This window comes from Salvelinus namaycush, chromosome 9 (genome assembly GCF_016432855.1).
Source record: "Salvelinus namaycush isolate Seneca chromosome 9, SaNama_1.0, whole genome shotgun sequence".
Classification (NCBI taxonomy): Eukaryota; Metazoa; Chordata; class Actinopteri; order Salmoniformes; family Salmonidae; genus Salvelinus; species Salvelinus namaycush.
Window position 1 is genome coordinate 28,348,349 of NC_052315.1, and position 72,089 is coordinate 28,420,437.

Sequence of the window (72,089 nt, forward strand, 5' to 3'; positions counted from 1 at the left end):
GCAAAAATGAGACATTTCAATAAAGCCACTTGCAAAAGCATTAATGAGTCTTTCCACGGAGGAGAGGCTCAGATGCGTGGCAGGGAGAATTCTAAAGAGAGGTCATGCTACAAATTTATGAGTATGATCAGAATCAATAGGACATTTGGAGATAGAATATCACTAGTCCTCCAGGACTCAGTGCCAGATAGAGGTGATTCATCATTACTCTTAAGCTCAGAGCATTGGGGTAGACGCCAAAATCCCCCAGCTTAATCGCAGACAAAGTATTAGGTTAAAAATGGTACACAGGATTTTTTTGCATTTTCACATTGTAATTTCAGAAAATGTACATAATATATCTGCCACTAATAGTGGAATGATAGTGTTTCACAGTATTACTTAACCGCCAGTGCTGTGATTGGCTGTGATATTCACCTATTGATTTCTCCCGCCGGAGCGGCATCGTTGTCAAACTGGGAAAGCTGTTTTGACTTTGTGGATGTGTATGGAAAACGCTCTGTCATTACCTGGTTGCCAAAATTCTACACTGTTCGCTCAATTTCAGTTTATGTGAAAAAACAAGCGCTGAATAGCATAGGGAATCATTGTACCATCTAAATCGATGTAAAATATATTTTCAATAACAAAAAATATCATTTTTACATCTGTTTGAAGTTGGTGGACCAAAACCGAAAGTTACTTTAGTTTTAGGGAAATATCACAGCCAATCAAAACACTGGCGGGTAAGTAATACTGTGAAACACAATCCTTATACTTTTAGCGCCAGACATATTATGGAAATATTTTGAAATTACAATGTAAAAATTAAACAAAAAAATTCTGTATAGCACCTTTAAGTTCAGGAAAGCAAATCATTATGTTTATAAATATGTCAATTCTTCTGTGGAATATATCTAGAGTAAAATAAAGATCCATGTACAATATTCTGTATTACTGGTTGACAAAATACAGTGCGTCCTATTATGATCCTTTTCATAGTAATATTATTACAATCATACCACAACAATGAAAGCTACTGTACAGGATTGTACTGTGAGATCTACATGAAAGAATGCCATGGAACACATCTAAAAAACTACTGAAGTCTATAACAATTCTTGTTGGTAGCCTTGACAATGCTGATCCTACGAGGCACTAATGCCCTGAATTACAGCAGATGAATGGGCCACTCTGTTGGTCATGACAGTATTTTCACTACCCATCTAGTCCTTCCCTTTTCATCTTATTCCCTTTGGTGAATCCCTGGTCCAAATGTTGTCCCCTTTCTTCTGGTCTCAATTTCTGTTCATCAAAAGCAAGGTGAATGTATGTCCAAATCCCATGGCCTCAACCACAACAGACTGTGTCATTAGAGCTCAAGATGGGTGGGTTTGGCTGTAAAGACACACAAACACAGATGTCTGTGGGTGAACACACACACACACACACACACACACACACACACACACACACACACACACACACACACACACACACACACACACACACACACACACACACACACACACACACACACACACACACACACACACACACAATCTCACAAACACACACACACTGCTGAAGTATTTGATGTTTTACTTGTTTGAAGCCAAAGTCTTGTTATCAGTGCTATATTCCAAGCTCCATTTCCCAGGTTTTTGATAGGAGTCCAGGTCTTTCATGCAAGAGCCACTGTTGATACAGAAGCCAACAGTGTTATGAGCAATGACATTGTGACTGATGGTTAACTTTTCAAAATGCCTGCCTTATGTTCAGACATGACAGGTACAACCAACTACCAAGTGACAGACAAGCCAAAAATACACACACTAAAATGAAAATAAATACTTTGACATGTGATGGACATTTTTGGGAGGGTAAATCTTACTGTGAACATTGCAGGCAGATTAATATAATACTTTCTGCCATTGTGGTAAGTTTAAACAATCATTATAATTCAACATTACTGAAGAATGTTATGAAATCAGACATTCATATCCTCCTAAACTAAGTGGAGAACATGAACTCGTGGGTTGAATGTCTCGTGGGACAGTGTCACTTGATACATGTGTCAAATCAAAGCATGCTTGCCAATGCTCATTTGGGTGAATTTTTTTTTTTTTTTTTTTTTTTTTTTTTTTTTTGGGGGGGTGGATCAGCTTAATATTGCGGAAAGAATGTTGCTTCCAATGTAATTGTCTGCATCATTTCCAATCCCCCATATTTTTTTGGGTAAATATATATATCCATACACGCATGCATACATATATACATATATACATACACATACCTATATAGACATACATACTTTTTTAAAGAATATACCTTTATTATTATTCCCCGCAACCCTACCACCGCTCCCCCAATTGGAGTAAACTAATAAACACTTCTGCTTTTACCTTCAATTTATACATCTTATACCTATTTTACAGACACAGACTACTTTATAATAGTTCTCTCTTGTTTGTTCTTAGTCCTTCCTCTATTTCTGTTGTCCATCCAATTTTATTTCCACTTGTAACTGTGCTATTTCACAAAAGCTCCGCACCTATACACATTTCACAGATCCCGTATGCCCTACATTGTTTATCTTGTTATTAGTCCCACCCTTCAGTTCTACTCAACCCTTCCCATCTATCTTCCAACATCATCCATTTCGGATTTTTATTTGCCATATATTTTTCAACTGTGCTGTGATGCTTCACAAAAGATTTGAACCTTCCTATTCTCATAGCTTCTACAGATTGTAAATTAAAAATAAACATTTTTGCTAAAATAATTATTATATTATTGATTGATTGACTATGGCTTTTCAAATCCCCCAGTATTGCTATCTGTAGCGTTAGTTCTAGGCAAATGTTGCAATTCTTCAGCCATTCCTGGACCTGTGACCAAAAACGAGCTACATATGGACAATACCAAAATAAATGGTCTAATGACTCTGCCTCCTCACAGCAGAATCTACAGAGCTGGGAAGATTGTATACCCCATATATATAACATTCTATTAGTTGCAAGAATTTTGTACAATAATTTAAATTGAAAAATTCGAAGTTTTGAATCCGGCGTTGTTTTGCGTATCAATTCATAAACCATGTGCCATGGAATGGGTACATCGAACATCTCTTCCCAACTATTTTGCAATTTATATGGCACAGCTGTCAGTTTTTTGGTCCTTAAATGAAATTGGTATATGTTTTTATTTATCACACTTTTCTTTAACCATTTATGTTCTTTAATACAGGGCCGACATACAAGTTCCTTACTTTTTTCCCCTTCTACTTGCCTCTTCCATTTTTGTGGTAATGCTGCAATTAATTGGTTGTAATTTTGGGTAGAGCAGACATTTCCATATGTCTGTGTGAGCTGCATGTGTGACATAACTCCACCAGTCCTATTTATGATATCATTCACAAAAATTATACCTTTTTTAAACATTTCTTCGATAAATACAGTTTTTTTATCAATTACTATATTTGAATTTAACCACAATATTTGTTGTACTATTTGTTCCGTCCTTTCAGGTGGATTAAACTGAAATTGCAACCAACTTTCTAAGGCTTGTTTAAAAAATAAGGATATTTTGGAGATTATTTCCTTTTCAAACAACCGAAAGTGAGCAGGTGTAATCTGAATAAAGGGAAAAAGGCCCTTCTTGAACATAGGATGAGACATTCGTACCAATTTACTAGAGAACCAGTTTGGATTTAAGTATAACTTTTGTATGACTGATGCCTTTAGTGAGAGGTCTAATGCTTTAATATTTAATAATTTCTGCCCTCCGAATTCATATTCGTTATATAAATAGGCCCTTTTAATTTTATCTGGCTTGCCGTTCCAAATAAAATGGAATATTTTTTGTTCATATAATTTAAAAAGCAGGTCACTAGGTGTAGGCAAAACCATAAGCAAATAGGTAAACTGTGATATGACTAAAGAGTTAATCAGGGTGATTTTTCCACAAATAGACAAGTATTTTCCTTTCCATGGTAGCAAGATCTTATCTATTTTTGCTAACTTTCTATAAAAATTTATTGGAGTGAGATCATTTCTTTCTTTTGGGATTTTTATACCGAGTATATCCACATCTCCGTCAGACCATTTAATTGGTAAACTACATGGCAATATAAAATGTGTATTTTTTAGTGATCCAATACGTAATATGGTACATTTATCATAATTTGGTTTTAATCCAGAGAGGATAGCAAAGGTATCTAGATCCTCTATGAGGCCGTGGAGAGACTCTAGTTGTGGTTTTAAAAGAAAACATGAATCATCAGCGTACAATGACACCTTAGTTTTTAAGCCACGGATTTCTAATCCATTAATATTAATGTTTGGGTGAATTCATTTGTTAAGGATTTCAACCCCCAGTGCTTGGGTCAATCCCGACATGTCTCTAAGTCATCATGAAAATTGGTAGAGCTATAACCCAGAAAAACATATAAAAACCAAAAAATAAGATACCAAGAACATAAGAGAAATTAGGGAACTATATTTACTTACTCAGCAGTGTTAGTCTATAGACGTCTTATGGTGGCTTTATGAAGTCATGCTGGCTCCCTGCCCCATAGACCCCACCACTAACACCCACTCCTCATGGTCCTGAATTCAACCAATTACAGGCAGTGTAAGCAGACATTACCAACAGTCATGATGCTGCCATTTCCTGTTTCAAATTAACCCAGCCAGCCTGGACCACTGGCAGCATGGGCCTGGGGAGGGGAGAAGAAGAGGAAGAGGAGGGGAGTGGAGGGGTGTGGTTGAACTCCCATAAAACAACTGACCTGAGCAGTAGGACTGGGAGTCATCGGTTTTAAAACTATGATATTAAGTTGTGTTGTAAAACAGTGTTGTACCGTTTATGAAGGAGAAACATATAGGCAAGGTTAATCTAAGCTACAGTAAGTAGTTACAAGGCTGAAAATCTTTCTCCATTGTTTATACCATAAAATAATTGGTGTTTAGGCCTATTTCACACTTGGAATCTGAACCATATGTGCTTGCAATAAGTCCCCAGGGAGTGTTCAGACAAAGAAGGGAAAAAAACAAGTTTCATGGATTGGATTTTCTCTTTGACTGTAATCACTTCTCTTGAGGCCCATTTGAGACCCTGGGCCAAAAGAGAAACCCAAAAAACTGTTAGCTACGATTAATAAGCAGTGATACAGCATGCCCAAATACTGATAGGATGGCAAGTATTTATTTTCTCTATCCAAGTTTTCCACCCCCTCTACTTGTCTCAAAACTTTGGGTTACAACTATAGGAATGAAATAAGAGAGGAAAAAGGCGGGAGAAAAGAAAACACAGGTCTCCTATGTCCCTTACACTGACTGCCTAAGGGATGTTTTTTCTTGTTAATAGCCACCCATCACCCCCTCAGTCTCTCCACCAAGATTTACAAGATAAGTGAAGGGCAAATTACCAATAAAGAATTTCATTTTTCCACATAGTCAGGTGGTATCAGTGAGTGAAAAGTGAGTCTCTTCCCAGCAAACCGGGAACATTCCCAGAACATTAGCGAAGATTCCCATTAAGTTCTAGTTAGGGTTTTATCTAACATTAGGATAATAAAAACTTGAAATGAAATATCCTTGGATATATCCAGCATATCCAACAAAAACTGTTCAGTCGTGCTGATGATTAAACCATTTTTGTATAAAACATCCGCCTGAGGTTGTAAGAACATTCCCAGAACACATTGTCTGTTCTTTAAAAGGTTCCCAGAATATTTCATTAGGTTGTGGGAACAGTCTGGTGGAACATTATAGGGTCATCTAAAAAGATATGTTCCCAAAACACAAAAATGGTCCAGTTTTGCAGATGATTACATAATGTTTATTTTAGGGTGCAAAAAACATTCACCTGATGTTGCAAGAACATTTCCTGAACACATGTTCTTTAAACGTTCCTCAAATGTCTTTATTTTGTGGGAACATTGTGGGGATATGACAAGAGATAGGTTCCCAAAACACTATAACTGTCCATTTGTTTTTTTGGGGGGGGGACTTGAGTGAGTCCACAGAACAGTGGTTTCCTCAACTCTGATAGTTGTTCCTGTGGTGCTACAGTCGGAGCCTTTGGCCACTGATCAGGGGGTAAGTGAAGGAATGGAGGGCCATGATTCCACCTGTGCGTAGCAGAAAACTCAGCCAGACGCTTTCCTCTGGTGATGTCATCTGCTATGTTGTTCTGTGTGTCAACATACCTCCAATCCTGTGGTGATGTGTGGTCCAGGAGTTCCGTCACACAGACTTTGTATGGGAAGGATTCTGAGAGAAACCAAGTCAACACTGTAGTGGAGTCTGACCACAGAACTGTCCTGTCCACAGGTAAGGTACTCGGTCTGTACCAGCTTGACCAGCTGGGCACCTGTAAGGGCTGCACACAGTTCAAGGCGGATAATTGAGAAAGGATGTTTAGGAGCTACTCTTGAGTGAGCCATGACAAAGAAGACGTGGACTTGTGCCTGCTGGGTTTCCATCCTGAGGCATGTCACTGACCCATAAGCCTGCTCTCTGGAAAGTGACTCTGTGAGATGTTCACTGGGGCTATAGCATCTGGGAATCTGGATCTTGTCCAAGTCAGGGAGCTCACCTTCCCACTCAGTCCAGGCCTGCCAAGACTTTGTACACATTTGTCAGGGTAAGGCTCTTGTACTCAACTGGTCGTTGCTTGTAGCCCAATGCATCCGATGGACAGTGCCAACTCAGGCCGAGGGTACCCTCTCTTGGTTCTGTTCGGTGACTCAGAGTTTAGCCCTTTCAGATCGTGCTTCAGGAGGAAGGTGGTCAACTACAGATGTCTGGTTGCTGGCCAACTGCTGTATTTCGGAGCCCCCTGAAGCTATCAGTTCTCGCATTCTGACCAGCAGTTGTTTGGCCTCCTCCTGGATGGCGGGAAGGCTCTATAGACAGTTATCCACATAGAAGGAGTGCAGCACTGAGTTATGGATGTCTTTGCTGTTTTCTCGGTTGTCGTGCACATGTTTCTGAAATGCATATGTGGCACAACATATGCAAGCACTGGTTGATGCTTATTTATAAAACCCTCTTAGGCCTCACTCCCCCCTATCTGAGATACCTACTGCAGCCCTCATCCTCCACATACAACACCCGTTCTGCCAGTCACATTCTGTTAATGGTCCCCAAAGCAAACACATCCCTGGGTTGCTCCTCTTTTCAGTTCGCTGCAGCTATCAACTGGAACGAGCTGCAAAAAAAAACTCAAACTGGACCGTTTTCTCTCCATCTCTTCATTCAAAGACTCAATCATGGACACTCTTACTGACAGTAGTGGCTGCTTCGTGTGATGTATTGTTGTCTCTACCTTCTTGCCCTTTGTGCTGTTGTCTGTACCCAACAATGTTTGTACCATGTTTTTTGAAGCTACCATGTTGTTCTGCTGCCATGTTGTGTTGCTTGTCATGTCGTGTTGCTACCATGCTGTGTTTTCATGAGTTGCTGCTATGATAAGTTGTTGTCTTAGGTCTCTGTTTATGTAGTGTTGTGGTGTCTCTCTTGTCGTGATGTGTGTTTTGTCCTATATTTATTTTTAATTTTTAATCCCAGCCCCCATCCCCGCAGGAGGCCTTTTGCCTTCTGGTAGGCCGTCATTGTAAATAAGAATATGTTCTTAACTGACTTGACTAGTTAAATAAAGGTTAGAAAAACTACGACATGGACTGCAGTTTGTTGCAAAGGGTAAGACTTGCCACTCATATACAGTGCATTCGGAAAGCATTCATACCACTTTACTTTTTCCACATTTTGTTATGTTACAGCCTTATTCTAAAATGGATTAAATAAATGATAAACCAGACAGAGATAGGAAGCCACTCCTCAGTAAAAGGCACATGACAGCCCGCTTGGAGTTTGCCAAAAAGCACCTAAAGGACTCTCAGACCATGAGAAACAAGATTCTCTGGTCTGATGAAACCAAGATTGAACTCTTTGGCCTGAGTGCCAAGAGTCACGTCTGGAGGAAACCTGGCACCATCCCTACGGTGACGCATGGTGGTAGCAGCATCATGCTGTTGGGATGTTTTTCAGGGGCAGGGATTGAGAGAAAGATGAAAGGTGCAAAGTACAGAGAGATCCTTGATGAAAACCTGATCAAGAGCGCTCAGGACCTCAGACTGGGGCAAGGTTCACCTTCCAACAGGACAATGACCCTAAGCACACAGCCAAGACAATGCAAGAGTGGCTTTGAGACAAGTCTCTGAATGTCCTTGAGTGGCCCAGCCAGAGCCTGGACTTGAACACAATCGAACACCTCTGGAGAGACTTGAAAATAGCTGTGCAGTGACGTGCTCCATCCAACCTGACAGAGCTTGAGAGGATCTGCAGAGAAGAATGGGAGAAACTCCCCAAATACAGGTGTGCCAAGCTTGTAGTGTCATACCCAAGAAGACTCAAGGCTGTAATCGTTGCCAAAGGTGCTTCAACAAAGTACTGACTAAAGGGTCTGAATACTTATGTAAATGTGATATTTCAGTTTTTTTATGTATTCGCAAACATTTTTTAAAACCTGTTTTTGCTTTGTCATTATGAGGTATTGTGTAGAGATTGAACTTCAATCCATTTTAGAATTAGGCTGTAATGTAAAAAAATGTGGGGAAAAATCAAGAGGTCTGAATACTTTCTGAATACACTTTACATCTGGGGTGTCTTCCTTTCTGAGTTTGAGAGGTGGTGACGCTTCGAGGTTGGTGTGCTGGGTAACAACGCTGACATGGTGCAGGAGTTGCTTAGGAAGTGGTAGGGTAAACCTCTGGGTGCCGGGGTGGAGGAGGCTGGTATTGGTTGGAATAGACTTGAGGCACTGCTTCTTATCCCTTGCACAAATAGCCTACACAGCTGTGTCTGTCCCAAGCTCACTGACAGGGAAACTCTAAGGTCCAGAATATTTTATATAAAGTTGCAAGTTCGCCAGTGCAAGCTTCAGGCTGGACCCAGTTAATACAGTGTTTCAAATTCGTTGCAGACAGGCCATGCCAAGCCAATGTGATTTATAGGATATTTATTTTTATCAGGATATTCTCTACCTGCAGGCTGCAGTTTTTATTTGCTGTCTTTATGTAGGCTATTTTTACTTAGTTGCCAATGGCAATAGAACTTACTTTTTAGGTTTGTATCATTTTCATTTAGATTTGGATAGAATTTGAGAAATGAAGACGTTATTAAAAATCGAATGAAACTATTGCACAAAAATGTGCATATGAAAACCATAACTGGCACGCAGATCGGTAGAAATGGTAAGATAAATTGACATTCTACATGAGAAAGTTTGCCGACTCCTCGTGCAGCCTATTCCCGGCAACTTCACAAGAGTAAAGGCAGAATCTGCGAAGGCCAGCAGGAGCGGGAGGAGAATGGTTGGGTCAGGTTAAGTTTTCTTCTGTTTATCTAGATCTCTGGCTCCCTCTTGTCATTTGTGTCTTATTTCATCAAACAGTAAGCTTAAAGCATTAGACAAGGTCAATTCATATAGTTGATTTCATTAAAACACATAGGGTGTGTCTATATATGGAAAAATACATGTTTAAAAATGGTCAAAAGAACAGACGACTTACGGTCAACCCCCAATTTTCTTTTTATCGGGGATAGTCCTAGAACGGAGCAATAGACAACACCCACATCACCATAAAAGCACCATCCCAAAATGAGTCCAACTATGTGAACAGAAAAGACTTCCACTCTTAATGTGCAGGTGATGTGCAAAAAACAGTGCTGAATGTGGTGGCCAGGTGGCCAGGTGGCCAGGTGGCCAGGTGGCCAGGTGGAACGCATGACTCGTTCGTTCTGCAGAACAGCAATGTTGGCCTATATGCCTACAGGAGGGTGCTGTTGAGGATGGATGGCTTATTGGTGAGTGTTGCCTATTCAGTTGAAGTACAGTATATTTGCCATTGCTAAAGCAACTTCAATTGTCCTAATGGTCCTCTCTTTGTAGCTATGTTTTAATTTTTACTGGTCAAACCACAACTGAGCTAGCCAAATAAAACCTTTTGGTTGTACTCAATCTCTGACACTAGAACCTCTATTTCAGGCTCGAAAAAGTGTTTTATTCGTCGCTTACTTTTGGTTGCGCCATTGTATGGTATTTAATGGTACAGATTTGTATATTCCCCACGTGGTTTAAAGGAATGATTTTGACTATATACTGTATGGTTAATTAGGGGCGTTTTATAATGCAAATACCCAAGGTCGTACATGAGCACTGAAGCTGAGAACAATTTGTATTTATCAACGATTATCTCCTGCATATCACGCTCGTAGGATTGTTTGATAAATCACACTTTTTCTATGCATACGAACATTGTAAATTCTGTTCATAAGTTATATTTTTGTATATTGTTTATGCAATATTTATAAAAGAGGCCCCAGGTGTTCTGTCAATATTCTTGCAACATGAAAGGAAATTTTTGTGCACCCTGATACAAACATCTGAATGTCAGAAAACTGGACAGTTTTAGTGTTTTGGGAACCTATCTCTTGATATATTCCCACAATGTTCCCACAATCTAAAGAAACATTCTGGGATCATTGTGAGATCTAGAGAGATGATTCTAAACTTGAAGTTACTGGTATTTAAAGTATGCTCTAAGAAATATGCTAAAATAATTCTTAGTTCTTAGAAATTGAGAGAATGAGAGAGAGAGAGAGGGAGAGAGACAGGGAGAGATAGAGAGAGTAGGAGGAAAGGGTTGTGAGCATTCTTTACTCCACTGTTCTAAAAATGCACTTCCTCTTTGAAAATAGATATTTGATTTACTATTTGGCTGGATTTCAACACACTTTCACCCTCAATTTCCATCTGAAGGGGATTTAGTTGACACTCCCATTCAAAACTAAACCCAAAGCTGAAGAGATCCCTCAGGAACCTCTCATTCATTCATTCAGCATTCACATGAGTGCATTAGATGGGCTATCAGCCTACAGTAACGCTTCCTGTTTCTCCAAGACACCTTTTTCTCATCTTCTGTCTAATTCAGTTGTGTTAACAATTTTCATACTAGAGGAAGAGGCATCGTATTACTTCAACTTGAGATTGATGTTCAATTTACCAACATAAAAGCTTGTACCAAGTCACAGACGAGGAAATGTACTTTTACTCCGGTTTTCCGGACACAGATTAAGTGTTCTCCTGGACAAAAAAAAACACAAAAAAACTATGAAGAATCTGCATTGAAAATGCTTTTTAGTGCTAAACTTAATCTATGTCCAAGAAACCGGCCCTTTAAGTTTTAATTACATGTACTCGTTTTATTTCAAGCATTCAAGCAATTAGGTTTTACAGTAAGGTTCTTTCAGTTGAAAATGACGAGCCATAAACCATAACACATTACAGTATTAATCAGATAAGTGTTTCAAGACACAGTGAGAGAGAGAAGTGAGAAAAGGGTCAGTGAGAGTAATTGGAGTTAACAGACGCCTACATTTCCACTGCCTCATTGAAAGCAATACATCAGTACACATAGCTAAGTTAGGTAAGCATTTCACCACTCTCATTAAAGTACCAAAGAAAGTGGAAAAGTATACAGATTTTGAAGCTGTTCACAATTCTTTTTGGATGATAGGGTAAGAAAGTAGTTGGATGCTAAGCTATTTCAAGTTACTACAGTATTTCGAAGCCTTATTTGAAAACCATGAGGAAATCAAAACCATCACTATATTGACATTGAGCATGTTAAATTGTCAAGGTTAAAATATCTTTGAAATATTATTACTCTGAATGTACTGTCCATGTGACGCAAATACAAAAGTAGCATATACTTATTTTGAATTTATTTCACCTTAATTTAACCAGGTAGGCCAGCTGAGAACAAGTTCTCATTTACAACTGCAACCTGGCCAAGATAACGCAAAGCAGTGTGACACAAACAACACAGAGTTACACATGGAATAAATAAACTTACAGTCAATAACATAATAGAAAAAGTCTATATGTAGTGTGTGCAATAAATAGGCAATAAATAGGCAATAAATAGGCAATAAATAGGCCATAGTGGCAAAATAATTACAATTTAGCAATTATACACTGGAGTGATAGATGTGCAGAAGATGAATGTGCAGGTAGAGATACTGGGGTGCAAAGGAGCAAAAAATAAAAAACTATATGGGGATGAGGTAGTTGGGTGGGATATTTACAGATGGGCTATGTACAGGTGCAGTGATCTGTGAGCTGCTCTGACAGCTGATGATTAAAGTTAGTGAGGGAGATATGAGTCTACAGGGATTCGAAATGGTCGGTGATCTGTTTGTTAACTTGGCTTTCGAAGACCTTAGAAAGGCAGGGTAGGATAGATATAGGTCTGTAACAGTTTGGGTCTAGAGTGTCTCCCCCTTTGACGAGGGGGATGACCGCGGCAGCTTTCCAATCTTTGGGGATCTCATACGATACTAAAGAGAGGTTGAACAGGCTAGTAATAGGGGTTGCAACAATTGCGGCAAATAATTTTAGAAAGAGAGGGTCCAGATTGTCTAGCCCAGCTGATTTGTAGGGGTCCAGATTTTGCAGCTCTTTCAGAACATCAGCTATCTGGATTTCGATGAAGGAAAAATAGGGGAGGCTTGGGCAAGTTGCTGAGGGGGGTGCAGAGCTGTTGACCGGGGTAGGGGTAGCCAGGTGGAAACCATGGCCAGCTGTAGAAAAATGCTCATTGAAATTCTCGATTATCGTAGATTTATCGGTGGTGACAGTGTTTCCTGTCCTCAGTGCAGTGGGCAGCTGGGAGGAGGTGCTCTTATTCTCCATTTACTTTACAGTTTCCCAGAACTTTTTTGAGTTTTTGCTACCGGATGCAAATTTATGTTTGAAAAAGCTAGCCTTTGCTATCCTAACTGCCTGTGTATATTGGTTCCTAAGTTCCCTGAAAATAATAGCGGGGGCTATTCGATGCTAATGCAGTACGCTACAGGATGTTTTTGTGCTGGTCCAGGTTTGGAGTGAACCAAGGGCTATATCTGTTCTTAGTTCTACAGTTTCTTGAACGGGGCATGCTTATTTAAGATGGTGAGGAAAGCACTTTTAAAGAATAACCAGGCATCCTCTACTGATGGAATGAGGTCAATGAGGTCAATGACAGCAGACCCATTACGGACACAGGCAATGAGGCAGTGATCGCTGAGATCCTGGTTGAAGACAGCAGAGGTGTATTGAGAGGGCAGGTTGGTCAGGATGATATCTATAAGGATGCCCGTGTTTACGGATTTAGGGTTGTACCTGGTAGGTTCCATGATAATTTGTGTGAGATTGAGGGCATCTATCTTAGATTGTAGGACGGCCAGGGTGTTAAGCATAGCCTAGTTTAGGTCACCTAACAGTACAAACTCTGAAGATATATGGGGGGCAATTAATTCACATATGGTGTCCAGGGTACAGCTGGGGGCTGAGGTGGGTCTATAACAAGCACCAATAGTGAGAGACGTATTTCTGGAAAGGTAGATTTTTAAAAGTAGAAGCTCGAACTGTTTGGGCACAGATCTGGATAGCGTGACAGAACTCTGCAGGCTGTCTCTCCAGTAGACTCCACCCCCTTTGGCAGTTCTATCTTGGCGGAAAATGTTGTAGTTGGGGATGGAAATGTCAGAATTTTTGTTGGCCTTCCTATGCCAGGATTCAGACACAGCTAAGACATCAGGGTTGGCGGAGTGTGCTAAAGCAGTGAAAAAAACGAACTTAGGGTGAAGGCTTCTGATGTTAACATGCATGAAACCAAGGTTTTTACGGTTACAGATGTCAACAAATGATAGCACCTGCGGAATAGGAGTGGAACTGGGGGCTGTAGGGCCTGGGTTAACCTCTACATCACCAGAGGAACAGAGGAGGAGTAGGATAAGGGTACGGCTAAAGGCTATAAGAACTGGTCATCAAGTGCATTGGGGACAGAGAATAAAAGGAGCAGATTTCTGGGCGTGGTAGAATAGATTCAAGGCATAATGTACAGACAAGGGTATGGTAGGATGTGAGTACAGTGGAGGTAAACCTATGCGTTGAATGACGATGAGAGAGGTTTCATCTCTGGAGGCATCAGTTAACCTAGGTGAGGTCTCCGCATGTGTGTGGGAGGTGGGACGAAAGAAATATCTAAGGCATTTTGAGCGGGACTGAGGGCTCTATAGTTGAAATAAAACAATAAAAACTAGCCAAGACAGCAGTAGACAAGGCATATTGACATTAGAGAGAGGCATAAAGCAATCACAGGTGTTGATCATGAAAGCTAAGACAACAACGGGTAAATGGCGATGAATGGCGATGGGCAGAGCGGGTCAGTTAGGTACATACAGGACCTGAGTTCGAGGCTGGAGCTGACAGGTAAACAAAATGAGGTACTGTGTTATTGAAACAGTCCAGGGGGCATCAGCTGTGTAGCTGAGTGAACATAGGGTCAAAAGAGCAGCAATAGGGGAGTCAGGGTGCTGTTCGGTAGTCACTACTACTAGGCGAGCAGGGGACACAGCGTTCAGAAAAGCTAGCGTGCCGGGGCAATTAGATGGTTCTTCGGCGATATCGTAACAGAATAGCCTGTTGAAACCACATCGGACGATCACGTCGGCAGTCCAGTCGTGATGGATTGGCGGGGCTCCCTGTCGACAATAAAGGGTCCAGGCCAATTGGCAAAGGAGGTATTGTAGCCCTAGATTTAGCTGGTATATGGGCCTAGCTTGAGGCTAGCTCAAGGCTAGCTGGTGCTTGCTTCGGGACAGAGGCGTTAGCTAACAGTAGCCACTCGTTTGCAACTAGCTAGCTGCGATGATCCGGAGTAATGATCCGGTGTAATGATCCAGAGCGGCAGGAAACCGGTGATATGGTAGAGAGAAGCAGTCCGATATGCTCTGGCTTGATATCGTGCTGTGTAGACTGGCGGGTGATTTTCCGAGCTAAGGCTGGCTGATGCTGGGGAAAAAAGGCGAGGACCGCTAGCCGTGGCTAACAAAGACTAGAAGCTAGTTAGCTGGCTAGCTCCTGATGAAAGTTCCACTTATAAGGAATAAAAATGGCAGATCCGTACCACATTATGCTTTGTACTGTACGTACGTAGAAGGAGCACAGACAGAGATGATTACCAATTACAAGTACACATGCTACACTTAAGCTTAAGTTAAAGGGGAAAGGGAGAAAAAAAGAAACAGGATAGTATTTTTCATACATGTAAAGCATACATTATGTCCGATCGTGCAAGCACGATGCCACCGTTGAGCAGCCAGTCAATGAAGAGGGCAGGGAGAGGCAATGGAGCGAGGTAATGTGTAATCTTACTACTCAATGGGCTGTGCCCAGCAACGGGCCTCTGAATGCTGGAAGTGTCAGGGAGATAAATAGCGGAGTGTCCCCGTCGAAAAACATGATTAATACCCCGCCTGGTGACGCTGCTGAAGATGAAGTGGGAGCAGCTGGCTCAGGCAGCGCAGGCACGCAGGGAGAGGTGGGTGGGGGGACGGGAGCGAGCGCAACGGAGCAGAGAGGGCAAAGAGTAGGACACACTGGCAGCCAGGGGGAGGGAGGCGAGGCAAGGGCAAGCCAGGCCACCGTAGGCACAGGGACCCCTACCTCCCATACCTCCCCTCTTCTCACCACATACACACACTCACCATGGCTCACTGTTTAAATATTCTTCATGCACATAGCCCACACATACATGGCAAACACTGCATAATTTATTTCAACTTTTAAAATACATTAGGGTTAAATGTCATAGCGCTTGAATTTTATTACAATGCAGTGCAGCAATTTTCTGGAGTTGATAATTGGAAGTTTTCACCTTTGGATGTGATCCTGTTTCCTTCTACAAGGCACTGTCATAGAATAAACTCTTTGATGAAAGTAGAACCATTAGCAATACAATTAGAAGACAGTGGCCATGCAGAAATATTTTGTTATAATGACAACATGGAATAAACATGTCTTCTATTTAAATAACTGCTAATGCTCAATATACAATGATTATACTTTAAAGATTTAGCGTGAGAAAGAAGTGGTGGGATATGAACATGTAGAGTTATTGGGTCTGTTCTGTTGTGTAAGTAAACATGTCGAGGGGTGGGCTACTTTTTCATGGTTCAGGGGCCCCAACCCTCCCCTCAGACAATTAACTTTTCCAGTGTAATGAGATGATTGATAAGCTGGAAGTGTGTGCTTTAAGGAGATATTAATCATTCCCTCTGGTAATTTTAATCATGCGTTCCATCATTCCCAGATGCTGAGGATCACCTTCCTGGCAAACAAAGGGCGGCCACGCCATTCGCATAGTCATTTTGTTCTAGTTTAACTATATTTTATGCCGGTTTGTTCCTCCCATCTGTTCGCACGAAGCCTGCACAGCCCACGTTGCACATTGACAAGCTGGGGAAGCAGCGTGTGGGAGTGTGCTTGTGTGAGTGTGTGTAAACTTTTGAAAAACAGGCATATTTGAAATGGTAAATGTAGTCCTCTAGGTTCGTGACTCTGTGGTAGACAGCCATCAGCCACCTTCACACACACACGCGCGCGCACACACACAATTATACGCCGATGATACCACATGGTGTGGGCAATATGTCAGAGCAAAGCACATTTTGGCATTTGAACCAGTCACTATTATTAGAAGTATGAAGAAGAAGTGCTGCAGGGAAGATATGTTGTGGATGAGAAACAACTTCAAAACAGTCTCCCTCCCTTGACTCCCTTGAAAGTCGAAGAGAGACAAATATATTCCCAAAGCACTGATTAGTTCATGTTCAGTGCCTCCATTGTACTGTACCTCTATCTTCCTCCTCTGTGTTCTTACCAAGGCAATGGAAGATCCTGAGTTGTATCCCAGAATCAAAGGGATTTCTCCTATGACTTCTTTTCAACCAACATATTGTCACAACTGAGGTATGGGGAGATTTGCTGTGGCCCAGAGGTATCTGCAAACACTAAAATAAAACAGAAACAACTAATCAGATATATAAAGACAACAATAAACCCCAACTTTCATATGGGAAAACACACTATTACAAATGCTCAGAATAAAACACCATGTTTGCAAAATGTGAAATATCATGCATATACTTGCAAGGTACTGATATTGTGAAGGACATATACAGAAGTAGACAGGTATAAATTAAAATGTAATTCATGAAACAGACAACAATGATTAGTCAAATGAGATTGACTAAAACCCTGTCACCTTGAGAGAAATCCCATATGCAGCATGACGTTGAATCCCAAAGCACTTAAAGTTCAATTAATCATGCATGGGTCCAAGTTTCTTTGGATATAAAAACATATATAAGAGTATAATCTTGGGGTGAGTGAAACTTTCTGCCTGTGCTAAAACCTGGGACACCTCCAAACTTTAGTTTGACAAGTGTCCTAAATACACTTAATCATATACAACATTAATGACATCCTGTTGACAGATATTCCATCATCAAACTGAATGTTTTTGAAAGTTATTCAAAGAGGCTTGTCTGAATGTGAACAGATTAGAATAGCTTGCACGCAGTCAGAGGCCCATGGTGAGCTGATAGGTTCCTCCCTGGAGGAATTGATAGGACACATCCGCAAATGCACTGAGCTGCACTGCTTCTAACAACCATTAATTGCAACCAATATAAAAAGCAATTTAATTTTACATTGGGTCTAGCCTCATCTGTTATCGGTGGCACACTTGTGCAGAGTACATAAAAGTTATAGAGGCTTTCAGGGGCTATTCCCTACTTATTATCTAATAATGATGAATGAACATGCCTGCAAGTGACAGCTGTTTGGATGCTTTGTTTGCAGTCAGGCATCTATTTGCAACTTCCCCTGAAATCAGGTCTGTTTGACTTTGAGGAGGTGTAACCAAAACAACTTTACCACATTATGGGTTTCAAATATGTTGGAGGTAAGATAAAACAAACACTTCAATAGTAGATGTAAATATTGATTACCAAAATGCAAGGTGAACTAAAACCAAAATCCCCATTCGTTTAAAGAGGTCAGTGTTGGGTGACACACTGTGGCTGTCACGTTTTTTTGTGGTACACGGGGAAACCATAACCTTTTCACATTTATCCTCACTAAGAGCTTGCAAATAAAAATATCCTAATCTAAAGGTCTTGACCTGCCCCTTTGTGTATGTTTACCTTAGGACATTCCAGGTGCTCTCTGCCTCAAGAGAAGCTTGAAAGCACCTCCACTTTAGCCTACCCCATGAAAATGTGGAGGAAAAGAAAACAAGAATTTCGTTCTGTTTTTCTAAAACACATGAATCTTTGTCATGTAGCATTACATGTTGTCAGACAACCATATGCTAGTGATAGGGGGAGCTTGTCCCATGTATGATAATCAATATCAGTGATGTATAGGAGGTCAAGCAGAATGTAATGAAGAGCTCAAGTCAGGTCACATCCCTTTAGACATACCCCTTGGTGTTACCCTAGCAGGTGTGCAGGCAGAGGGCCACCCACTATAAAGCTTTTTACTCTGACTCTATGGTATTTGCTAAAACCTCCGTCATCCCTTCACCATGACTGTAAGTACAGTATACCTCAGTGAAAAGCTGTACTTCACAGCTCACCATCATTTTCTAAGAGACATTTTATTAATGCCAATCTCAGTGGTGTTGATAAGCGAAGGACCTTAAAACAACCGTTTCGTGAAGGGTGGCTTGAAGGATAACACAACGACTACTCAATAGTCCTCGTTACTTCCACCTTGCTTTATCCTGGCACACTTGCTCCACTGCATGGCTAAAAGACAATTAATCCTAATAATCAGGGCCGTCAGCATCATTGCTCATTCTGGCAGACCCCTTTTTCCATAGGGGCACAGAGGGAGGGCTTGAGCCCACGATCTCTGCTGCACAGATGAACCTCTTACAGATGTTGAGAACGCAGCCTGGTTAATCGCTTGGCCATTTCAAAGCCTTCTCTGAAAGATGGGAGATGGGAGAATGAATGAAGGATCTTCCATGTCATGTATGTCTGTGATTAGGGTTCTGTTCTGATTAAGCATGAATCAGACTTTTCTTTCCTTTGATTTGTAATACATTAATCACTTTCACAATGTTCTATAGAAGTATACTGTGCTGTTTTTATTGAGCTAGTATTATCAATCCAGACAGAGCGGGCACGATTGCATTGGCATATATTTAGTGACAGACAACATTCCACAAAAACCAAATGGTTGTGGTACAGTCACAGTGTTTGACATATCAGCATGGGAACGTAATCCTCTCAAATTTGAGTCCAAATGTTCAGGCAAATGTTACAGGCACAGTCTGTGTGTGTGTGTGTCAGCTGAGGGGCTGGTAAAGACCGTAGAAGACAGGAGGCCCAGGCAAACAAGCAGATGCTATGGGGCTGCTTGGAAGAAGAAAAATCATAGTGCAGCAATTATGAGAGTTGAGAATTCAGTAAAGCGGAGCACAGTATGTTCTCCCAGCATCTCAGCAGCACTCACAGCATCCCACACTACAAGATCATTAGGCCATGGGACACATTCACTCTGATTTTAGTTTGAGGAATTAATGCAACAGCATCTGTACTCCCAGAGACATCCATTCTGGCACATGCTACGTATGCAACTAGCCAGCTTCGATGTGGTTATGATTTAGGTTATGGATTATCTTCTTTAAAAGGATCAAATGTGGCCACACCTGTTCAGTTTTAAGCAACACCTCTCTTTTTTTCTGAGTGCTATGTGAGGGGCAGGCATATTAATCACACTCACAGCCACTAATGCTAACAATCAGTCAATGCTGTTGGCCAGGCTCTCCATCTCTAGTTACAGGAGGTTTGTCCTGGGGCCTGCTGATTTGTCCTGCTACTCTGCCTGTAGGACAAAACATACACAACAGAACAACCTCACTCTCTTTGTTTAGCAATGCCAATCTTATGGAGCTGTATTTTTTTTTTATGTGAAAATATTGAATCATGTAATCTACTATATTTCTTTCTTTATTTGGATCCCCATTAGCTTTTGCAGAAGCAGCAGCTACTGTTCCTGGGGACCCAAGAAACACAAGTAACAAAACACTGATACACTGACAGACAAGTCACAGACATTTTTAATACAACGATATACAAACAATACAACAACAAACATTATACAAACAACACAACAACAACAATTATAAGTGTGTTAGAGTGTGTCTGTTTGTGTGTGTGTGTGTCCTCACAGTCCCTGCCGTTCCAGGAGATGTTGTATAATCCATTTTTATAAGGCCATTTTGCTGTTTGCTTGAGTAATTGGAGATGGAAGGGAGTTCCATGTGATCATGGCTCTGTATAATACAGTGCGTTGCTGTGAATTCGTTTTGGACTTTGGGACTGTGAAGAGACCCCTGGTGGCATATCTTGTGGGGTATGTGTGAGTATCTGAGCTGAATGTTATTTGAGTATGCAGACAATCTGGATTTTTCATCACAGTAATATTTTTCATAAAAACTAGAAGAGATGCAGTTAATCTCTCCTCAACCAGGAAAAACTGGCATGTTGTTGATATTAGTTCTGTATGTGCAGTTAAGGGCAAGGTGTGCTGCTCTGTTTCGAGCCAACTGCAGCTTTGCTTGATCTTTTATATCTGGTACCTTTCCTTGAAAACAGACAGCTTTACTCTACTTGATATAACTATAACTACACTGAACCAAATTATAAATGCAACAACTTCAAAGATTTTACTGAGTTACAGTAAGTAAGGAAATCTCTCAATTGAAATTAATTCATTAGGCCCCAGTCTATGGATTTCACATGACTGGAAATATATATATGCATCCATTGGTCACAGACACCTTAAAAAAAAGGTAGGGGCATGGATCAGAAGACCAGTCAGTCAGTATCTGGTGTTACCATCATTTGTCTCATGCAGCGCGACACATCTCCTTCGCATAGAGTTGATCATGCTGTTAATTGTGGCCTGTGGAATGTTGTCCCACTCAGTGGTGTAAAGTACTTAAGTAAAAATATGTTAAAGTGCTACTTAAGTTGTTTTTTGGGGTATCTGTACTTTACTTTACTATTTATTATTTTTGGCAACGTTTACTTTTACTTCACTACATTCCTAAAGAAAATAATGTACTTTTTACTCTATACATTTTCCCTGACACCCAAAAGTAGTAGCTACAATTTGACAGGAAAATGGTACAACTCACACACTTATCAAGAGAACATCCCTGGTCATCCCTACTTCTTCTGATCTGGCCAATTCACTAAACACAAATGCTTCATTTGTAAATTGTATTTTAGAGTGTGCCCCTGGCTATCCGCTAATAAATAAAAAATAAAAAAGTATGCCGTTTGGTTTGCTTAATATATGGAATTTGAAATGGTTTATTCTTTTACTTTGGTACTTAAGTACCTTTAAGCAATTCCATTTACTTTTGATACTTAAGTATATATTTTACTCAAGTCGTATTTTACTGGGTGACTTTCACTTTTACTTGAGTCATTTTCTATTAAAGGTATTTCTTTACTTTTACTCAAGTATGACAATTGAGGACTTTTTCCACCACTGGTCCCAGTCATCTTCAATGGCTGTGCAAAGTTGCTGGATATTGGTGGAAACTGGAACAAGCCGTCGTACACGTCGATCCAGAGCATCCCAAACATGCTCAATGGGTGACATGTCTGGTGAGTATGCAGGCCATGGAAAAACTGGGACATTTTCCGCTTCCAGGAATTGTGCACAGATCCTTGCGACATGGCATTATGGCTGTGCATTATGATGCTGAAACATAAGGTGATGGCAGCAGATGAATGGCACGACAATGGGCCTCAGCATCTTGTCAAGTTATCTCTGTTCAAATTGCCATCAATAAAATGCAATTGTGTTCGTTGTCAGTAGCTTATTCCTGTCCATGCCATAAACCCCACTGCCAGCATGGGGCACTCTGTTCACAACGTTGACATCAGCAAAGTGCTCGCCCACACAACACCATACACGTACGTGGTCTGTGGTTGTGAGGCTGGTTGGACGTGCTGCCAAATTCTCTAAAACGACGTTGGAGGCGGCTTATTGTAGAGAAATTAACATTAAATTCTCTGGTAACATCTCTGGTGGACATTCCTGCAGTCAGCATGCCAATTGCACGCTCCCTCATAACATATGGCATTGTGTTGTGTGACAAAACTGCACATTTTTGAGTGGCCATTTATTGTCCACAGCACAAGGTGCACCTGTGTAATGAACATGCTGTTTAATCAGATTCTTGATATGCCACACCTGTCAGGTGAATGGATTATCTTGGCAAAGGAGAAATGCTCACTAACAGGGATGTAAACAAATGTGTGCACAACATTTGAGAGAAATAAGCTTTTTGTGCATATGGCAAATATCGGGGGAAACTTTTATTTCAGCTCAAGAAACATGAGACCAACACTTTACATGTTGTGTTTATATTTTTGTTCAGTATAGTTATCATGGTCATTCGCTAATCCATTAATAAATAATTTATACTGTAATGCGAGTGAACTAACAAGTATCATTATTATTCTATTGCATTGTGTTTTATTTATATGATGGCATTCAATTATTTATAAATGCATGCGTCCTTATTAAACACATTTGTTGATAATCTGAATAATTATTACAAACACGTCATCTTTAATGACATTAATATGAAATGGAATCTGAGGATTCTATTCAGCTAACGTCCATGTTCCAAACCTGGAATAATTTGCTATAACAAACTTCATTTCAGAAATATATTCCCCTTCCATTAATTTTCACAAAATAAACAGCTGGTTGGTTGAACTGAGAGGAAACTGAGCAGGACTGATCCTGTCTGACTATCATCCACCAGTCGCATGAGGCAGAACTGGCATGTTTGGGTTTCTACTAGAGAAAGATAGCTTCACTTGACAGCTTGGAGCTGAAAACTGTAACAGTGACACAAATTACACCAAATCTGAACAGGGAATTTCAGGCCCTCAGAAAGTTGACATATCTATGAACATGGTGTGTGCAGTAATGGATGAATGTATGTGGGCTTTCTATTATTATATATATTTTGGGCTTAAAACTGAATGCTAATTATTGGGCTTCACATAGCGTAAAATGTACAGATGTGAGGACTGTCAGAGCTCCATGGGCTGTTGAGCTTATGTGCATTTTGACAGTGGTTGGATATTATCTCTATTCCTTTCCTGAGAACCACCTACAGAGTACAGACATCATGATATCCTGCCAACGTCAGTCAGCTGGTTTGGCTTTTACTTGAATGCAATTGCAGCAAAACACTGTACATCACAGGATTGACTATGGGCCCCATTAAATAAAAAACAGTCAAAAGGTTTCCAGAAAGTCTAAAATGACATTTTTCTTGTGCAGAATGAAGCACACTTTAATTATAATGTTGTTCGCACTTCCAAAATATTTTGCTGAGTATCTCCAAATATGCATATTTGAATCTTTAGAATATACTGAACAAAAATATAAACGCAACATGTAAAGTGTTGGTCCCATGTTTCATGAGCTAAAATAAAAGAGCTCAGAAATGTTTCATATGCACAAAAAGCTTATTTCTCTCAAACCTGGTTCTCTCACATTTGTTTACATCCCTGTCAGTGAGCATTTCTCCTTTGCCAAGATAATCCATCCACCTGACAAGTGTGGCATATCAAGAAGCTTATTAAACAGCATGTTCATTACACAGGTGCACCTTGTGCTGTGGACAATATAAGGCCACTCTAAAATGTGCAGTTTAGTCACACAACAATGCCACAGATGTCTCAAGTTTGGAGGGAGCGAGTAGATGGCATGCTGACTGCAGGAATGTCCACCAGAGCAGCTGCCAGAAAATGTCATGTTCATTTCTCTACAATAAGTTGCCTCCAACATCGTTTTAGAGAATTTGTCAGTACATCCAAACAGCCTCACAAGCGCAGACCAAGTGTATGGCGTTGTGTGGGCGAGCGATTTGTGGATATGAACAGAGTGCCCCATGGTGGAGGTGGGGTTATGGTATGGGCAGCCATTAGCTACGGACAATGAACAAAATTATTGTGGCAATTTTGATGCACAAAAATACCGTGATGAGATCCTCAGGCCCATTGTCGTGCCATTCATCCGCCGTCATCACCTCATGTTTCAGCATGATAATACACGGCCCAATATCACAAGGATCTGTACATAATTCCTGAAAGCTGAAAACGTTCCAGTTCTTCCATGGCTTGCATACTCACCAGACATGTCACCCAATGAGCACGTTTGTGATGCTCTGGATTGACGTGTACGACAGCGGGTTCCCGTTCCCGACAATATCCAGCAACTTTGAACAGCCATTGAAACGGAGTAGGACAACATTCCACAGGACACAATCAAGAGCCTAATCAACTCTATGCGAAGGAGATGTGCATGAAGCAAATAGTGGTCACACCAGATACTGACTGTTTTTTTTATCCTTGTCTCTAACTTTTTTTTAAAGGTATCTGTGACCAACAGATGGATAGCTGTATTCCCAGTTATGTGAATTCCAAGGATTAGGGCCTAATGAAATTATTTAAATTGACTGATTTCCTTATATGAACTGTTACTCAGTAAAATCTTTGAAATTATAGCATGTTGTGTTCACACTTTTGTTCAGAATAGTTTCGTTTTGGACTTTTCCTAAAAACCTGGTTGTCAGATATGATTGAAAACGGCTTAAGATTGATATATTTATGGAACGTGAGAGAATTGTCCTATAGGAACGGAAGATGTTAAAAGATTACAAAAGTAACATTTGCCAAACATGAGAATCCGAACGTGAAGGCTAAACTCAGTTTTAACTCAACACAATGGCATCAGCCAGATGGCAAAGTCACCCCCTCACAACACAACACTGTGATGTCTGTTGCTGACAACAGCTGCATAATATGTTCCACTGCTGTATGTTATCATATACCATAAAGCACTCTTATTTGTTAAGGAAATGTTTCTTTACACTGCATATTGATTGTGAGCCAGATTGCTTACTCTTGGGAATAAACTTCACAGAGCAGCTTGGCATCAATTTTGATGACATTATTGCTGAAGAATTCCAGATGTTCTGACGTGTGATTCAGCCTAAACATAGGGGGATAGTGGGGCTATGGTTGAGAGAAGCCCCAAATGTTTGCATTTGGAACCAATTACTACCCTACCCCAGCATAAATATCAGCTTTCACCCTACTCCCAACAATGTTACTGATTTAGCACCTATAGGACATTACTCATCATGCCTGTGTAAGGCAACCACATTCTAGCCATTACCTCTTGTTATTTAGGTGAAGGACTTGAAATGTCAGCCTCAAACCTAGTATTAACCTGGAAAGTAAGCTGAGTAACACATTTTGTCAAATTGAGGATTTAACACAATCTTAACCGTAATCAGGATAGTTAACACATCAGCCGTTCAAAATTATTTTAAAGGGAAAGTATTTAATAGCTCAGACACACTGGTAGGATTGCCTTCCAACAGTACTTAGCACCTTTGAACAGTGTCAGCAGTCAATCTCTTTTGTGTTCACACAGCAAAGACCTTGGAAGTCGTCAGCCACTCAGCCTTAAATACTCCAAACCAGAAGGTGGCAGTAGCGTTGTTTGGCCATGCATAGCCATGCGTATTGCTTATGGTCTAGATTCCAAGCTATCTGTGCTAATGTTGCTATTTTGTAGAAAGCCCTAGCTAGCTAAGTACACTGCACTAACTCGGCAGCTAACATAGGAAGCTGTTTAATGGAAACTAGCTCATCCACTGTGATTTAATTATAAGGTCAATACTAGCTACAGTGGTTAACTATCTTGGAGGAAGTATTTAGTGTTGTGTGCATTGTGTCTGTGCACTTAGCTAGCTACCATCCCATAGCTTACATTGCATATGGAGTGTGACTGGCTCATCTGTGGATGTACGGAAATAATGCCTTATTTATTATAATTTTTTGTTGGCTCCCCCACATGGGGGTTCGTGCTCTCTGATTGGCTCAAAGTCAAGTTTTTGGCCACTGATGATCATTGCGATTCTACAAGTAGAATCGGTAGTTCGATACTAACGGCTCGGCACATAGCAGGTACCGCTTTTGTTCTAGAAAGAGAAGGAACGGCCTTCCACTGTGATAAGTACCTATCGGCAATCTATCAGCAGTGAGATTCTCTTTGTGTTTCATGCTTAAGCAAAACATAATGCCGGTACTGCAGACATAGTCTGGAATCTCTCGTCATGATTTCACCATCACCTGCAAAAAAATATTATTTTGTACATATCTTGCAACACCAAACAAATTTAAGACATTTTCAGTAATAACATGAAAAAACAAAGAGTGAATGTGTTGTAATTTCTTAGATGAGGTATTTATGGAGGAAATGCATGATGAAACGTTTCCAGAATGTAGGGCTGACATCACTTATGTTATTGTAAATCAATAAACAAATCTCATACAATTCCAGCTATAACATAAATTTTTTACTTACATTTATCCAGTGCAACTTACATGAGTAGATGCTTTTTCATACTGGTCCCCCATGGGAATCAAACCCACAACTCTGACATTGCAAGCACCATGCTCTACCAACTGAGCCACATGGGACAATACCGTTGACTTGCCACATACCATTGACTTGGCATTGAGGATATTAGTAAAATATGCACATTGCCCTCAGCAGCATTTGAAGTTAAGCGTAATTGCCCAATTCTCCCGAAAGTTACACACTATTGATCATGTATAGATAACTTCAGTTGTGTCACATTTGCAGAGTTAAAGTGCACAACACGGAGATGTTAGATGGGGGAGGAAGAATGGTGGAAAATATAAAACATACAGTATGTAGCTCAGCATGCAGGGTTGAAACTCACATGGGTGGGTTTTTAGCCCCAAGGAGCACTAACACTGAAATGCTCTTTGACCATGAAATGGACCAGTCCGGATATTGTGGTTAATGGCTGTTTGGTGCAGCAATGCTGGGGCTAGGCAGGAGATAAGCAGGGGGGAGACTGACTCAGGGGGATTCTGCCTGCTCTAACAGGGTCCCTGTACAGTGCAGGAATGAGGGAAGTCAGGCCAGTGATGATAGCATTTACTTGATGTTATAATTGCCAACTTACTGTCATGTAGAATGATCAATGGATTTAAGAAACAGTGGTGGACACTAGCAAGACAGCACAACTAGAACATTTTGATATGTAGGCTATTCTTTATACTTTGTCTCTTCTTCTGAATTATCTGCACACAGGCCCTCTTCAGGGAGTATCAATATGTTGGTTGGGGAAAGGATGGCCGTGTTATGGTAACCTTCACCATTTTACTATAGTGCAATTCCAAGGTAACAGAGTGACACTGAGACTCAGATTTTTCACTTTAAAATGTATGTCAAACAAAAAACAATGATTGCAAAGGTAAACTGTCACGCCCTGATCTGTCCCACTTGTCCTTGTGCTTGTCTCCACCCCCCCCCCCCCCAGGTGTCGCTTATTATCCCCAGTGTATTTATCCCTGTGTTTCCTGTCTGTCTGTGCCAGTTCGTCTTGTTTTGCCAAGTCAACCAGCGTTTTTCCTAACTCCTTTTTCCCTGTCTCTGTTTTTTCCTAATCCTCCTGGTTTTGACCCTTGCCTGTTCTGACACCAAACCTGCCTGCCTGACCACTCTGCCTGTTCTGACCTCGAGCCTGCCTATCCCCTTGTACTGTTTGTACTCGGACCTGATCACTGAACCCCTGCCTGTCCTGACCTCAAGCCTGCCTATCGCCTGGTACTGTTTGGACTCTGACCTGGTTTATGAACTCTCGTTTGTCCCCGACCTGCCTTTGCCTAGCCCTTTTGGTGTAATAAATATCAGAGCTCAAACATCTGCCTCCTGTGTCTGCATTTGGGTCTCGTCTTGTGTCCTTATATAAACAAACCATACAACTCTATGCACAAGGACTACTTTGAACAATTTCCACTGAAAATTTGACAAAAACACATTTACTTGGAGACCAGTGCAGATGCAAAGTTTGGTAACAGAATGACCGCACAAACAGCACAAACCATCATTCTGTTACTACTGTACATTTTGCATCTGCACTGTTCTTCAAGTAAATGTGTATTAGTAACATTTCCAGTGATAATTACCATGTTTTATGGGCTAAAATATGTAGAATATTGGCCTGTTGGAAACTACAACTGCCTACTACATCGCACAGTTCAGGCTCGATCTGATTTATCTCTAGAGAAACTGTGCGATGTGTGAAGAATGGGAAAAAAGAACGAAATGGAATTCAAATAATTGAACCCACGTCTGTCAATTAGTTGCTTAAAAAACAAAAAATAGCCGACATTTCGGTTCGCTCAGCACTATGCAAACATAGATGTATCATACATGTAACATGCTCCTCAACACAGGTCCATACAACAGTCTTAAATGTTGTGTCAAAAAGTAATGTGTTGGAATACATTGGTGTATTTGGGCAGTAACTTTCTAATGCACTTACATCAAGCCAAGTCTAGTTGGAATGACCTTTACAGATGATTCATGAAATGAATTCATGCTTGTTGAGTACAGTTGCCTTTGTCCTATGATTCCTCGACCAGACAATTTATCCAACGTTGATAGGACTAATTGCTGGCTAAGAGTTGAAATGCATCTGACTGACACATTGCCCTCATCATTGCAAGGTCCTAAAATCCTATCCTCCAGCTAAATTCTGGAAAGGGCAAAACTTAGGGCGAAATGGGGGGTATCGACCCTTCCGCAAGACATGGCCATGTTAGAGATGAAAGGTGACAAAATCAGGCCTCTTTGGGATCACCATCGAGCTGTATAGCATGTGACAGAGAAGGGATATCACATGTATTCTGTTGGCAAGTGTCCATATTTAAAGGTCATTTCTAGGATACAGGGAAAACATTGTTGGACTAGTCACTTTTCAACTTTAACCCAGTTTAGGAACACAATAGGCTTGGACGGTATCCAGATTTTATACCGTCATAACGTTCTTCTGCCATCCCGGGATTTACGGTATTACTGGCATAGCACACAAAGGGGCGTTAAAAACACCCAAAAATATTATTGGGCCTCTATTACTAAAATGCAAACTAAATTAGCACAAGTAATAGCAAAATCACACAGACACTGTTAGCTAAATGCTAACGAGCGAAAACGAACATAAACTAATTTTAAAGATAGGCAAATCCAGCTCATAAAGTTATACAAACATAGCTAGTAGCTACCGAATGTCATTTTTAGTAAGTGTGGAGATTTACAAGTGAAAGTGAATGAGATACACTGCATTGAACAAAGTTGTGATGCATGCTTTTCTGAAGGAAGAGCAGCATGTGTACACAGAGCAGAGGGGAGTAGAGGAGAGAACAGAGGAGGAAAAAAACACTAGTAGAAGCACAGGGGGGAAATGGCAGCTGTACAGATTACAGAGCTCTTTGACTTCTCAAACACGGCAGAAAGACATAAGATATCTGATGGCAAACACTTAGTAGTGAACTGCATACAAGCTGTGCGACGCAACTCATGTGCGCCTCACAACAGAGACTCACCGATATAGAACGCTATGGACTCACCAGCTACTGCTTTCTCTCGTTGTGCTCTTTACAACAGACACGTGACTGGCTCAACTGTTCTGGGGAACTACGGTGAGCTTCATAATCCAAAATAATGTGACAGGTGGAATGAAGAACGCAATCCGCTTTATCTCCTAACGTATTGCACAAGTTGACTGCAGGTATTACCTTAAAAAATAGCTACAAATATTCACATTTAATTCATTTCTTTTTTGAAAAACCATCCTGTGGCTTTTTCCAAATACCCCGATATACGGTATACCATATACCGCCCAAGCCTAGAACACAACGTTTAGCCTACAGGTCTTAAAATGCTGACTGAATCTGCCTTCAATATTAACTGCCCCTTTTCTAATTAAGTCTATTTCACTGGGTTGAATTTCCCAGGTTGATCAGAAGCAGTACATTTGGACGCACGCTCGCCAAACACACACACACACACACACACAATCATCTAAAACATGACCCTAAGGTTATAGGGAACTGATTGTAGAGCGGATCCTAATTAATCAGGTCGGTGAGATGAGTCGTGATAAGGGATTGACTCATCTGCTGTGATGCAGATAGCGCAGAGGAAAGATGGAGACGACTGAGGGATAAGCTGTAAACCTATTCTGATCAAACTTGTCTGACAAACCTCTAGTGGAGACAATGACAAGTGCAATATGGGGTCAACTATCAGTCATTCATCAATGAGCTCCTCTAGTCTCGATTTGAATTTTGAGCACTTGGCAGTATTAACCTTCCTAAACCCAAGTTGCAGACTAGGACAGCTTAGCAATGCCAAGCACTGACAGCCCAAGAATCAAAGTTACTGTTGTGTGTCACTAATAATAATAAATGCTTTCAGTCACATAAAGCCATGGATAAAGGCCAGTAAGTGATAACATGCATTCCTAAAGCATTTCATAAAAGCCAAATCCTATGACTAGCTCCATTGAGAAAATGAGACTTAACGGTAAAGTCGCCTTACACTCAGAGTTAGAGAAGATCCTGCCCTGTCGTTGTCTGTTTCCATTATGACTTGTCTCCTATGTACAGAGATGTAGGATCTTAATTTGATCACCCTGTTGCATGAGAAATGTCCTGCAATGCCTGACATGTAAAACTTGCAGTGTTCTTGAGGTTTAAAAAGGCATCTGAAGTTTGCAATTTCCGCATAAAAATGTCAGACTTGATTTTCCTTATGAAAAAATGTATCAACCCTTAAAAAAATGTCCATTGATTATAATCCACATAATAATTCACATTTCCTGTTGGTGCAGGATTATTTTCCTGCTGTAGCAAACTGACTCAAATTAAGATCCTACATCTGTAAACCACAACAGCCTTACTTTGGGATATCCAACTGTGATTCCCCTTAAAGAGGAGCTGCCAAGTGGCTCAGACACACCGTGTTAGCCGTGTTTGTCCCTAAACACCATAGAACAGAGTGGGACAGGCAAAGGCTCTCCGCTCCAACAGCTAGATAAACCAAGTGGAGATCAGCTCAGCTCATAGGTCCTGTGCGGTGCAACAGGCAGCTCAAGGTCATCTGATATAAGCCTTTGATCCATATGAGTGGGTGGAACAATGTGGCCTTCACGCAAGGAGGTTACCTCTGTGACCTTTCCTGACCTGAAGGTCTCTGGGCCAGGAGTCAGCACTAGATCAGGATACATCAAATGGGAGCTGGGAGGGAACAATTTACTGTCTTGGGGACACTGGGAACCCTGACTTTTCAACACTTTGAAGTGACCGACACCAGCTATGAAATGTCTTTTAGGATTTTGAATATGACTGTCAATGCTTATCTCCATCCAAAGTGAATAGTACAGTAGTAACCATACACATTATTCCCAGTCTTTGCTAATAACCATAGGGATGGATTGCCACAGTTTTAAATATATAAAAGAAGGAATCATACCCCACTCCTCCCCTCACCCCCACATTTTAGGTCTATGTTTTTCAAAACACAGATGGATTATGTTCTCCGGTGGTTCATTTCTATCTTTGAAGTACTTAAACAGGAGGTTAGTCTACATCTCCATATCAAAGCATTATGAATTGAGCCATTTTCCTTCCCTCTTATTTCAGTGAACAGACAGAGACAGAGTAGCCTGCAGTGATATGCCATTGTCAGCCAACACAGAGCTCCCTTCTAACAGGAGTAACAGTGCAACAGAGAGAGAATCAGCAGCATTCTACTGAAGCGAAGAATGAGATCCCTGGGCTTTTTGAGCAAGGTCAATGCAGAGGCAAGGCACATCATGTTTAAAATGCAGTCCTCTCCCCACTGTGGAGCACTTGAAACGCACAGTGCCATCCAGCCACGAAACCTGCTAGCCATTATGTAAAGAGACATAGGGCTTTAAGTAAATACATCATCTTAATGAATACAGGGATCTGGGGGGGTAGGGGGAACCCAAGTCAAGCAGGGCAGGGTCAGAAACACGGAGGGAATAATCCTGTGAGTCAACAAGACGACTGTTAACTCCCTATTATCACAACCTGCAGCAACAGTGAGTAGAAACCTTGAGTCCCCAGCCTTTGATATGCTTCATCTTCACACCAATAAAGTGTGGGCCTGCAGCCAAATGCTCATTCCTTTCTCAGTTGCCTACACTTGAAAACCAAGTCAGCCGATTTGAGTGTAGTTTACAGCATGGTCACCACCAAAGAGAAGGATTCAAGGAGTAGAATGTATGACAACTAATCAACTAAATAGAAGATAACAATGAGACAAATCATGAGACTCCATCCGTGGCTGATGATCCCGTATGCAACTTGACATGAGTACAATGACATTTATCCATATGTAACCTGCACTCTGAACTATGTATCTTTGACATATCTATCATGCCATACTGCATGGATATCCGGTTCAGGACTTCCTCTTTGTCTCATGAACACTGACCTTCATCATTGGCCCCAACTCATCCTGGATGCATAAACTTAAAACAAAAGGACAGCCATTAGATGACATGTCGCACAATCTTGGGGTCTTGTTCTGGCCTTGTGCCTGCTGGCTGTGTTTTTGCTTTGCCCAGTTTGCTCTGTGAGACTGCCAGGACATTGAGCCTGACACATCAGAACTGCTGCTCTCTTGGTGCCCTCTTTCATTCCCACTATCACAGAGTCAAAGCCTGCAGAGACTGAGCTGTCCAGAGACTGAGCCCTGCTGGGTTTGACTGGGCCAAGATCCCATCAAGCCTGGAGGAGAGGGTCATCCTCTTCCTCGACTTCCACTTGCTATGATCTCTGAACCGATTCTAAAAAGGCCCCTGACTTGATTCGAGCAGACAGTCCCTTTTGAAAGCTCCCTTTGGTTTTGCTTCTGTAGCCAGGAAAGGGAAGAGCAGGGTCAGGCTACACACAAGCAGGAAAAACCAAAGAGAGAGAGAAAAAATACAGCTGATAGCCATACTCCAGGTGCAGATGGCACGCTGTTTTATGTGTGGCCTCAATGAATCATGTCAGCCTAGAGATTGGAGGCATATAATATGGAAGGATCACATGAAAACATTGTCATCCAAAATTCTAAGAATAATTAGCAAAAGTAATTTCCATGAAAGGGAATGGCTACTGGTTTGCCAAGACACTTAGGGTCTCTACACAGCTAACAGGACTTACTGAGAGCCCAAACAAGGAGTCAAACAATATTCTTCACAAAAACTATTCACATACTGTAGTTCGAGGAATCTTAATCTAAATTCTGATGACAATTTATATTTGCATGATCAGAACTTATACAATAAACGTAGTAAACGTATTTTAGTTGTTATAATTTGTGTTAATACCATGTGTGTATATATATATATATATATATATATATATATTACAACGTTTTGAGTGTGTGCGCTCCTTATTATATACTAAGCAATACTTTTTTCTGGCGAATTCATGATCTGATCAAAGTAGACACTGGCACCAAGGACTGCAGGCTAGTGCAACCCTGAAAACCAGTCAGGTTGAGAGGTCAGAGGAGGGAAAGCAAAGATCCAAGTCCCATCCCATTGTGTGACACGCCGCCATCACCCACTCGCCCCCAGAGGCTTAGTGTCAGTGTTAACACTTCAAACACTAAATATCTCCACATAGTTTCTTCAGAAATAGAGATATGGATCCTTCCCTAAGGTCAGAGCCCGTTGAAGTTTCCATGATTAAGCCATGCTTTGTTGTTTGACTTTTCCCCATTGAAATCTGTACTTTTGGGTGCAAATTGTGTATTTCGCTCAACCTTCAAGTTCAATCAGGCTAAAGCTCTATACGGTATAGGTCAGCGTCTAATTATATAATGAATATTAAGAAGATACCATATTCGGCGAGGTGACTTCAAATGCCATGCTCCAATCTGTGGAAAAGGTTCTACATTGAACCCAGAAGGGTTCTACCTGGAACCAAAAAGGGTTCTTCAAAGGGTTCTCCTATGGGGACAGTCGAAGAACCCTTTTAGGTATATACAGTGCCTTGCAAAATTATTCATCCCCCTTGGCGTTTTTCATATTTTGTTGCATTACAACCTGCTAAAGCAACACTCGAGTGGTTTAAGGGGAAACATTTAAATGTCTTGGAATGACCAAGTCAAAGCCCAGACCTCAATCCAATTGAGAATCTGTGGTTTGACTTAAAGATTGCAGTACACCAGCGGAACCCATCCAACTTGAAGGAGCTGGAGCAGTTTTGACTTGAAGAATGGGAAAAAATCCCAGTGGCTAGATGTGCCAAGCTTATAGAGACATACCCCAAGAGACTCGCAGCTGTAATTGCTGCAAAAGGTGGCTCTACAAAGTATTGACTTTGGGGGGTGAATATTTATGCACTCTCAGGTTTTCACCACCTCTATTTTAATTCCAGGTTGTAAGGCAATATGTAACGCTTTTCGTCGTCAGATGAAGATGAGGAATCGTCGGACCAAAGCGCAGCGTGGTAAGTGTTCATGTTAATTTATTAAAACAGAACACTAAACAAAATAACAAAGAGAATGAAACTAAACGAAACAGTCCTGTCTGGTACAGACACAAAGACAGAAAACAACTACCCACAAAACACAGGTGGGAAAAGGCTACCTAAGTATGGTTCTCAATCAGAAACAACAATAGACAGCTGCCTCTGATTGAGAACCACACCCGGCCAAACACACAGAAATAGAAAACATAGAACACAAAACATAGAATGCCCACCCCAACTCATGCCCTGACCAAACCAAAATAGAGACATAAAAAAGGAACTAAGGTCAGGGCGTGACACAATAAAATAGGAAAAATGCCAAGTGGGGTGAAAACTTTCACAAGCCACTAGATAGCAAAAGCAAATTCTAAGAGTGTATGAGTCCAAAAAATCCTGGATTTATCCCGAAGTTGAAACACCATACCGTAATATATCTATACTGGGCACCATATGTCTATCAAAGAAACAGAAACACTGAAATATGTCTGTTTAATTTGACCAAGTCAATAATCACATGACTAAGATCCACACCCGGTTGTCAATAAAGAGACACGTGCTGTTTTCTTGTCTGCAGACAAGAAATGTGTGACTTAACACACCTACGGCATCATGTACGACATCATAGCCACTGCTGAAGGCTAATCTCCAACCACTGGGATCAGATTTCCAGCAGTATTGACAGTTCAAGAATCAATCTGGGCCAGCTTCCTGTACTGAACCTGATGTAGCTCTTATACTACGCCTGAGCTGTACAACTCGCCAGTTTCCCTGTTCTGTGTGCCTGCTTCTGAGAGGGTGATAACATATTTTATGGGTCACTGATGTCGCTGCGCTGATACTAATCTTTTCTTGCACAGAACTACAAGGCCGCCCATATTTTCACTGCAGTTTTGCATCTCCTCCTGCGTTTTCCTTCTACAAATAACAACTACAGCAGAAAAAAAGTATCAAACGAGTTGTTAATAAATATATAATTGTGTGGTCAAAGAGTGTGTTTTCGCGCAGCATGAAACCTCCCGGTTTCTGCACCAAATAGAAGGCGCTGCAGGCAGTCTCTTGAGAGAAGGTCTCATTTTCAGCCTCCTGCCGTGCAATATTCAGTCCTGTCTGAAATAATATGGGACTCATTTCAGGGCTTAGGAATTCTCAAATATGCTGACAATAACTGACAGCATAGTTTCAAACAAAAAACAGCTTTTCACGTGGAAAGTTTTAGTGGCAGGCTACATTCAGGGTGCAGAGATCCTGAATCCAAGATCAGGGGTGTCACATAACTCCACAGCTGGTTTATGGCTATGCTGTGATGCCATAGATTGCACCCAGTGCCCAGTAATACCATACTGAGATGCAATCTTATTCCAAACATCATTAAGTAAGTACCTTTTGAGTTAATACAGAAATGTAGTGTCATGTTTTAGTGAATAAGATATCAATAGCATCTTTGTGTGGGGTATGCCAATTTTTTTATTTGCTTTTACTTCTAAATACACTTTTTTTTTAAATCACCTCAGATTTGAAAATAATAAATAATTGTGATGAGTTGGGAGGTTGATATCAAATCTTAGTGATTACTTTTCAATAGTATAATCAGTCTGAATGCATCTCAAGTTCAGCCAATGCTGAAATATATATATATATCAAGGATGCATCATCAATTGCATAAAGAAACAGAGAGATGAAGAATGTTACTACGAGAGGCTTTGGTGAAAGGATTCAAGGACTTAACAATTCCACATCCTCTCAGCCCATCCTTCATCTCTAATAATCAAGCTTGGCAACAGAATATCCCTCTGGATGGGAAAAAGAATGTCGCCTGTCCTCCTCTCACTCATCTTAAAGACTGCCAGTCTTGGGTCTTCCCCTTGAAGTCCTCTGTCACTTTAATGACTTCAAATGCTAGGCAGAGGCTTTTTTAACGGACTGCCATGTCTTTAAAGGCAGATCATTTTCTGGGCTACATTAGCATGAGATAAAGGGCAGCCCGTCTAATGCAAAGGAAGTCTGGAGAAGCCTAGACCACCGACGCTGTGAACTTCTTTGTTGCTCGTACACAAAAGGGCACCAACACAGGCTTACCAGTTGTGGTAAACTGGAGGATATGGGACAATAAATCATGCAGCTTGCATGAAAATAGCTGTTTAATCTAAAGACAATTCAACTGCCAATGTGTGAGCTCACTGTGATAATTATATTACAGCAAAATTCCAGGAACTTCCAATAAATTCCCCGGTTTTCCAGAAACCCTGGTTGGAAGATTCCAGATTTCCTGCTTATTCCCTCCTGATTCCGAGAACCTCCAACTAGGATTACGTAAAAAACTGGGAATTTATTGAGATTTCCCAGAATTTAGCAACCCTAATTATAGTAAACAATGTCTTATATTAAATGGCAAATACCAATGAATTTACTAGTTCACAAATGTTTGAATGGGTAAAAAAGTGGGCTATGTTTAAATCCTAGAGTCAATGTCCGGCCGCCGCTGAAATCGAATTAGCATAATAAATAAAAAAATCGACATCCGTCAGTTTAAGGTAGAGATATCTTTTTTTTTTGCATGGGCTGCATCTCAATCCACCGCATCCGCCAATGTTGGTCTTCTGCATCTGCGGTGAAAGGTGGCAGAGCTAGAGTGGTGTTTGTCAGACCATGAGACATCCTGAAAATCGGTCTTCTCACAAAAACATCTATAGTGTCCAAATGGTTTGGCGTACAAACTATTATGAGACTCTCACAAACACGAAGATGGTCTCTGTTCTGCTCTACGACCCCCACAAGCGTCACAGGACTCGTCTGAAGTTGGTAAAGCCGATCTGCCAACGTCTGTCTGTAGAGTCCCAACAGATTGGGCTACACACTAATGGGAACCCTCTGTGGAAAGGTGAGTCTCTCACAAATACGTACTGTATATGTCGGTTGTTTTGCTCTAGGATTCCCACAAGCCTCACAAGACTAGTCTTTTTTTCTGAAAGTATATATGGAGATAGGTTAGTGCCTAAAATAAGGGGTTAAAAACATGTAGCAACATACATCTCTCAGATATAGGACAGACATTTCAGAATAAACTTCCTTTAGATTTTTTTTTATTTTTACTATCTGTTTATCCATATATGACGCATTTCTATGGGCTAATTATAGATGTATGGTCAAATTCAATGTTTCATCAAATAATTTTAGCATATATTTACTTGATACCTTAAAGTGTCCTAAAATTCCAAATCAAATAGCAAAATGATCCTTGGTATGACCATCTTAAAACAATTCCATATGTTACCTTAATAGAAGCCACCCTCCCCCGGCTTAGACTCTTCCAACCAATTGTTGAAATTATATTTAAGAAATTATATTATTTTCAGCACACAATGCCCTTTCAAGAAAAGCAGAATACATTTCATATGTACCTGTGCAGCATTATCTAATGAGATGGTTCCCTCACAATGCCATTCAATATATGGCGAGAGAAACAATTCAGTGTGTGCAGTCTTTCTCTATTCTCTGTAGTTAGGTGTTATAACAATATAGCATGGGGAGGTGCTGGGCGAGCGTGTCGCGGCAGGCTGCTCCAGAGAGTAGGAGGCTGCAGGAGGCGGCTGCTCTCCCTCCCTCACAGTGCAGGAGGCCACCCAGCCACACACAATTACACCCAGAGCCAGGCAGCAGCCTAACCCCCACTCTGCCATGGGCCAGGCCTCAGTTGGATCTCAGCATGCATGCTCAATGATCTGTTATTAATTAATCAATCAAAACTAATCAAGGTAAACCTTTGTTTTTAAACAGGTCAGAATACACTGTTCCACATGGGGGGGTTGAACTCATAAAATACAGCACTATGCTCACAGAAAATGCTTTTCTGAAGACAATTGTGGATTCAAACAAGGCTTTTGATACCATGAAAATAAGCCTGCTAATAAATAAGGCTGGCGTGCTGTTACTTTATATAACATTTATGCTATTTCAATACACACAACACACACACACACACACACACACACACACACACACACACACACACACACACACACACACCACAAGAGCTATGTGAATAACAAAGGGGCAGGTGTAAAATTTGATAGATTATAATGTGAATATGGCCTATATCACCAAACAGAAATATATGTCTGAATTTAAATATTATGAATGTGTGGACAAATAACATGCTAGGTTGAGACATAAGAAGCTTTGGCTTGCCTATAAACGCATGCATAACTTCATCTAAATTAGACATTGCACAATTAGTTTATGTTTGTATAACACTTTTTGGAATGTAGTACCCTGGTTAGTGTCAAGTTATGTAGCAATCCACTGTACATCAAATGTTCAAAAAACAATAAAACAATAAAAATACATGCCGGTATGCTTACATTGTTGCTTGCAATGCTGGGTAGAACTGCCCTCGATCCATTAATGTTTTCTGAAACTACAATTTGGGCCTTCAAAAGTAAATCCACCGAACTTTAAAAAAAACATGGACATAATAGCCCAGTATTCTAATTGAGTAGCCAATGCTGCTTCAGTTTTTCGATTATAAATCAATTTGCAGATCATTAAAGTAATTATTACAACACGGAAAAATGTCCAGAATCATCAGGAGCGAACAGTGGGATATCATGTTGAAAGACCTGACTGTGCGGATATGTCCACTGAGCGGCGCTGTGGCCCGCTTTTTGAAGGTAGACATGCGCAACATGGAGAGATGGCGGAAGCAGTTATTCTTCCTTCGGGAAGTGCACGGATCCATTCTGTGTTAGACAGTTGACAATAATGGGGGAGTGAACTACAGTTATTTAAAAGGAAACTGCAGGTAGGTGAAACCCTCAGACTATGCTTATCTCGAGTATGCAAATTAAGCATTGCAGACAAGTCTTCATAATCTATAAATGCATGGTTAATCAGGTCACTCACTATACGCTCATTCTCAGCGCATGGCGTCAGGGTGAGTTGTTGGCTATACTCATCTTGGAAAGTCACACCTACCCCCGAAACAGTCAAACACTCAGTCAACGCACAGATAAACAAAACACATTACAAAATATGTTTTTCAAATAGTGACTAATTCATTTGTCCTCCTTTGTCTGTTCTGGGGTGGCCTTGTTTGTAAAAGCATGTGCACAGGGAAGCACTTGCATTGCAGGAAATGCCACTGCCATATATAGGACACTTCATGTAATGTTGACGTGTGATCAGAATCACTCAATTAATTTACAGCTTTTATATTTTATACAGTGTATTCTGTCTCATCAATGTAGTTTCCATACAAATGTATTGTAATATAGTCTGTATTGATAGACTCTCACTAGACAATGGGATATGGTGTTCAACAAAGCAAATGAAAAATAACAATAATATTCCAGAATCTATTTTAGGCTACTTGAGTCTATCTTTATTTCTATAATTCTTGCTTCCTCTCTCTCTCACACACATAGCCTTCAGTCTCTTTAATAATGGTCAATTAGGCCTACCTGCAAATCAGTTAACAAATTGGACACTTCAGACAACTTGTAAAACAACAACAATCCTTTCTACAAAGTACATAGCTGGTGAAGGATTAGCATTGGACCAAATAATCTCCCCCAGCCGTATTATAGAAACAATGTTAATATGATCTGGTGAAAGGTTAAAAACAGGTCAAGATTTCATACTCTGTAGTAGGGCTGGAAATTGCCAGGGACCTCACGATATGATATCACAATATTTAGGTGCTGATAAGATATGTATAGCGATTCTATGTGTGTGTATATATATTATAATTTATTTTTTATGATTTTTAAATGTTTTATTGAACCTTTTTTTAACTAGGCAAGTCAGTTAAGAACACATTCTTATTTACAATGACAGCCTACCCCGGCCAAACCCAGACGGCGCTAGGGCAATTGTGCGCTGCCCTATGGGACTCCCAATCACGGCCGGATGTAATACATCCTGGATTCGAACCAGGGACCGTCGTGATGCCTTTTGCACTGAGATGCAGTGCCTTAGACCGCTGCGCCACTCGTATATATGTTATGGTTCGATACTGTGATTTTATTGTGATTCAATGTTCCAAATATATTGCTCGCCATATGTCTGCTGCAGAGGGACAAGAGAGAGCCATGATAAAATTAGTTTTGATCAGTCATGGGAAAACAAATGGTCTCCCTATTTAAAAAGAAGATGGAGAACAAGCTATGAAGGAAAATACTGGAGTTTTGGTGCAGGTACAGCCAACTAGCGTAAAAATTATATTGCGTTATTGTCAAAACAATACGATGTATCTTCTAAAATAATACCCCGATATGCAACTGTATGGATCCCCCCCCCCCCCCCCCCCCCCCTCATTATTACTCTGAAGAAGGTTCCAGACCGAAACGCCTTTGAACTTGCAGCACGTCATCCAGTACACCAATAAGATAGCCCCTACCAAGATTTGAGAGCTGAAAGAAAGCAAAAAGCAGGTTTAAAGCCCAAGCCCGTCGGGATGTATCCTGGGGTGGGACCCCAACAGATGGGAAGTACTGTAAGAGACGAGTCCAAGGTCAATCTGAGATTCAGTGATAAAGCTGTGGGCACCGCTCTTAGCAGTGTTTTAAAAGTTGACTTAAGAAAACAGATTGTATGGTCAGACAAAACTCAAGACCATATTGCAGCATTTGTTCATGCTTCTTTTGTCTAGATTGCTACAGGCAGTGTTGCTGCCAGACACCAAATGGTAAAAAAGAATTGTGATCATTATGTTTGTCTGGGAATGGGCCGGACGGGGTGCTGATATCTAATGGACAGTTTTTCCTTTGTCCCTTTTTTATTGCTAACCTTGATTTTCATGTTTCACAGCTGATGCATTCAACAGCGGGCGATGTGGAGGGAAGGTTAAAGCTGTCTGAACATGTGCTACCATACTACAGTTAATTAATTGGTCAAGTCAATAAATGAACTTTATCTTTACATCTATTAGTGCACTTAACTGTGGAGTAGCTAATGTGTGTGCTGATCTAGAGCATAAATAGAGTGCATATTTGGCCATTAGTTAACACTTCATAGAGTCTGTTTTGATAGGGTGTTGTTAAGACTTGTGGGACTCCTCTCGGTCCGGTTTCAGTCATTTATTCCTGGATGCTGTAAAAACACTTGCTGTGGTTTGGTAGATTAACAGAAAGCCCCCTAATGGAGTAATTACACAGAGCCAAACATCTATTTTTCACCTGTGCTCTGCCATTACTCTCCGTCCCCCATCCACTCCATTGGAAGTCACTTACTCTCCTTACAATGAGTTATCATTGACTGCCATTTAGGCGTTCTGGAGCAATTTGTCTTACTGAGGCCGTGGGCTGGCCTCATTGCAGTGAACAATCATTCTCTTTCCAATATATAAAACATTCATGGGGAAAAAAGGAGAGAAAACACTGCACAAACAGATAGTGGAGAGTGGCAAATAGATACTATGAAAGAGACAGACAAGAAAATAATGTAGTAGATTAAAGGGGAAGGTACATGCCTAGAAATATAGAGACTGCCATAGAATCTGACTTCTGGAACTCCAGCCCTATCTGTCAAATGTGGGTGCTACGATTATTAGTGCTTGAATTTACTGTAAATAAAAACTTGAGACTAAATACTTTTCAAATCATGAACTGTTATTTGTAAAACACTCTATACACTCATTTAATCTCATGTAAATATAGTTTGACTTTATTTGATATATATGACACTGGAATTTGACATAAGTAACCTTTTTCATGAGACCATAGTGAGGTGTGATAAGATATGGACAAATTACATTAGGTATCATTAATCCTGACTTCTTTTAAAATGGGCACTTGAGAGATATAGTCTCTTCTTTTCTCTTTGGCACTTAATTTATCAAATAAAGATATTGATTGGCTCAAGGATCCGCTCCTCTGGAGAAGACCCTGTGGACACCATGGCCCTGAGAGCACTAGAGATGTGTACCTTTGTCACTTTGAATCAACCAGATAAGACATGTGTCAACCGTGCTGTACAGTACTAGTCACAATAGTACTAGGGGTGTTATACATAGCCTACCCACTATCTCTCACCTACTGTAGGTATGAATGGATATTGCCTTACTTTTAAAACACAGCCCATTAAAGTGACATGCTGTTGATAGTTTATTTTTAATTGTCTATGACTCTAGTTTAGTAATGGAGCATTATTGCTAAAATCATAGACAGAAATTGTACTTTTTGTGGGTTGCAAAAAAAACGTAGTTATTTTAGTAAGTATGTATTGTGACTTGTCTTTATTCAACATTCGTTATTTCGTTATTTGATATTAATGCATTATTTATTCAGAGCTCAACAAGACATTATGTTTCAGGGTTTTTATACAATAGGATAGGTTATGTGACAGTGTGTAGAATGCGGTTCTGATTGTATTTGGAGACCTGAACATTCAAAGACACATAAAAGGCATGCCAGTGTAAAGTGCATTTGGGTGGAGTTCAGGGTTGGTGAGCAGCATACTGTAATGGACTGTCATTGTTGTGGAGGGGTCTCAAATCAACCCAGACCATCATTTTTACCTTGAACATGAAGGTTAAGAATTATTTTCTGCTTGAGTAATCAATCAACCTAAGACTTCCCATCATGTTACTTAGCTTCTTGACACATTTGAACTAACTATAACTAACAATCACCGTCAACATACAACACAATATGTTCTGTGAACATTTCCCGAAACATTATAGCCACAATTGCATAGGCCTGTCTGACGTGTGCATCCCATTCAACCTGGCTGCATTCCCCTGAATGGTTAATAGTGTGCTTAACTCAGTGTTTGTTAGATTACTCAATCTCACTGCATAGCACAATGACAAATAACCATTATTTTTCTTGCACTGATAATCAGGACAATTTAAACATGTCTTACCAGCACAAGTGAAACCATTAATCCTGTGTGATTCTGCTGATAAGTGGTGACTGGGAAGTAATGGCCATGTCGCCCAGAAAAATAAAAATATATGAACAATTAAAACAAGATGGCCATTATCTGGCAATTCCCTACTCCCTTTTTCATTAGCAGTGTTGTAAGTGAGAAGTTCCTTTGTTACTGAACTGAATATTGAGTCATGGCTTTTTGGTTATTATCTGTGGATTTTAACATGGTGCAGATTAGTCATGTAACATGTTAGAAAATCATGTAATAAAGGAGCCTAGTGATTATTTACTTGATGAATACAAAAGCTATTCTGAATAAAAGTCTGTTTCTCATGACATTTGCTAATGTTTTAAGGTTCTGGGTACAATGTGTTGACTTTTCCAGGCACCTCTGACTATTGCTTAGTCATTTGAAAGCTACTTTAACAAGCTACAGTGTATGACAGTTCTTATTCTGTAGTATGTGTGCGTTCTTTCAAACAGTAGGAGTATATTGTGTCTGGAGATAAGTCCATTCACATTTCATTGTCCTTAAAAATGTTTTGCTTTGCCCTAGAAAAGCAATGTGACATGTTTGGGCCGGAGGGTTATAATCTGGTCCCCTGACCGTAGTGAACACACCCTCATTTCTGTGGCTTGACGAAGAGATTGGTGTGTATTGTGGTAGAGATTGAATTATGAAAGTTTGGACAGTTTTACCCACATTTCTGTGGGTAAAATGTGTCATACAAGCTTTTTAGTTGATGTTTTTAATTGCAAAGCACATTAAATGAATTTCCTCCTACGTATAGCAATAGGAAAAGGGCATCACAATTATAAATGGAATTTATGCAGTCTTTCAAAACATCTGATATTATTATACTCTGCTAAGTTGAATTTAACATTAACCCAGTGTAGTCAAAATATCAAAAGCAATTGCAATTTGTTTTTAATAAATGTCAGATTTGCTTATTTGCTTATTTTCAGTTCTATTTTGGCACATGCTAATATGTGATAGAAAGAGCTGAAATTAATTTTCTTACTCTTAATGTATAACATCTGAAAGGACACTTGTCATGTCTTCGAAATGAGAGAACAGTGAGAGGTTTAATTTCGAGATGGTCAAAACAAAAACTTTCACATGGGCCTCATCTCATTAGAATATTATTTCCAAAGAACCTCAAACAATCCAATTGAGATGAATTCCACATGTAGTTCATCTTAACCGTTCCATATTAAACCTGGAACTTTGCATTCTACATGCCAAACAGACAGTATGTTGGCAGAACCACCGTGCCTGGCATATGATATTCTGCATTATTTTGGCTGTAACTCTGTTTAGATCAAAGGGATTCGGGGGGGACTGCGTTTCAAATCCCCCAAAGCCTGTTTTGGCTACTCTTTATTTAGCTCATTGGCATTCTGACCCCATGCTTCTTAGACTTTGAACCCTCAAAGTTTGGAAAATCTGAAGCGCTTCTTTAAACACATTATCAGTGGGCCAGATTAAAGAATATCACTAAGCATCTTAAGGTTTTAGTGCAGTGTGGCGGCATGGTTTGGGCTTCTGGGGCCATTTACCACCATATACTGTATTAACAATGGCTGAGAAAACAGACCGAGGGGGGTGGAGAACTTCTCTCATGCTAAATTAAGTTTGGGTCACATTAAGTAGAGTTAGATGTTTCAATGTTTTAACTAAACTCGTCTTGATTTTAAGTTAATTTATAGGTCTTAAATTCATTGTAAACATGTACTGGCTTACTCTAACACAAATTTGTATTAGAAAAAGAGGCATACATTCAATCAAATGATAATGAAATTGCTTTTAATTGGCCACGGCCCTCTATCAGGTATATTCCCAAAGTAGTCAATGCATTCACACATCTTAACAATTTGCCATATGTGTGGTCCGTCTGCTTTAACCACATGGGTTACCAGAATGAAGTAAATGGTATTTCTTTACCTAAACAGATATGCATGAACTTGTAGAAGTGTATGTTAAACAAAAGTAGTTTCTAATAAGTGTGAATCCCTACTTTGTTATTTTGGTAATGTGCAAAAATGCACAGGATTGAATGCTGTCTGTTTGTTCCCCATCAGACTCTAACACCCCTGCAATCTCATCAGTCCTCATGATTAAGATTTGGCACCTTGGACCACATTGTCTTCATTTGGAAATATTTCAGCTGCATTTCTGCCACTCTGAAGGGAGATGAAGATAAAGGAGAAGAAGGGAAAAAACACACCCTGTTGTGTGAATCCTAGAGAAGGCCTTGAAACCTGCCATTCATCCCTTTCACTTCATCAGCTGAGTCTAATTGCCAGAGAGGACAGGAGACCCCAGGCCCGATTGTTCCTTATCCTCTTTGGAGCCTTCGCAGGCATGAAAAGTGAAAGGGCCGCTTTTGATCTTTTTTCCCGTTTTTTTCTTCTCTGTTCTGTCATCTCCTGCTATCCTTTCCCTCAGAGTGACACACTCTTTTCACACTGTGCCCCCTTCTCCATCCACACAAAATAATTATCAAGCTCCGCTTCATCAAATAATGGTAGAGATAGGAGGTCACGGCGGGGAGGGCCAGAGGTCTGGAGGGGTGGCCTTAGGACTAGGTGGAGCTCCCAGCTCATCTTAGAGGCATGCTCCTTAGCTTGGGGTACCTTTATGTATCTTGACCCCGCTTTTCCTTTGCCAGTCCTAATGAGACCCACTCACGCGGCCGCTGCAATACTGGTCCTGTGCTGGCCGGGTTGGAAGGCCAAAGTACAATGAGACACAGGGCTATGCTGAGACAAGGGTGCATCTGTGCTGTCTTATTAATCTTTGGAAAGGAGCTCATGCTTCTCAATGTCCCATAGGAGCTGTGACCAGATCTATTGACACCTATTTGTCCTTTGCGGTCAACACCTTTCAGAGGAGCAGCCTACACACACAAATTCTTATTAGGAGTAATTCTGGCCAGCTTATTTGGAGAGGCAAGTGCTTAACTTGGTTAAGGTGGCCAAGTGAGAAATGGAAAAATTCTGATGACAAAGGATGTCTAAGGCCATTCCAGTCAGAAGAAAATTGCCCTTCAATATGGAATACACTCCAAGGATACCCTCTCTATGTGGGTACTTACAAGCACCAACCACTTTTTGAGGCTCATTACTCCCTTGTTGAGATATAGAGAGCCTGGGTATTGTTAATCATTATACAATGGGTGGTTCTAATCCTGAATGCTGATTGGTTAAAACCGCATTCTAGCCGGTGTCTATTCCACAAGTTGCCACCGGCTAAATCTATGACATTAAAATACCTATTTACTCTGTTCCATCTGACTGCACAATCCGGTGCCTCATCAGTCCAGCCAGGCAACTAATAAACTTGATCTCCACTATACAAACCGTTTATGCATTATTTCACATTTCTTTTAGACTAACATTTCGTTTTCAACAGCGGAGATTTGTATAAACTTTGCTGTCTGTCTCCCCGACATTTGCAACATTGTTTCAATATTCAAATTCGATCTCCTGCTGTCCCTTGTTAATGAACGTGTCAGGAGTTGGGAGGAGCGTTTCTCAGCCAGTCGAAATCATGAATCAGTTGGCATTATTTTTATGGATATATACAACAAAAATATATATTGAAAAAAGGTAAAACAAAACACAGTTTAATTTGCCGTCTTTCCAGCTTTAGTTTGAAGTGATTGTGTACTGTAGCTGTGTTGTTGGCTAGCTCCTCTGAACAACAGTGTCCTGACGAGTGAGCACATTTTCTATGCCAGGCGGAATGCCGCCTCATTAGCTCATTGTTATGGATGTATCCAAATAAATGTGACTAGAAAAAAGCTTAAACAAATGCAGCTACTTTGCTGTACTTTGCTGCACTTTTTGATGTGACTGTAAGTTAGCCATAGTTGGCTAGCTAGCAAGGGATAAGAACGTTGCCAGCCAGTATGGCAATGGAACATCTAGAACGAACGACTGGATACATAGATACAGAACTAAAAGACTGAACGACTGGGTCGCATCCATAGTTACAGTACAAAAAGACTGAACGAATGGTTCGCGTCCCTAGAAACCCTAGATTTGTGTTGGGACTATATCTTGTGGAAGGTTGAAATAGTATGAATAAATGAATAAAAATAATGTTTTTAATTAAAATATGTCAATCATTATTTGAATATGTTGGTAACCTGTTGTATAAAAGTGATAATGCCCTCGAAGCCGGTGTTTGGAGGATATATTGACACGGTTTTGTCTCGGGCCTAACACCACCTGTGCCAATATATCCTCCAAACACTGGCTTCTCGGGCATTAGCACTTAAATATTTAGAACTTGAAGTTCTACAAACAGGCTAACTTGTGTTGAATAGGTGTAGAGAAAATGCAGAAGTCAGCTAATTGTGATGTAGTCTATTAATATGTTATATACACTGAAACTAGCTTAGATTTTTTATATAGCAGATTGTGTTGCAGTTTATTATATGGAACCGACACTATTTAGTATAAAAAAGTGCAGACGGCCTGTAATTTCTACAGTTTATTATAATGATCACAGTCTATACATTTATATCTCTGTGATTCATGTAAGTCATACTCTATGATAAATACAGTGACTTGGCCTTGTTCTCTACCTTACTAACAAAATGGGCAATGGGGGAATAGTTTAAATAGACTGAACCAAAAATGACAAACAAATACACAAGTAGGCAAACAAAAACCTTTAAGTAATCATGTAAAGCACGTCTAACATCTGAACAGTGAGAGAGAACAAAGCAGAGCTCCTTTCAGAGCATCGATCTGCTCCTGAAGGCACACAGATCCACAGAGCTCTGATTGCTCCCTGCCTCTCCCGCTCCCTGACTGCTTCTCTCCCGTGCCTGCCTCCAACTCTTCTCTGGCTCCTCTCTGAGAATGTGCTTATTGATCTGGCCCACTTCTATAGAGTTAACTCACTGATATATCCTGACCAAGGGCTTCCTTGGACTGAAATCGTTTGGAATGCTGGTAAGAAACTGCATTTAAAAAGACAATATTCAAAAGAATACAGCCTGTAACACAAACTTCCCCCTTGTGCCTAGAGAGAGACACTTTGACAGTTATGGAGAATAATATCATTCAGAATATGTAAGGAAGTGTAATACAGTATACAGTAGGTCTGGAAGATGAGTTATGCCGTCAGCGGCAGCTAATGGGGATCCTACTCAAATTAAAATATGGTTACTGGCTACTAGTAGCTAGTGGTGTTGCAGACAGTATTGTTATTTCAATATCAATATTGCCAACATTTACTAAAGTTCTCCTTCTAGTTTTCCTTTTCAAGTGTTGTGCTTTTCAACATTTATGTCAGCACATTTATGGTAGAATCATTGAGTCTGAAATCACTGTGTGGGGTTCTGGTGTTTGCTTGTCTGTATGGCGTATGTGTAATCAGGTCCATAGTGAGTGGTTATATGTCGATCTGTGTGTATTTTAGCAAGTGTGTTCTGTTGTCATGTTTGTAGCGTTCCATGTGGGAGGGTCTGCTGAGAAGCAAGCCATCTGTAGTGTTTTTCCGGTCGACATGTTGTAAAGCGAGATTTGAGAGTGTGGGGAGACTTGACTTGTCAAATCTTGGCACATAATGAGACAGAAGGGAGTGAAGGCAGGAAAGTGTCCAGAGATAAACAATTAGATGAGTCCCAGTGGTAAAGGGCATGGGCAGTGGGAGGACGCTCCCAAAAACAAAATCAATATGGCTTCCAGTAAGGACACACTGGGGTAAAGTGATGAAGGGGTTAACACTTATTTCTCAGATCAAGACACACAGAAGAACAAAGTCGCAGCTTGCTCAAAATCAATAGGGCTACTGGTGTGAGCATGGATTGAAGAAAGCTGTCTGTCATCCTATACACATTTGAATACTGTATTTAATACACAACAGTCACAGTATTACATTGTTGATCTAATAAGAGACAAAGACATAACACGCATACTAACAAGAAAGCCGTGGTATATATCAGCAGGGATAATGAACTGAATTAGGCCAGCCAGTCTCACAGCAACAGCCAATTTTGAAATGAATTGAAAGGATCTTTAAGTAGGCGGCATTTGGGAATGGTGGATTCACACACCCTGATACAAACATAATAGAGCCTGGTCCACAGACAGCGTGGGCTGTCCCAAAGCGTCCTGTCCCCTCTCAGGCCCTGCCCAGACTCGCAGGTCTTATCTCACATCTCACCACTGTTCCCAGCAGGCCTCACAGGGGTAGCACTGCCAGGGCAGGAGGGTCGGACTGGAGGTGGGGCATCCCGCTATGTGCTTGTACTGGCATTAAAGAAGACAACAAAAAGAGATGGTGAGGGGCTGAAAAAACAAGTTGTGTGCGACTGCTGCTGTTAGGCTGGTCTGGTCTCCTCAGAGACTTGGAGGCACTGACCAGAAAGGTGTGAGTGAGCTGTGGCCTGCCCGTCGCCTCGTCTCCACGGAGACAGACATGGCTCCCCTATGGGCTTGTCTCCGTTGTGGCCTGGAGCAGGCGGGAGCGTTTGGGAAGCAGCCTGACCATTGCCTTGGCTCCAGGGGGACCAGGAGCCACTGCTCAAATGACCTTCAACAACCTGTCAGCCTGTCATCTTGGCCTGGGGAATTAGATTTTATTTTATCAACTGGGGATGTCTATAGAGACACTAGTGACTGTGCCAGTGTATATTTGTTTGGAGAACAAAGGGGATCTATATTGTGGTAGAGAAGGCACTATGTACAAAGGGATATAAGATCGGAGGGTGCCTTCATAAAATATTCACACCCCTTGATATTTTCCACATTTTGTTGCGTTTTGGCCTGAATTTAAAATGGATTCAATTGAGATTTTGTGTCACTTGCCTACACACAGTACCCTATAATGTCAAAGTGGAATAATGTTTTTAGAAATGTTTACAAAAAATGAAACGCTGAAATGTCTTGAGTCAATAAGTAGTCAACCCCTTTGTTATGGCAAGCCTAAATGAGTTCAGGAGTAAAAATTTGCTTAACAAGTCACATAAGTTGCATGGATTTTTGAATGACTACTTCATCTCAGTACCCCACACATACAATTGTCTGTAAGGTCCCTCAGTCGAGCAGGTAATTTCAAACACAGATTCAACCACAAAGACCAGGGAGGTTTTACAATTCATCGCAAAGAAGGGCAGCTATTGGTAGATGGGTAAAAAAAAAGCAGACATGAATATCCCTTTGAGCATGGTGAAGTTATTAATTGCACTTTGAATGATGTGTCAATACACCCAGTGACTACAAAGATACATGCGTCCTTCCTAACTTAGTTGTCGGAGAGGAAGGAAACCGCTGAGGGATTTCACCATGAGGCCAATGGTGACTTTAAAACATTTACTTACTGGCTGTGATAAGAGAACTGAGGATGGATCACCAACATTGTAGTTACTCCACAATACTAACCTAAATGACCAAGTGAAAAGATGGAACCCTGTAAAGAATAGATTAGTTATGTTTTTTTGCAACAAAACCGACACGTGCGCAACTATGGGGCAAAACAGACTGGGATGGCTTAGATTGTTGACAACATGTAAGCTGTATTTCATCTCCAATGTTTATTGAAAACATAAATACATTTCCACAATGAGCACTTGTCTCTCAAAGACATCATTACAGTTGTTGGTGAACTAGCTAGCAAATGTTTTGCCATATTAAAGTTGACATGAAATCAGTCAAAACACCTCAAAACAAGACATGGTATCAAGAACAAGATGAAATGAGTCACTTTTGATTCCTCACATGGCCGTTTCTTGTCATTCTTGGTAGCAATCTGGCCATACAGAATCACGATACGTTGATTTCTCACCATAGTTTTGGTTAAGTTGTCAGCTAACATATCTATAAAAAATATTCTATAACATGCATCCTGTTTGCAATATTGCACTAAAGTAAAACTGCAAAACATGTGGCAAAGAAATTTACTTTATGTCCTGAATAGAAAGTGTTATGTTTGGGGTAAATCCGACACATCACTGAGTACCATTCTTGATATTTTCAAGCATGGTGGTGGCTGCATCATGTTATGTGTATGCTTGTTATCGGCAAGGGAGGGGTTTTTTTAGGATAAGAAGAAACTAAATAGAGCTAAGCACAGGCAAAATCCTAGAGGAAAACCTGGTTGTCTACTTTCCAACAGACACTGGGAGACACATCTACCTTTCAGCAGGACAATAACCTAAAACACAAGGCCAAATATACACTGGAGTTGTTTACTAAGATGTCATTGAATGTTCCTGAGTGGGCTAGTTACAGTTTTGATTTGAATTGGCTTGTTGATCATTGCAAGACTTGCAATGATCAACAACCAACTTGACAGAGATTGAAGAATTTGAAAGAGAAAAATGTGAAAATGGTGTACAGTCAAGGTGTGCAAAGCTCTTAGCGACTTACCCAAAAAGACTCACAGCTGTAATCGCTGCCAAAGGTGACTCTAACATGCGATGACTCAGGGGTGGGAATACTTATGTAAATGAGATATATCTGTATTCCATTTTCAATAAAATTGCAAACATTTCTAAAAACATGCTTTTACTTTGTCATTTTGGGGTATTGTGTGTAGATGGGTGAGAATAAAATATATTTGGTGGTTTCTTTGCAGCAATTCGACAATGAAGGCCACAGTCTCCTCTGAACAGTTGATGTTGAGATGTCTGTTACTTGAACTCTGTGAAGTATTTATTTGGGCTGCAATTTCTGAGGCTGGTAACTCTAATGAACTTATACTCTGAAGCAGAGGTAACTCTGGGTCTTCCTTTGGCGTGGTCTTCCTGTGGCGTGGTCCTTTCCTGTGGCGGTCCTTATGAGAGCCAGTTTCATCACCATCAGCTTGATGGTTTTTGCGACTGTACTTGAAGAAACTTTCAAAGTTCTTGACATTTTACAGATTGACTGACCTTCATGTGTTAAAGTAATGATGGACTGTCATAACATGAACTTGGTTATTTACTGAAAAAGGCTGTCTTCTGTATACCACCCCTATCTTGTCACAACACAACTGATTGGCTCAAACACTTTAAGAAGGAAAGAAATTCCACAAATTAACTTTTAAAGCACCTGCTAATTGAAATGCATTCCAGGTGACTACCTCATGAAGCTTGTTGAGAGAATGCCAAGAGTGTGCAAAGCTGTCATCAAGGCAAAGGGTGGCTACTTTGAAGAATCTCAAATCTCAAATATTTTGATTTGTTTAATGCTTTTTTGGTTACTACATGATTTCATGTGTTATTTCATAGTTTTGATGTCTTCACTATTATTCTACAATGTAGAAAATAGTAAAAATAAAGAAAAACCCTTGAATAAGTACTTTGTCCAAACTTTTGACTGGTACTATATATATATATACGTATATATATATATATATATATATATATATATATATATATATATATATATATATATATATATATATATATGTGTGTATGTGCTAATTTGATATGTTAAAATTTCCTTTGTTTCTATTACCCAATCTTGATGTGGAAAGGTTTTAAATGCTGGACTAAGGCGATCTACTTTCGGATTTTGGATTTGATTGCTCTATCAAAAATGAAACAGCTGGCAGAAGAGAAAAAAGAAAATTAACATAATTAGACAGCAATAATAGCTATCATCCCAATTCCTGTATTCTACTCTGTCTTTACTTCTAAGAGCAGAACAATGGAGTGAAATTACTGTTTGGACAGGCCCCCAGGCAGCATTTTAGTTCGCAACATTTGAGTTAAAAGAGAGAAATCAAAAAAATTTAATCAGTAGCACCTGCCATGATTACAGGCTATGTCAAATGAAAACATTTAACGATAAACATTACTTCAGACCCAACCACTGAAGCAGTCTACATTGTACAATGTGCTGCAAGTAAGCATAGTAAGTACAGCCTTGTGTTCACCATCCCCTACTAACCTATCCTCAGGGTGAGTGCTTGTGGTTATCACTCCCAGATGCACTGAGAGTGGACATATTCTCAGAGCAGTTACCCAAAACAGCAATCATCGGTTATGGGTCCAGTCTGTAAACCAGGATGTACGTACTGTGCGTAATGTCTCATCATCTGCATTATCTACCCTTAATATTGCAAATACTGTGGCGTGGTGCTTCTAAAGGTAGCTTTTTATTTTGTGTGCTACGGTGACTTTTCCTTGTGCCTCTACTGTCTTGATTCCGTCAGTTGCGTGGGGATAGTAAAAAATATAATGTAAATTGTCTTCCTTTAAGTCGTATGGGATTGGCCATTGGATGACAACATGACTATCACACAGGACAATGTTGATGCTGTAATAGTCATTATAGATATTGCATAAAAGGAAAATGATTATTGTAAGTAGTATACTCTAAACAAACAGCAAGCAAGTTGCATATCAACTAATTCTGATCTCTTTTAGATTTGAGGTAATCAACATGATTATATCAGGTAAGTCATGGATCCATTCAGTTTGTCGTTTTGGAAAATGCAAATGGGATATGTCTGTGATAATAACAAAACAGAATCTTTCGTCTCAGTTTGATATTGCACAGTGCCATCAAACCCATTCCCAGGAGACACTTTGGTGACACAATCTGACAAACCAACACAAGCAATCGTGTTGAAAAATCTGTGCCTTTTTTCTTTGAGCCAAAAAGAAAGAGGGTTTTGAATAGTGTGGCGGTGGTTCTTTATGCAGAGCTGAGACGCGACGCCTTCCAGACGGTGAGAGATGGCAAGCCCTAATAATACAGAGCTGTACAATGGTTCTGACAGGCGAGCAATAAAGCAATCAGGGTCCCAGGCATTCCAAATCTCTTTAACGCCCACCCTCTAACAGTCTGAGAGATGGGCTGCTGACCTGTGGGCTGTCAATCATGGAGGATACCTGCTAGAGCCTGATCAGGGAGAGCTGAGGGCACTAGTCCATCAGATCTGTTTTCACACTCCACACACTAACATTGGAAGCATAACCAAGAAGAAAAAAAGCCATACCGCCTCTCTTAATTAAGAGTGTAGAGAAAAGAGACTTGTTTGGTTTAAATGGGTAGGGGAGGGTCTTCGATATAGGAGGGATGGAGTGTGGAATCCCAGTGAGACAGAGAATAACCTTTTCCCTTGATTTAGGAATTTAGGCATTGATCTGTCACACTGTTTTGTACAAGCAAGAGCTCTCACTGGTGCATTTCAGCTGGGGGAAAAAGAAAAGCATTAAAGCTAGTTCATTAGCTGTCTGTGTAGCTCATTCCAGCAAATGGATCACGATAATACTGTGGTTAGTTAATGGCTTTCTGGTGTTTCCTCCAGAGCCTCCCTGTCTGAAGGCTGCCTGCTGAAAACCTTCCACTTGTTTTTTTTCATGTGGGGAGTCCTGTCTTCTCCTGCCTGGTTCAGACAGTTGGCTTCAGCCAGTGGTCATGTCTGTGAGAAGTCTGGCTACATGGGCTCACTCTAGAGTCCTCTCACTGCACCACCACAGCAAGCTGTGTTGATCCCACATCCTGCTCTACTGTAGACTGGAAATTATTTATCGTTTTTTGGTACTTTTTTATATTACTACTTGTTTTATACTTAAAATATACTCAAGTATAGATGCTGATGGGGTTCATTTGAAAGATATACATTTGTTATACATACAGACAGTGAGAATGGTGCTAAAATAATATCCACAATAACTCCATGTACTGATATCAACTATTGAAAGTATTGAAATCAAGCAATACTCAAAATCCTAGTAGTCCTTAAAGGAAAATTCCACTGAAAAAGTCCATTGTTGATATAGTGCAAAAAATGTTTTGCATGTCAGCAATCAAGTTTTCAAGATATATAAATTTCAAAATACAGAAATACAGTCGCTCTGATGCATTTTGCATCATGTGATGCTGCGTTTTGCATCATATGATTCAAAATGCATATGATGCAAAATACATAATAGCGCATGTATTTCTGTATTTTGAAAGTTATATACAGTATCTTGAAAACTTGATTGCTGACATGCAAACAATTTTGGGTCTATATCAACAACGATTAGTAGTTTTTGGGTGGCGTTTTCCTTTAAGGTGCTAGAATGAGAGATTAACAAGATTTGGCAGCAGGTGATGAGTTCTGCAGAAGTGTTCTTTATACGATCCCTATGAGACCTCCAGATTTCACCCCAGTGTTTGGCTGACCAGAGCTCAACTGGAGCCTAGTTAGGTGCTCTGGATTGGCTGGTTCCTCCCTGGTCTCTGGTGGCATCCCTTACACTGAATACATGTGATCCTGCCGCTGGAACTGGATGGAAGGTCCACATGTACCTCACCTCACCCTGAGGAGCTGAGGGTCACTGAGAGGCAGAGTGCAGTGGACCATTCACCACGCCACATCTGCTCAGGTCTGCTTAGTGACTGGCTTTCTAGTCGTAGCCTCCTGTCCAACAACATCACTGTCTGTAACTGAGGCCATCAAATGTATTTGTGATGTGGTTTTCTTTCTGTTTGACTAAACCCAGATGTCTAGATTTTTACAAATCTGGCTGGCCAAAACTCAATACAGTTGCGTTTTTCACTTTTTGTTGTACTAATAAAATAAAAAAATTCTTATGAATGTAATTTTGTCATAATTGTTGAGGACCGAATAACTAGCTTATGGATATTGTTGCACTCGCTTTGTCTAGGGGTCCTAGGCCTAGTTACATTAATGAATGTGTACATTTCTGTGAGAAATCAGCATTTGAGGACCGTGTTGGATGCACATGTGCCCAGGAGACAGCTGCAGCTTACCAAGTTAAGGGCCAGCTTAGTCATGACCTCTTGGTCGGCAAGTCCAAGCGGATCGTTATGTTAAGATGGGAACGAAAACATAAAGTGCATTCGGAAAGTATTCAGACCCCTTCCCTTTTTCAACGTTTTGTTACGTTACAGCCTTAATTCTAAAATTTATTAAATAGATATATTTTTTCATCAATCTACACACAATACCCAATAATGATAAAGCGAAAACATTATTATTATTATTTTTTGCTAATTTATACAAATCAAAAAACAGAAATACCTTATTTACATAAGTATTCAGAAACCTTTGCTATGAGACTCGAAATTAAGCTCAGGTGTATCCTGTTTCCATTGATCATCCTTGAAATGTTTCTACAACTTGATTGGAGTCCACCTGTGGTAAATTCTATTGATTGGACATGATTTGGAAAGGCACACACCTGTCTATTTAAGGTCCCACGGTTGACTGTGCATGTCAGAGCAAAAACCAATCCATGACGTCGTAGGAATTGTCCGTAGAGCTCTGAGACAGGATTTTGTTGGGGCACAGATCTGGGGAAAGGTGCCAAAACATTTCTGCAGCGTTGAAGGTCCCCAAGAACAGTGGCCTCCATCATTCTTAAATGGAAGAAGTTTGGAACCACGAAGACTCTTCCTAGAGCTGGCCGCCCGGCTAAACTGAGCAATCGGGGGAGAAGGGCCTTGGTCAGGGAGGTGACTAAGAATCCGATGGTAACTCTGACAGAGCTCCAGAGTTCCTCTGTGGAGATGGGAGAACCTTCCAGAAGGACAACCATCTCTGCAGCACTCAACCAATCAGGCTTTTATGGTAGAGTGGCCAGACGGAAGCCACTCCTCAGTAAAAGGCACATGACAGCCCGCTTGGAGTTTGCCAAAAGGCACCTAAAGATGCTCTGGTCTGATGAAACCAAGATTGAACTCTTTGGCCTTAGTCAGGACTGTGGGAAAGATGAATGGAGCAAAGTACAGAGAGATCCTTGATGAAAACCTGCTCCAGAGTGCCCATGACCTCAGACTGGTGCGAAGGTTCACCTTTCAAGAGGACCACGACCCTAATCACACAGCTAAGATAACGCAGGAGTGGCTTTGGTATAATTCTCTGAATGTCCTTGAGTGGCCCAGCCAGAGCCCAGACTTGAACCGGATCGAACATCTCTGGAGAGACCTGAAAACAGCTGTGCCGTGACGCTCCCCATCCAACCTGACAGAGCTTGAGAGGATCTGCAGAGATGAATGGGAGAAACTCCCCAAATACAGTTGTGCCAAACTTGTAGCATCATACCCAAGAAGACTGTAATCACTGCCAAAGGTGCTTCAACAAAGCACTGAGTAAATGGTCTGAATACTTATGTAAATGTGATATTTCTGTTTTTTATTTTAATAAATTTGCATACATTTCTAAAAACCTGTTTTTGCTTTGTCGTTATGGGTATCTGTGTCCAGATTGATGAGGATTTTTTTTAAATTTAATACATTTTAGAATAAGGCTGTAACGTAACACAATTTTGAAAAAAGTCAAGGGGTCTGAATACTTTCCGAACACATTGTACATAGGGCAGCAGTCTCTAAGGTGCAGGGTAGAGTAACAGCTCGCAGCCAGCTAGTAACAGTGAGTAAGGTTTAGGGCAGGGTACTGGGAGGATGCCGGCTAGTGGTGACTGTTTAAACGTCTATATGGCTGCAGGGCAAAGGTCTGACCTTGGTTTTTAGTGGACTGCTCCATAGAATCCACCTTCAGTTGAATAAAACATCACCGTACATAGAGATGTGGAAGGTTAAGTCTGTTTTTACATTTAGGCAAAGTTTGGCAAACATTACCAGGAACAAAAAATGTAGCCCAACAACTTCTTCCCTTAATTAGCAGCTGGTACATGCACAAGAGGTTGCCTTGGCCGAAAAAAGGGATTGCTGAGGCGTTGTCGGACCTCTAAACCTTTGTTACCAATGACGTGTCATCCCTCACTCTGTCATGTTTAACTAAAACCAATACCCATTCAAAGCAGAATCCATCAGAGGTAGGTAGTTCAGAAGAATGACAGGTTGCCTTTCCTCTGCACTCAAAGCATCTGGATCCTTTCTCTACTGCTCCCCCTCTCTTATGGTAAACAGCCTGAACAACAGCTGGGCGATGTGAATTTACAAGTTAATCAATTGTTAGTTAGGAGCCACACTGATGCCCTATACCCAACCATCTGCAAGTTAATATTAATTTACTCTGCTGATTTTCCCATAGGCAACAGTCCATTTATTGATTTATTCTTGGGGGATTCACACACACTTAAAATGATTAAGTAATTTCTGCAGGAGAAATATTTTAACCAAATAAAAGGTTGCCTTCAGTGTAATTTAATCTGTGTGGGATAGAACTTTATGGTCCAAGCAGGTTAAAACACTTGGGTGCTATTGAATTCTGTTGGTGTTAAGTTGTTTCTCTTCATGTTGCCAAAATAAGTGACAGAGCAGAACCAATTGCCAGTGGATTATGTTGGTCTGCTATTGGTTCCAGTGGGACAACCTAGACAGAGACAGCAGTCTGAAAACAAGTCAGATTGAGTTGCACTTATTTGTGGTGTATCCAGGTGAGCTCTGTTTACCCTGGAAACTGTGCTTCCTGTTAAAGTGTGTCTGTCTTGTGTCTTTGTATCTCCTGTCAGGTGTTGGTGCCTGTGGCTGCTATGACTGTGGAATGCAGGGTCCTGGTCCTTTGTTCCATCCTGCACACCGCAAGAGAGACGAGACACGCAGAGGCCCATCCAAGCAGGTCAGTCATGATCACTCTTCAGCACACATTCTACATTCCAATAGGTTATCTCATGTGCAAGGTAAATGCTGGGTCCAATTCACACACAAACCGTGGGTAAGTAAAACATATTATTCCCTGCTGCAAAATATTACATTTACTTTCTTTCGTGTATGTTCACACAATTTATGAAACCTTAATGAGGATTCTTGTAGTTCAAGAATAGTAATGTTTAAAAAAAATCAAATAATTTTTACTTCCCCCGAAAATCCCTAACCTCTCATTTTGTCTGATAAGATGCTTAGTGTTGTTGTCTGATCGTCTTTGGAAAATCTTTTGTCAGGCACTTTCTATCTGTCAAAATATTTTTCAATCTGCCATGTTGCAATGTTACCATAGAGTAAGAACAAAAAGACTAGTGAATTTTTTTTGTTGATATTGTGATAGAAAGCATATTGTATATTTGGGGGTTGTTTACTCTTGAGTTTGGCACAATTATTTCAAAAATACATTTCGGCCATGGGATCTTGGCTGCCTTGAGACAGAGTTACTATAGAGGGCACCCTTTACAACTGTGCTGTGAGAGCTGGCATTCACCTTTACCCAACTTCCTATCTCTGTGAAGAAACCACGCTTTGCTTTATTTATAATATAGCCAACTTCACTGTGTAGCCCCTGGCCCACTCCCTTTCAAACATCACACAGTGAGGTCACTTCCCTCCTCTGCACCTCCACCGCCGCTCTAGCATTCCAACATGGCTTTAGGACAGCAACTCAGCAAACCACCATACTCTTCAAATCACAAAAAAGCCCAGATCAGAGCAGTGCTGGACGGGAGCCAGGACCCAGGCCCTGAATGCCCAGGCAGCTGGGGGTGTGCTCTAATAAGGGAGAGAGAAGGAGAACTTGCTCACCTCCTACGCTTTGCATTTGGATGTCGAATCAGAGTTTGAATCAGGTTTCATAGGTTTTTCAAAAGGTCTTGTAAATGTTGCTATGGAAGCTGTGTGTAAGACACATAATGATGTGCACACTAGTATGGCATTTACATAAAGCATGTTGTTTGAAACATTACAAATAGTTAATATTAGCCCAATTGATTTTCATAATTTACAAATTAAACTGATTCTCAGGAGAGCACTGCTAAAAATGTTATCTGTTTATCAGTTTCAGTTTATCTGAAATGCACATGTACAAAGATACAGATAGTTGTAGCCATCAGACCTTTTCAAATGACGTCTCAAACCTTGTAAGAGTTTATACAGTTCGTGTGTTTCCCATTAACTTTTGAGTACAGTTCAGGTCGATTTAAAGGGCTAAAAGCCTGTTGGCTCAGCCCTCAGAAATATCTGGTATTGGCAGGCTTACAAGCTCATTGGAGAGGAGCATTGTCTCCAGTAACAAGCTACGGCAAAGATAGCTTCAACTGCTATGTTTTATTTAGTTCAGTATCAAGCTAGCCATTTAGACATGACAGAGATGGAAAATTAGGTTATTGAATACAATATCTATTGTTTCTGAATACAATTTATCAATGTGTGATGTTGTGATTGTTTTATAAATCCATGGTTATGGCTGGCTTGTTTCTGATGACCACCTTAACAACTGACGTAGCCAATAATGGTAATAGGTTACTAGATAGCTAGCTGGGACATCTGACAATACTTGAATGATTCAATTTGGTTCGATAGTCAAATGGAGATGGCATTTGTCTTTGGGTTGATTACGCAGTAAATCTATTCTTCCAGAAAGCAGTTGACACAGCTAGTGTCATCTTTGAATTTTAAGCTGGACTTGATAGAGTATATGCTTTTGCTCATTACTTTATTCAAGTGGGTTGACTATTAGTTATTGCATACTCATTATTTATAGAACATATTGTGCTACATTGGATTGTGTCTACAGTAGTTAGCTCTTGACAATCACACCTATTTTAATTTAAGTTTCCCATGTAAAGCATCATATTGACTGCAGTAACGTTCAGGTCCAAGTTAAACTAGACTGATTTAAGGTGTGCTGGTTTAATGAGTAATAATTAACAGATCACAGAGGGGTAGATGGAGTTTCTGCTTAAATGACCTCTTGTAGCCTCATAAGCCACCAGTGATAAATCTCAGCCAGACTTCCCCCGTATCACTAAACCCCAAACCTCATTCAACTTCACATTCATCAGTGTTTGGCTGAAAGTGATGACAGAGCACTTTCAATTATACTGGTAACTGACTCTGGGCCCAGGCAGGGAGAGTAGAGGAAAGCAGATGGGGAAGGGCAGAATAGCTGGTAGGGTATCCATTTGACTCACCCCTGAAGAATAAAAAGGATGTGGTGACACAGGGACATAAGGGTGGCCCTCGGCCCTGGGAACAATCCACCTATTTTGTGTTCTGTCACCTCTGTAGTCTGCTTTATGGTTGGGACATCCTCCCTCAGACCCATGCGGTCCATCAGCTGGGCACTAGGAACACTTTGGTGATTAAAAGCTGGAGTATCAAAGTGTCCTCAGTCAAGACCCTTGTCTAGTAGCGGGGGGCCTATCAGCTCTCAATAGGTAGGGTGGGGCTGGGAGTAGGAGTGCCATTCTTAACCCGGAGCACCAGAGGCAGGAACAGATTTTTGATAAACCATCTGCTCTTAATGTACCCCAATTTGAGTGTTCTCGTTTTCAGTTTTTTTTTCTCTCCAAATTGTGTAATTACATTATGTGGAGTTGAGAGCTGAGTGTGTGCTCTCCAAAAGTTAACATGGTGATGTTTAATTGGAGTGATTTTATTCTTAATTACATTATCCTCTCTGCCACTTTTGGCATCCACTTTGTTTAAATAAGCAAGCTAATTTCATGATCTTCAAAATCAATCAATATACACACTATTGGTATTCAGAAATGCAATATGTATAACTGTAATTGAGGGAGAATAACTGCAAGGTAAAACAAAAAACAATAGTCCAGATTGAACATCTCAGTAGTAGAAACATATTGGTAGGAACAATAAATAAAACAAGTTTATTTTTTCATTTTTTCCTCTTCTTTCAAAATGCTTTTATTACATAAACAACAAACAGTAATATCCTCCAGAGAGACTGATCTTTTAAAGAAGCTCTGACTCCATACCCCTCATGAAAGACCCACACTAACATCAGGAGTCCAGGGCCTTTGCTCACTCACTTCAGGCAATTATGACACAGAGGAGATCTTTGGCTGTTCAGAGTGCCCCAAAAGAGAGAAAAAATAAAATAATTTCCTTTTCTTCTAGGCCCAGTTGTAAAAAATAAGCTTGCTTTCCTCAATTGCAGTAACCTCTTAACCTCTGCAACAGCAGCAAGGATGTATCTGAACAAGCCATGGGGTAAAACAAATCACTTGTGATTTACAGAATGATAAAGATTTTAATAGCAACTATGTTTCTTTCTAAGATTGGACTTCATTTCCAAGAGTCAAAGTTTCCTGGGTGCCCCAGGCTTTTAAAAAACAGTAATTGGCCAGCAGAGAGAGTCTACATCTCCCTGAGTGATTGAGGGCATTTGTTGCTGTGAACTTGAGGGCTTCCCTCAAAAGATCATGGTTCCAGGTTACGAGAGCCTGTAACATATCGAGCAGGATCCAATTCACATCCCCACAAGTAAGACTTCTTTTTCATATATAGTTTTGTTTAGGGAGATAACCTCTTGGTGCAACTTGAGAGTTTGATTGGTAATTAGTTATGTTGCCAAATAACACCGCGTGAACTAAAAGGGCTTGGGTTGTTGAACCAAGCAGAAACTTGCATTAATGCAGAATAATTGTCACGAAAAAGAGCAAGACATGGTCAACTATCCTGGTACACAACTTTCAGAGAGTATTCCCAGTGAAATTACCTTTTTCGCTGACAAATAGTTCTGTGTAATTCTAACTCCTCCGTTTCCCACCTGGCCTCCTCCTGGAAACTGCACATGATTCATTCTTTCTCTTTTTTGGCTTTCTTTTCCATTACCGCCACAAGAAAATAATAAAGGTTTAGGAGATTCTGCCGTGAAATAACATATCAAAGTTACCCTTCTGGTGTATAGTATGGCTCATTTAAGTTTTAAAAAAACTACTGGCAGAAGAATGTCAATTTATAGCATTGAATCAAAACAAAAAAAGTCAAAATGTCATTCAAATAAATGGCTTTTTAATTTTTTTACTTCAAAGTCAGTCTTTGCCTGGGGTTTTTAGAGCATATTACCTCCTCAGTGCTTTTTCTGGGCATTAACATTACAGAGTGCAGCACAAAACAAACCAGTAGAGCATTGCAGGACCTCTGTAAACCTCACTGACCAGTGGCTGTAAATCTTTCACTGTTCTGTGTTTTAACCAAATCCAATACCTTTTCAACAGCACATCCGTCACTGCCGCAACAGAGAGAACGAGGACAGAGTGGTTCCAATTGTGCCGTATAACAGCTTAATCAACGCCCATCTACTACTGCTAGAGTTTCCCGAAAGCCTTGAGACTTACTGCTTGAAGGACTCTCAATGAAAACCACCCCTGTAACAGCTGTCATATTTTAAAAAATGGATGGATGCAGATATATGTGGTTTATGCCATGTGGGCTGCTATCTATCCTAACATGTTCTTAAGTGGGCAATCAATGGGGCTGTCATCCAGTTCTCTTTCTCATAATTAGTAATCCATCAGCTATGGAGACTGTCAGTATAAGCAGGCAAGGATACATTACATGAAAACTGACTGCCAGTCTTTCAGCGTAGATCCTTTATCTGATATGATGGTATTGTCTAAGTCTCTTTTAACTTGACTTTGCTGAATTGCTGAACACATAATGGAAATTTGAACAACCTGGATAGTGACATCTTGGAACGTATTGTAATGGCCTTGGTCTGGCCTGTTCACCAATGCAACATCTTCTTTAGACTAAACAGTATTCAGGAGGAGAGTCTAATTCTCTGTTCTGTCCTAAGGCTTTTGGTGGACACTTCGTCACCATTGTGGTGAAGACTAAGACACATAAGGCGTAGTCAGGGACAGGGTGCATTAGCATTTAAACAGTTTGGCGGCTACAATTCTCTTTACCATCAAATTCAATATCAGTTGCATGCATCAGCGTGGATCTTGACAGGGAGACTCCGGTAGTTGTTGTTAGTGAAATCCACCTGGGAGGAATAATGAAGTTTGCCTCTGTACTGGTGGTCTCCTTGTTAGTGTTGTGAGTGTTAGAGCTGACAGTGCAGGTAGCTCAAATGCCACTTAAGGTTTTAGCTTCAGTGGCTTTTGGTGCAAAATGACCGTGACCTGTCACCTGTGCAGCCTGAGCCCACATCCCACACCCTTTCTGCCTGACAGACACTCAATGGCAAGTGTCCGCCAGCATGCCGAGGGGACGGAGATAAAGATGATTACCACACCCCTCCCTCTCAACGGCTGTCAACATGTTAGCAGAGCGTAGAGAGGGAGAGAAAGAAAGCAGGTGTAAAAGAGAGGTGCTCTTTAAGAGGGAGGAGAAGTCGAAGAAGGCAGTCAGGATTAATGATCGGAGGCTAGTCTGTGCTGTTCAGTCACAGTTGTGGCAGGCACGCAGAGTGCAGTCAAGTGGAGAAGGAGCTGGCCTGGGTTGACAGGTGGCCTCCAACAGAGATCTGCTCACGTGATGAGTATTAGTGAAGGACATTTCTAAGCAGTTCTCTCCAAAGATGTGTCTTAATTTAGGTCATCCTGGCCCAGCCCTCACCTTGTGAAATACATAATGTATATTTATGTGTTAGCAGGCCGAAATATGTATGCTGCTTAATTAATATAGTGCATGTTTATTTTGCCAAGTTCTTGCCAAGTTTTTTAAATTTAACCTTTATTTAACTAGGCAAGTCAGTTAAGAACAAATTCTTATTTACAATGCCTTAAACCGCTGCGCCACTCGGGAGCCCTAGTAACTTCCCCTAGTTTATTTGTATAATAAAAAAAAAAGAGAAATAACACCTTTAATACTTAATTGTCAAACTACAGCAAGACAGCAATATAACATGTGACAAGTTGTATCCCCTTTTGAGTGTGCAGATATGGAAATCTGTGCAGACCTCTTCTATCACTTAAACCTTATGTTGTGAGCAGAAGACACATATTCTCATTGTTTTAAAATAAATCTCCAACTGTGCCACTTTGGTGACTTACATTTAAGTGAAATGATCGACAAAAATACAGCTGACATATATATTTTTCTAATTGTAGCAAGTGAGAGAGGAAGCAGCATTGAGTAGCTTAAATCATCAGTAATTAAAATATTGTTGCACGTAATTACAAAAGATTCTGATTGTCTCATTTTTGCAGTGGCGGAAGGCCCATTCTAGCCGCTGTCTTAATACACATTTGTTTTAGAAGAGTGGAAAGACAATTATGATAATCTGCATCCCAGCATGAAACTTTTGTTGAAAACTAAGAACGAGATCTCCTAAGTTAACATAATACACATATGTAGATCCTTAAAACAACGAATTAAAGTCATTGTAATGATCTATTTATCTTTTTATTTAGATAATAAAGATGAAACTCATGAAAACAGGTTTCACCAACCTTTCAATTGATATAATGTGTTAGTCAAATCTTTATTCTAATTAGACAGTGACTCCTTTTACCAATACAATTAATATTGCAGTATGTTTTTGTTATTGTATTACTACACAAATTAGGAAGTGTTAATTACAATAGGATTAATGTGGAATAATAATCTGTCCCACCAACCCCCTCTAAATTACTGTGTTCAAAACGACAGATAAGTATTACCTTAAATTATATTTATGAGAAGAGGCAGTGGAAAGAAACATGCTATAACATACTGTAAGTGCTAGTTTGAGCCAACCCCAAAAGGCTTGCAGTGAAACCACCGAGCCAAATAAGCACTTTATTAGCCAGCAGGGGGGGTCAGGAGGACCAGCCCCATCATTGATTGAGGTTGCAGGATGCATCCACAGCTGCACTTTCTCTAAATTTCTAAGAGTAAATATGCACCTTTGAAGTGAGGGGTGCCCTGGAGCACTCCTCTGCCCAGATTGTGTGGGTTTCTGTAGGGAGCTGTACTTACGGGAAAGATCAATGGACAGGACATTAGGGGGAAGAGTACACTACTCTGTTCAGCCCTCCAGCCTAGAACACAACAGACCAGTGCGTATAGTAGACGGCTAGTCTTATTGAGCTCAAGGCAGGTTAGAGAGCATGAAAACATTCCCACAATTCCTGTTGCTGCTTGAGCATTCTGAAGATTGAAGAATTTTGATGCTTTTACAGTTTCCAGATAATACTAAGCTCATGATTCAGCTGTTTGACTGTATTTCACTTACCTGAATGTGAAAGGCAAGGATTGGTTTTTCTATTAGCTCATTATTGTTACGTCTTGCTCTTGGAAATCAACAAAAGCTCCGGCCTTCCTAAGATCATGATTTCTACAATAACCACACTTTGCATGTTTGGAGTGCTCCGGTGCGCTTTGTGTCATTTGAATTTGGCATAATACTCCAACATGCAGTGCCACTCGAACAGTTGATGTGGCTGTATTTTGACTTGGTCTCCGGCAGTCCTTGGTGTTTGCATTTTTCCAAGGTAAATGGGTCATCAGTTCACCTGTGATATAATTTAAAAAATGCCTCTACTGCACTTTAAAAATACATCTCATCTCTAGACATCAGGGCTCCATTTCTGACTGGAAAAACTCCTGTCCACTTTGTCAAAGTGTGGAAAAACCCATATCCTGCTCATTGTGCTGCTGGATGTGTGCACTTGTGGGATCCTTTAAGTGTATTACATTTGTGCTGAATACACAGCTTTCATATTGGTTTTTTTGAGGACCTTGGAAAATCTTTTTGGGGTAGGCACACCAAAGGATAATATTTTCAGAGCAAGGATGGCACAACGGGATAAGTGGGCATAGATTTAATGCCTCTCTTATCACTCATGTCATGGTCATGGAACATGCTTCTAAAAAATGCTAGCACGTGTTAGCCAAATTCAGTCTCTGGTTTGGATATTATTTTTATAATATCAGAATAATAATTTAATTCAATTTATTTAATCAACTATGTACTTTTATCAAAATACCAATGACCAAGACCACCCCACATACCCACACTAATTCCAGTTATCTTTTTTTCATATTACCTTTTTAAAATCATACTTCTGTATAACCACTGTGGTGCTATGTGGTTAAACGACAACAGCTGTCCATGTTCACTAAGAATTATGTCTTGTAGGCCTTGTACTCACAGGTGTTGCCAGGCTATGTGGCCGCCAGGCTGGGACAACCAGCCAGCGAGAGTCAACATTTACAACCCCCCGTCACTCTCCACAAAACCCTGTGTCATTCAAGCACTGCCTGTGTGGCAGGCCTGGCATTAATGGAGACATTGACATCTTCCGGCAGGGCGTTCATATGATGCTTACGCTAAGCAACTGAAGCCAATGGCCCCCACGTGGAGCCATCACATTCTGCCCTAAACAAGAACGCCTGGCAACTGGTGAAAGCCATATTTTTGTCATGGAATTTATCATTCTTCACTCAGCAGTGAATACAGATTCACCAATCACAAGTTGTTTTTACCCAGCTTTGGTATTGTCAGTATAATATGGTTGTTACATGGAATGCTGCATAGCCATTTCTCTTGGAGTAAATCATACCCAGGATGTTATTATCGATCATCAAGGAGACAATCTGACTGATAAACGATACAAGTATATTTCCCGTGTAGTTTAAAATCTAAGTGGAGCATGATAGTGACATACAGCAGGAAGCATGAGTACTCTCTGTTGGCATCAGTCTTCAGTAGAAGGCCTCCAACCAAGGCTGTTTACACATTTCTGCTGCAGTGTTTTGCTCAATAAACTGTCTGACATTTTTCATAGGATTCCAGAATCAACACAAAGACATGCCCCACCCCCAAGTGAGATTCAAGCTTGTGTTTGATGAATAGAGATGATGAATAGAGACTTTTGCTCATCACATTCCTTTCTCAATGCTAACACTTTTTTACATTGCAATTCTCATATACATCTATACTTACATGTTTTATACTGTTCTATCTTTACTACCCTTAGAGAAGAAAACATTGATAGAACATCTTTGTTTGTGAATTGCAAGTACAGTGTTGGTATCATCAGTCAACAAATGTGCATATTTCTCAATAATTCACTCAAATAGTTTACAATACATACTTTCAAATATATTCACCAAATATGCAGATTAATATAAACGAATACAAACATTTATTTTCTTACAAAACAGGGCGGCTTCTGACCTAGATGTATGGACAACAAACATTTCCCAATAATACATAATCTCATGCACAATAACCCATTTAGAGTATGCTATCACAAAGTATTCCTATATGATACTGTATGTGATAGAGGATGATGATGGGTTCAGGAAGTGGATGGAGCTATCTTTAGAGGATTGATTTCCCATACTGCCACGCAGTTGGCTGCATTTATATTCCATGCCTGTGGCTCCATGACCCCTGGTTCTCCTTTGATGTGGCAGGCAGAAGCACAAACCAGGCTGAGGCAGAGAGAGAAGAGGCAGAGGGATAGCAAAAGGTGAAACATTCTGCAATGAAAAGGGGGGAGGAGATTATTCTGGTGGTGTGGGGGGTTCTGGGAGGGAATAAATGATGGGATGGGGGGAGTGCAAAAAGACTGGTGAGAGTTTGAAGGGAGCAACGTGAACCAATGAAGCCATCATCTGACAGATCTGTGAGAGTTTGTGGTGAGGGTAGGTGGTGGGTGAGGTGGGGGCTATGCTGGGGGTGTTGGGAGAGGGCACGGTGGTGGCGCTAGCTGATAGAGACGTCAGTGCTGCTTCAGTAATCTCACGACGTCTGGGCCTAGCGAGGGGCCATCTCGGGGCCCACGAGAGCAGCAGCATGATGTGGCAGACCACCCTGACCACACTAGTGGGGGGCCAGGCAGGACGGACAAATCAAAGTGGGAAGAAGTAATTTTTTTGAAATTACAGAAATCTCCATGGAAATTGGCATGAAACACTTTCTAATCTCCCGCTTTTCACCATGGACGATAGAGGTCAATGCTTCAAGTTCTCCAGCCCTCGCTTTCTCTTTCTCTCTCGCCCCATCCCTAATTTCATTATTCCCTCTTGATTTTTTTAAACTTCATTTTACAGCCTGACTCTCTAAACAGGCCCCTCCCTTTGTCCATATTCTTCAACCCATCGTTTAGTTGAACCCTTTTTATTTGTCAAAATTAACCGTTTAGATTTCAAAGGCGAATCAATGGAGAGCCAAGCCATGCCCTTAGAGTGACACAGGATCAAGCTGTTGGGTGCTTTGGAGGCCAGGATGGGATGAATTCCCAAAGATGTGTCCTCTGCACCCTTCCTTTACCACAGCATCATCATCAATAGCCTTCGTTGTTCTGCTGTCTGTTTGTCAGACCTCAGGGTACAGCTGAAGTGAATGGAAGGGGTGAGGCACCCCTAGGTGTTATCAGACTGTTCTTGGTGAACAACAGCATTGACACCAATATAGCGGCACCTCAAACCATCCCTCTCATCCCTCTTTTCACGGCAGTCATTCTCATTTCACTTAGATATTTTCAATATTAAGATAGATAATAAAAAAATGTCAAAATGTGTCAGTGTCCTTTATCTGATTATGTATTCAATGCATCAAAGGAACAAAGTAAACAACAGAAACAAAACATTTCCACTTTGAGCGCTGAACATTTGTTGCTGTAAACAAAGTAACAACCTGCAAAAGTTAAACATCACATTCAACTTCTTTCTTTTGTTTTTGTGAACTCTTGATTTAATTGGGTTGTACGAATATAGTTTCAACAAGCTATTTCATTACTAAAAGCTGATGAATAATCTGTTTAGCCTGCCATAGTTTTACAGCTCTTGATTAGAACTTGACCGATGTGAGAAGTTTAAGTCATGGCTACATTAAGACGAAGTGGGTCATCAGCTAGCTAGAGGTGTCTTGACATCAAAGCGTTGACACTCAGCATGTATGGCACAGTGTTGTAGCTGTCAGTCAAAGTGTAGGGTCAATGATTTCTCCCACTTCAGCCCCATCTGAGTTTGCGACGTAGTGGAGGTTAGCTACTGCCAATGATTTATATCAGTGCTTCTCAACTAGTTTTGCCTAGGGACCCAAATTGAACTAGGTTGTCTGTCGCATCGTGAAAATACAATCTTGGAGGGGGGGAAATGGTGTATTGATAGTTAATGTAGCAATTAAATGACAAGGGAACAACATTCCCAGCCACTCTTTCATTGTCAATTACATTTTGTCCATATTCTTGATGAAGAATGTTAATAAAGTCACCTCACTGGCTTGAGACCACAAAATCAACCAAAATAGTGCTGCTAATAGCTCTATTTTGAAAATACTGTCACTTAAGAAAACGTGTTCAGGGATTACATTTTAAAAACATGTAAGTACATTATGATTTTTACACACTTTCTACCCGGTTTAAGTTCAGACTGGATAATTTTTTATAACAAAAAAAAATATTTACTCAGACACCCACGACCTATCAAAAACCACCAGTCGCGACCCACCAGTTGAGAATCACTGATTTATATAAATCGTTGAGTACTATTGTGGGGTTCAAACTTTTGGAAAGAGGGAAATATATTTTATTGCCACCTTGTCTACATGTTTACAACAAACAACAAAGCATTCACTATGTATTGGAAAGTTTTGTGAAAAGAAAGTTTGAGTGCATCCTATTGTGACGACCCAGTGAGACTTCCACTCAGGGGAGACTTCATTGTCATATGAACACACACTGTTCCTACAGGACAGGGCCGGTGTCTGTGTGAATACAGAAACTAAGCAGGTAGTTGCACTTTGTAATCATGCCAAATTGCTCAGATGCCTGTATTTTCCCTTTGGGTATAAGATGATGGTTTGTAGGAAGGAAAGAATATTAAACAAAGGACTAAATGAAAGTCTTTATACTAGACAATTTCATGAATAACACATTGAATTGTTAGTATTTTTCCAAATTGATATAATACAAACAACAAACTAGTTATAAACATGTATTACAGTATATTGCTTCTCATTTAATACTTGCAAACTTACTCTCAACCATACAAAAATATTGTTTAGTAGAAATTTGGCATGTAGAGTTACATAAAGAAAAACAAGATGAGATATGATATTTTGTTAGAAAGCTGACAGATTTATAGCATGGCTAAAGAGCCAGCAAGTTCACAATTGTGAGTTTTAAATTGTAGCTTTCCTGCCAACTGTTTTACTATTGGGAGATAGCTAGGCAACGCAAACCACAAGCCAGCAAATTCAATTCAGACAAACCCAAAGGGTTCAGGTTCTCTTGGAGCTGTACAACAAACAAGCTCCAGAGAGGTACTTTAATTGGGTTAGATTTCTTTACCTTTTCAAGCAATGATTGTCATAGCCCATGACCACACTAGCACCAATGTAGATTGAACTTTGTATTCCAGTTGATCTTTTTTTTAACGTTTATTACTATTATTCATATTTTAAATTCAAGGATTTTAGTGTAAAAAAGATCGCTGAAAATAAATCTGTGAATCAATTGTTAATTGTGTATCATCCATATTTTAAAAGAAATGTGTGAAAAGTTGGTTTTTACATTATAGATAATAAAGTAAAAAATGATGACATCATTAAGGAAAAACAAGCAAATATATGAACACAGATCAACCCGTAATCATTTTGATACTTTTGCATCATCCTACTGGGTAAGGAGTATACAGATACCCCGAACGTGCATTATTAGTTATACAAGTTATAATTGAAGGACGTTGGCTTCGGGACTGTAAGAAGTGACATTTGATTAGCATGATGTTGAATGCTGATTCATATAGCTACAGAGTAATGTTAGTGGAGAGTTAATTAGAGGGGCTTGCAGACTCGGAACATTGCAGTGACAAGCAGCAGAAACGTGTGTCAGATTTAGCAACCTTTCTAATCCCTAGCAAAAACCCTTTCTTCCATTCCAAGAATTTGTCCCCTAATTAAGGTCTATGCTGGAATTCTGTCTAATTTGTAAAAGCACTATAAGTAAGATTGTGCTAATTGCTTCTAGTAAAAAGAGATATTACTATCCTGAATCAAATACAGCAATTACAACTGTAGATAATGTTGTCAAATCGATCAATGGAAATCTCTTCTGTAATCTTTTATTAGTTTACTGAGAATTCTGTATCTATTAAAATCTAAACGTGTGATGAGAAATGACACTCGTGATAAAAAGTAGCCTATTGCTATAACACGAACAAGCATGTAGACAGGATTCAAATAATGTGAATAGATTTTTTGAAGAAAAAAACCCTAAAAGATACAAAACTTGAACTTTTGCATCTGTCTGGAGGTTGGGAATTTCTCAGATTTCTTTTCTCACTTTTACAGTCTAAA

The 72,089-nt window shown here is 40.4% G+C and overlaps 1 long non-coding RNA gene across 1 annotated transcript; it reads right to left on the reverse strand.

The window, feature by feature from the left end:
- Positions 1-768: 768 nt before the first annotated feature.
- Positions 769-29,486, reverse strand: LOC120053931. The gene is made up of 4 exons (XR_005477557.1): positions 29,424-29,486; positions 16,757-16,886; positions 1,585-1,677; positions 769-1,377 (listed from the first exon to the last, which is right to left on the reverse strand). It is a non-coding gene; the product is annotated as an uncharacterized LOC120053931 (long non-coding RNA).
- Positions 29,487-72,089: the final 42,603 nt, after the last annotated feature.